The sequence below is a fragment of the Petromyzon marinus genome, chromosome 53 (assembly GCF_048934315.1).
Source record: "Petromyzon marinus isolate PM22_M1 ecotype Great Lakes invasive population chromosome 53, UKy_Petmar_22M1.pri1.0, whole genome shotgun sequence".
In the NCBI taxonomy this organism is placed as follows: domain Eukaryota; kingdom Metazoa; phylum Chordata; class Hyperoartia; order Petromyzontiformes; family Petromyzontidae; genus Petromyzon; species Petromyzon marinus.
The window spans coordinates 4583777-4655865 of record NC_133719.1 but is presented as its reverse complement, the minus strand read 5'-3'; the positions used below and the strand labels follow the sequence as shown (position 1 = coordinate 4655865).

At 48.3% G+C, this 72089-nt stretch overlaps 2 protein-coding genes across 3 annotated transcripts; one reads left to right on the top strand and one right to left on the bottom strand.

Moving 5' to 3' along the window:
- Window positions 1-13847: 13847 nt before the first annotated feature.
- On the top strand, window positions 13848-28162 carry LOC116953942 (uncharacterized). 2 transcript variants are annotated; one of them, XR_012929523.1, is made up of 3 exons: window positions 13848-15452; window positions 19843-20970; window positions 21085-28162. XR_012929523.1 is itself a non-coding variant. In XM_032974273.2 (2 exons), exons 1-2 carry the CDS (start codon window positions 14779-14781, stop codon window positions 20648-20650), a joined length of 1482 nt encoding a protein of 493 aa, XP_032830164.2. In that variant the 5' UTR covers window positions 13848-14778; the 3' UTR covers window positions 20651-28162. The 2 variants fall into 2 exon arrangements, 1 of the variants encoding a protein (XP_032830164.2); XM_032974273.2 differs by having other exon boundaries at window positions 19843-28162.
- Window positions 28163-38711: 10549 nt separating this feature from the next.
- On the bottom strand, window positions 38712-47029 carry LOC116953914 (thrombomodulin-like). The gene has a single exon (XM_032974220.2). It carries the CDS (start codon window positions 46468-46470, stop codon window positions 44650-44652), a length of 1821 nt encoding a protein of 606 aa, XP_032830111.2. The 5' UTR covers window positions 46471-47029; the 3' UTR covers window positions 38712-44649.
- Window positions 47030-72089: the final 25060 nt, after the last annotated feature.

The following is a 72089-nucleotide window of genomic DNA, read 5'->3' as shown; positions in this document are numbered from 1 at the left end:
GGGGGGCAACGCCCCGCCAAAACTGGACACCTTTTAAAAATTTATTTTCAGCAGTTTACAATAAAGATGAAAAATACATTTATTATATTCACCCACGATTCCTAATGTGAGGGACAAAATATAATTAACACCACTCACCACGAAGCGGCTGAGAACATCTTACACCGACATCTTAGGACGCCCAAGCTATCGCGAAAGGGGGTTTGCGTTTCACAGAAGAACAGAGACCTCCCTCGGGGTACGGCGAATCGGGGCGACCGGCCCGGGCCCCGCGCTTTGGGGGGGTGTGGCCCGCAGCCCCCATTCTCCCTCCCCCCCCCTCACGGACGGACCTGCACACGACGTAGTGTCGCAGGAAGAAGGGGAGGCGACGTTGCCGGGCGGCTGTTGCCCAGTTTGTTAAATTTGCGAGTCACTTTCCATGATTCGCGTTAACGTTGCAGCGTGACACCGGCTCGCAGGGCTACCGTCCACGTGATCGTCAGAACAGCCTGCTCGTCGTTGCCCGCGCGGTGGCACGATGCACTGATGAAATGTATCGTAGCAGCGGGACTTGAATTGCCGCTCGAACATTTCCGCTCGGTTGCTGTGTCGTTGCGGTTGTAGTCTTTGTTCTGAACAGTGAACACGTGAGTCAAAGTAAAAGTGGCCATGAGCAGAACGCGTCGCAAAAAGGGGACGGTGGTGGCACAGTGGTCAGGACTGACAAAAGAATTACGCCGGGAGAGACGGAGCGATGGAATCAAAGTCGTGCCCAGTCGCCGGACCGACTTGTTTGCATCGCGAGGTGGTTCGCGGTGTTCACGGCTGAGAGAGGACGTCATTTTAGTAGTGGATAGATCGTAGCTGCTGTTGCTGCTGCTGATGATGATGATCACGACGTGTGAGTATTTACTTAAAATAAAAAAAATATCCCCGCTCTCATTTTTCTTTTTAAAAAAAACTATTATTGGATGACCATCGAACAAAAGACGGTCACTACATCGCGCGCTTTCGAATCCGCTTCTGCGGCCGTCTGGAACGCTCTTCCGATATTCGGAAGCCACTGGAGCTACGCGCTCTTAAATCATCATCTAGATTTAGATGATGAACTGCTTTTTGTGTTTATGTTTGTCCTTACCCCCTGTACCTCCGATTAGCTCGGTTGGCTACGTACGGTGCGAAAGAAGTTCGACGTACATGCAAAAGTTGAAGGCAACAAAATGCACACGAAAAAAACAATACGTCGTATGAATTAGACGCACGCAATGGGCGGCTTTTTTGACTTGGCCAATTAGCAGACGCAATGCCCGCTTCTTCCGTGCCAGCTCCACCTCCGTTGGATTGTAAATCGCATTACCATGAAGTTTTTTTTTTCCTGCACGCTTACTCGTGACTCTGTTCGTTGCGGTGTGATGTGGACCATTACAGCTGCGTGTACAGTGAGGGAAAAACAGTATTTGATCCCCTGCTGATTTTGTACGTTTGCCCACTGACAAAGAAATGATCTATTCTATAATTTTAATGGTAGGTTTATTTGAACAGTGAGAGACAGAATAACAACAACATAAATCCAGAAAAAACGCATGTCAAAAATGTTATAAATTGATTTGCATTTTAATGAGGGAAATAAGTATTTGACCCCCTCTCAATCAGAAAGATTTCTGGCTCCCAGGTGTCTTTTGTACAGGTAACGAGCTGAGATTAGGAGCACACTCTGAAAAAAAGATGTCCTGTGACTCAGCTTGGCTCTCCTGGATAAAGTAAATCAATGCGTTCGACAAATAACACCTTTACTTGTGCACGTGGAGAGACGCCTATGGGAAGGAGCGGGCTATTTAATTGTTGTGATAATTCGCGTCGAACTGGAGCAACGCATACCAATGCCGAGTCGATTATGTTGCCCCGGGAAACTCACAGTGCCACACAGCTGCACATTTGGCGGCACGGAGGATTTCTAATGTCAGCAAAGAGGCCCCGAAGCGACTTGGCCCCATAAAGCTGGAGACGTAACTCTGTGTCTCTCTGAGTGTGTGTGAATCACCCACCACTACCACCCACCACCACCATGGCCTCTAATCACAAACATATTGCTCTGCCGCTGCAGCCATCTGACTCTTGCTGCTTTAACAGCCTTTGTGCGATGCAAAGTGACGCCAATTCATCGGCATTTCCTTCCAAAATGTGTGTTTACGAAGCTGCGACCGTTGGCAGCCCTGATCTACCCACTGCTGGATGATGCTGTTTTCGAAGCTTTCTGCCATTCATCACGATCAGCCTCGTATTCAAGTCCAGGGCACCTAAAATGGCTTTCTAATAGCGTCGGCAGGCAACCGTGCATTGACACACGCCTCGTTAATTTCTATCGGGCTCCAGGCTGTGACTCATGCACACGAGCTGCGTTATGAAGAGCACACTGACCCATTGTCATCTCATCCACAATCTCTGTTCAACCATCATACTGCAGGTCACAACAATTCACTCACTCACTCGCCCGAGCACTCACTCACGCACTCACTTGTTCAACCACGTACCCACTCACTCACTCTCCTTCCTTCCTTCCCTCGGTTTTGCTCATTAAAATCCCACGCAGAATAAGACAAGATCCTATCTGCCTGGCGTAGGGTATCGTGAAGTATAAGGACTCCTCTACTTACGAACGAGCTAGGTTCCAGAGGCCTGTTCGTAAGTGGATTTGTTCGTAAGTCCAACTTTACTCCTGTGGATTCCAAACATGTTCTACGGCGTGTACACTAAACACAGGGAATGGCTTTAAAAGTTGTATAACCTCCTGTAGATGTAGATGCCACTGGTTCTTCACGTTCTGCAGATGTAGATGCCACTGGTTCTTCACGTTCTGCAGATGTAGATGCCACTGGTTCTTCACGTTCTGCATCTAGATGCCACCGCTGCCGTCTATTGCGCGGCGGTTGAACTTACGACTCTCGGTCCGAACAGGCAACTGGACATATATGGACGAGGTTTGCTCGCATCTCTGAAAGTTCGTAAGTCGAATGTTCGTAAGTAGAGGAGTCCCTGTATGGCGAAATAAAGTTGGACGGTACAAACAAAGGCTTGGGACACGATATCGGGAGTGGTGAACCAAAATACCTGACGTTGGGACAGAGGGGTTCATCGTAACGAATATCTCTGAAAAAACCTCAACGCCGCCAACTTGAACGATGATAGACGGGAGCAACTTTGGACTCTGGCACTCCCCTTGTTGACGAAATCCCGTTTGATGATACAACTCTCTCCAAGCAATCCTGGTAATCTGGAGCCGTGGTTTCATCAATGGGTGGTGGGGGGGAGATAATATTTAGATGTTCAACCTCGGAGATGCACTTTGATTTGTCTGTGCCTCGAAGCACGTGGGGATGGTGCAAAGCCTAAATAAACCCAGCGATGTCCCTAAGGGCCCCAAGCAACTTTAAAGGGCCTTGGAATCACGGAGATAGAAAACAAATATAAACAGGGCGGTTCATAAACTTGAATTGACATTCCAATAAACATGACGCAATTCAATTAATCTCTCTAAACTCTAACCTTGTGTGTATTCCTCTTCTCTCAGCTGACTCCATACCCTGTGGAGAGAGAGAGAGGGCGGGCTCTAGAGAGACCCTCTAGCTGGCATTTGGCCTCCTATTTCACGCTGGCCGCTACGTCTGTGATTCCTTGGGAGCTACCCACACTTTACCCTACCGCACGCGGCCTGCCGATCGACTCGTACATTCATCTCGCCGCCACTAACAGAGACGGCGGTGGCGGGGGGGGGGGGGCGTTCGATTTAAGAAACTTGCCGCGTTCTTTCAGCTGCCGCGCCGGAAAATCGAAGAGGACGGGAGGCAACAGCAGCAGCAAAAGCATTTCTCCAATACACAGCACGTGGCAGTTTATTTAGTTTACCACCTCAAGGCATAAAGTAAGCAAACGCGTAACTTTTGACAGTTCATTTTCTTACGTCAGCATTTTAGAATTTGTTTCCAACTCTCCTTAACTCAATTCAGTGGGACCACACTGCCAGAAAGCGAGCTTGTAGCACAGCTGTACACACTCTATAACGATTGTAAATACATTTTGATATATGTGCGCGCGTGTGTGTGTGTTAATGCATGCGTGGTTTGTTAAAATAAAACTGCATGTGATAAAGCTGAGTCGTTGCATTTGTGAATTATATTCACAAGGCTAATCTGGTGAATGTTAGCTGATAGCGTGACAAGCAGATGCCAACTCGGTGAATCCATCTCTGGTTCAATCGCTTCATCTTACCGTAAGAGGTTAAAAGCGCAGCCCTGCAATATATTGCTGCCACCACTGCTGTCGGAAGGGTCTGCACTGGATGGCTTCTCTAGAGAAAGCCCCCATGAGAGGGTATTTGGCCTACTCTTCCACAGCGGCCAGATGTCTACTCGAGGTGCAATTCATTGATAACGCAGGGGTGGACAAGAGGCGGTAGGGGAGTATTTTAGAAACTTTGACCGATGTTCTAACTGGAATCGAACCGGCGGCCTCTGGATTGCGAGTGCCGTGGTGCTGCTGCCAACAACGATAGCAGCAGCTGTGGAAGTTTCCTCACATTACGGTAGAACCTCGCTTAACGACCACCCCTGTTAACGACTAATCGCGTAACAACGAGCCTCCATACAGCCCAATGTGTAGTGTATAGTGTAGTGTATAGTGTAGTGTATAGTAGTGTATAGTGTAGTGTATAGTAGTGTAAAGTGTAGTCTATAGTAGTGTATAGTAGTGTATAGTGTAGTGTATAGTAGTATAGTGTAGTGTATAGTAGTGTAAAGTAGTGTATAGTAGTGTAGTGTATAGTGTATAGTAGTGTATAGTAGTGTAGTGTATAGTAGTGTATAGTAGTGTAGTGTATAGTGTACTGTATAGTGTAGTGTATAGTGTAGTGTATAGTAGTGTATAGTGTAGTGTATAGTAGTGTATAGTGTAGTGTATAGTAGTGTAGTGTATAGTAGTGTATAGTGTAGTGTATAGTAGTGTAAAGTGTAGTGTATAGTAGTGTATAGTAATGTATAGTAGTGTAAAGTAGTGTATAGTAGTGTAGTGTATAGTGTAGTCTATAGTAGTGTATAGTGTAGTGTATAGTAGTGTAAAGTAGTGTATAGTAGTGTAGTGTAGAGTGTAGTCTATAGTGTATAGTAGTGTATAGTGTAGTGTATAGTAATGTATAGTAGTGTAGTGTATAGTAGTGTATAATAGTGTAGTGTATAGTGTAGTGTATAGTGTAGTGTAGTGTATAGTGTAGTGTATTGTAGTGTATAGTCCAGTGAATAGTGTAGTGTAGTGCCTCCATAGAGCATTGATTCACCATGTATTATGTGTTCATAATGTTGTTCGTATCTTTGTGCATTAATATCAATTGTTAAAATATGCTAAAGTACGGGAAGTTTTTTTTTAGTGAAAAGGGGGGTAACTTTCGATGCTATCGGAACGAATGAAGCCCTTTCGACGTCTTTTTCACTCTACTCGCTTAACGACCAAATCGCTTAGTGACCGGTTGTCGTGGGACCAATCACCATCGTTAGGGGGAGGGGCTTCTACTGCCGTCCTGACCAATGCCCGTGCACCACTGCCGACGCGGACTTCCGCGTCGGTCTCACCCGTCGGAAGGGGGAAATCCGTTCTTTCGAAACGAACTGAACGTTAACAAACGAGCGCGCGGCATTCCCAATTAAATCGTACCCAGGACGCGCAGCAGCAGCAGCGCCGATGTTATTTCAGGACATCGTAGCCTTGGCTTGAGAGAAGAATTAAAAAAAAAACCCTGCTGTGCTTAACGGTAATGGATCCAGAGATGATGGCTAAAGTCAAACTCCAGATGGTCTGACGTCATGTGTCGGGCAAGGGATGGTAGTAGGAGGAGGTAGGGGGGCGGGGGGGGGGCTGTGTTAAGCAAGAAGCAAAGCTTCAGCCAGAAGAGTGTCGAGCGCTGTGGGAATTATTTTGGTACCCAGGCACATCCATCAAGATTAATTCTGTCCTCATCAATTTCATACTGTCATAGGAACACGGGGCACAATAAACGTGGGATTTAGGAATCGGTTTTACCCTTTTAACTGGCACAATAACTGACACCTTTATTCAAGGCATCATGTTTGCAACGTGGGATTTGTTACGCGCAGGAGCTCCTTGTACTGCCGTGGTAGTGGCAGCTATTGATGCCGATGAGAACTACTCAAAGGCGGGCCCAGCAGGGTCTTGGGAAAATATCGCGTGAGAATTGAATCCCTCGGACAAGAGAACTTCACTACAACTGTGAAGCTGCGCCCAGCAACCAGGCCACTTTTTTTTTTGCAGTTACACCTCAGTGGCGTAGTCGTCATCACCGGGGGTACAATAGAAAACCTGCGACCTCCCATAGGAAAGAGAGGAATATCTCAATAGCAGAAGAGGGGGGAACTGCATACAGGGTGTCCCAAAAAAGCCAGGACACGTAGGATTATTACAAATATTTTAAACAATAATGCACATGATGGTTTCAATTATATTAACAAATGTTAAAACTGACTTCCGTCATAACACGAATGCATGCACGAATTCTCTTTTGAAATGAATCCTGGACTTATTTTTTTTGAAGAATCCAGTTGCCTTCTTTAGCATACATGATGAATACAAACTGATCGAACCTGTCCATCTTTCGTCAATTTCATTTCCATGTTTAAATGTCCTCTGAAAAGGAAGTAGAAACACATGTACTAATAATGATAATATGTAAAATATTAACTAAAAGAATGAAGAATGACAATGCTTTCATGCCAGCATTAAAATACATGACATAATCCAATGTGTGTCCTGACTTTTGGGACATCCTGTATAGATGCACTATTTAGTTTTACTGACCTGGTGACCTCTGGGCTGCAAGTGAAATGTGCTGAACATTATGGCATGGAAGCTTCCCTGTCCTCTGGCAGGAAATGCATATATTTTGCACGGCAAGTGAGCGGTGACGTCACATCTGTGATGTCACCCGCATGCGGCAGTGTCACGCAGTGTGCCTGCTGACGTCACGCATCTCCCCCCCACCCTCCGCGTAGGCCGTGTATTAATACAAGCCAAGAATACAAGTCCCGGGCGAAGCCGGGTAGTGAAGCTAGTGTTTAATAAAGAACAGTTTTGGTAGGCCTTCATTCAGCAGTGGATATAGCATGGCTGCTGATGACATTGACTAACCAGCACAAAGAGAGAGAATTCATTCCGATATATATGTTTTTTCATTTTTTATAATTCGCCGATGAACAATCCAAAATGGTTCCAGAGAAACACCATCCATTTCTCAAGTCTCAAATTTCACCCCAATACCGCATTGCAGTAAATGTCTTATTTTATGTGTGTAAGGAAAAATAACCGTGGAATGTTGTTGGACTCATAAGCAAATCAAGATTAATACACGTAGTGTAAAGTGCAAGCATTGATTATATGAAGAATGAGTTTGCGGAAGAAACTGCTTCTGCTCCTGGCAATTGCAATTGCGCCAACACGAAACAAAGGCTTCCTGTATTATCTTGCTTAATTACAGAAGGAGCCCAGTTGTTGGACAATGTCGAGATTGTAGAGGATTAAGAGTTCCATGGCCACTGTCAATTTCTACTCATTATTCTCTCTCTCTCTCTTTCTCTCAGTAGGAACTGTACACGAGAATTGAACGTACAGCACCGCCAATTCTACCCCACAGGCAAATACTGCCCTTTAAACAATCTAATCATTATAAACCGCACACACGCGCATAAACACGTGGCATTATTACATCACGACACATGAGTCTCCCTGACATGCTCACGCTGGTATGGTCATGAGTAAACCAGCCAGAGACAATAGATCCACGATATATTAATGCTTCGTTTTGTTCAGTCCAGGGCGCTCTCAGGATTCGAATCCAGGAAATGTAACGGTGCCAGCTCAGCCGCCGGATCTGTTGAGTCACTCCAGACAACCTCGAAAGACAACCATCACAATAAAATTCCCATAAAAGTGGTCGGGATGGGGGGGGGGCTACGTCTTTGACTACATTTGAAAAAAAAACTTTATGGGCACTGGTCCCCGGTTAGGGATGCGTCTTACTTTCCAGGATGTCTTGAAATCTTGACAATGCGGTATTCATTACTCATTTTGTCAACTCCAGAGTAAATCATGCATGCTGAGCTGCCAACCCTCCAACGAGGATTTGAACCAGCCGGACCTCTGTATATCTCCATTGGCCACGCACATTAAACAGACTGCACTTAGAATTATGTCTATGCCCATCAGCCTGTGCATACCATGTGCATATGTATATAAATACATATATACACTGCCGTTCTGTCAATACATTTCTGGATGTTACGTGGGGGGGGGGGGGGGGGGGGAAGTTTAATCATACTTCACCACAATGGTCAGTTTTAATATGGACAAAATAACGTGGCACATTTTGATAATTAGTGCAATGCGTGTGCAGAGAGTTACACAGACACACTTAGATTATTATTAATAATAATTATAATTCCAACTTGTAACACACTGCATGGTACTCACTCGCTTTTGAAGAGGACGACTCAAGCTCCGAGGCCCTGTCACTATTAAGATGTTAATCGGCCAATTGATGAGCGTTTACGTGTGGAATCAAACCGGAGCGCCCGAAAGACTAAACCCAACGCGTGCGAGGGGGGAACATTCGATCCCTGTAGCGTCTTCTCCCGGCAAGCCATGGCTACGGCACCTCCCCGACACATCGGGGAAGGGAGTTTCACAACACCGCCCTGGATTACAGGCAACAAAGTGCGGTCAAGTCGCGAAGGCGGGCATTGTTCTCAAGCCAAACATGATTCAGCGGGCTGTCATGTAACTCTGGGAATTTCTGCCGTTGAAAGTGAAATCGTGACGTGTTTCTGTTCCCCCCCCCCTGCCCCCTATGAAATGCGTGATTTAGTCAGACTCTCGCTTTACCTCCCGTGGTGTTTGCGCGTTGCTAAACAGATTCGTGCATCTGGTCAAAGGTCCAGACGACGCACGAGTAAAAAGCACAAACTTGGAGGCTGATAGACCGCAATCGTTGCAAATGTTGAAACAGCTTTATTTTGTTGTTGTTTTTTTTTGGCCGGTGGTGGCTATTGCTGCCTCACGTGACCCGTGATCCAGCGCCGTGGAGGCAGCAGCGGGGGTTGGTGGATCACCGCAGGAGGTGCCGCATCCCAGGCTCGCCATCAGAATGCGGTAACAGCAACGCGTGGACTGATATCGTCTCCGCTTTCTGTACGGGGATAGAGTGTTGCCCTCTCGCATGCGTGGGAGCTTTCTCCGGGGTGTTCCGATTTCATCCCGCATTGATCAGCCGTTTGACGGAAAGCATCTTAATGCGTAGAGAACTGCAGAGCATTTGCCCTTGCTTCAAGCCTTTCAGCTTTGGTCCGTGGTTCCGACTCAGCGAATGTGAGATGCAGTGTGCGTGAGCGACGCGATGTGAAATTAATAATTCTTAAGATGTTTTTTTTTTACGAGATAAGATTTAAATTGAGTGGGGGGAAAAAAAAACGTTTACATTTCATTGACATACCGATCGTATGACTACAGTCGTAAGCAGACTTGGTAATCATTCCATTCTCACAGCACAATAAAGGCGACATAAATATTGGCGATGTTTTTGCCCGTGCAAGCAGAACTTTGCTGACATTAACACATTACCGCCTTTGAGAGCGTTGCTTGAGTTCAACTTAAGATCAATTGTTGACGTTGTTAAACTGCAATAGAGCGGATACACTTCTCCTGGTCGTCTTGCGTTCACGTGTTTTGGTATGAGGTGTGGTGGTACTCTAATACAGCGGGCCACAACCTTTTTGGTACCAGGGACCGGTTTCGTGGAGGGCAATTTTTTCACGGACCGGGGGGGGGGGGCGGGTGTTCATCATTGGGTCTTTCCCCCTTTTCAAAGAAGCTCTCCAGCTACGTTTGTTTATTTACTCATTGTGGCTACTAGGGGTTAGAGCTTGTGGGCTTACTCATCGTGGCTACTAGGGTTAGATCGTGTGGGCTTACTCATTGTGGTTACTAGGGGTTAGAGCTTGTGGGCTTACTCATTGTGGTTACTAGGGGTCAGAGTTGTGGACTTACTCATTGTGGCTACTAGGGGTTAGAGCTTGTGGACTTACTCATTGTGGCTACTAGGGGTTAGCTTGTGGGCTTACTCATTGTGGCTACTAGGGGTTAGAGCTTGTGGGCTTACTCATTGTGGTTACTAGGGGTTAGAGCTTGTGGGCTTACTCATTGTGGTTACTAGGGGTTAGAGCTTGTGGGCTTACTCATTGTGGTTACTAGGGGTTAGAGCTTGTGGGCTTACTCATTGTGGCTACTAGGGGTTAGATCTTGTGGGATTACTCATTGTGGCTACTAGGGGTTAGAGCTTGTGGGCTTACTCATTGTGGTTACTAGGGGTTAGAGCTTGTGGGCTTACTCATTGTGGTTACTAGGGGTTAGAGCTTGTGGGCTTACTCATTGTGGTTACTAGGGGTTAGAGCTTGTGGACTTACTCATTGTGGCAACTAGGGTTAGAGCTTGTGGGCTTACTCTTTGTGGCTACTAGGGGTTAGATCTTGTGGGCTTACTCATTGTGGCTACTAGGGTTTAGAGCTTGTGGGCTTACTCATTGTGGCTACTAGGGTTAGCTTGTGGGCTTACTCATTGTGGCTACTAGGGTTAGATCGTGTGGACTTACTCATTGTGGTTACTAGGGGTTAGAGCTTGTGGGCTTACTCATTGTGGCTACTAGGGGTTAGATCGTGTGGGCTTACTCATTGTGGCTTCTAGGGGTTAGAGCTTGTGGGCTTACTCATTGTGGCTACTAGGGGTTAGCTTGTGGGCTTACTCATTGTGGCTACTAGGGGTTAGATCTTGTGGGCTTACTCATTGTGGTTACTAGGGTTAGAGCTTGTGGGCTTACTCATTGTGGCTACTAGGGGTTAGCTTGTGGGCTTACTCATTGTGGCTACTAGGGGTTAGCTTGTGGGCTTACTCATTGTGGCTACTAGGGGTTAGCTTGTGGGCTTACTCATTGTGGCTACTAGGGGTTAGCTTGTGGGCTTACTAATTGTGGTTACTAGGGGTTAGCTTGTGGGCTTACTCATTGTGGTTACTAGGGTTAGAGCTTGTGGGCTTACTCATTGTGGCTACTAGGGTTAGAGCTTGTGGGCTTACTTATTGTGGCTACTAGGGTTAGATCGTGTGGGCTTACTCATTGTGGCTACTAGGGGTTAGAGCTTGTGGGCTTACTCATTGTGGCTACTAGGGGTTAGAGCTTGTGGGCTTACTCATTGTGGCTACTAGGGGTTAGAGCTTGTGGGCTTACTCATTGTGACTACTAGGGGTTAGAGCTTGTGGGCTTACTCATTGTGGTTACTAGGGGTTAGAGCTTGTGGGCTTACTCATTGTGGCTACTAGGGGTTAGAGCTTGTGGGCTTACTCATTGTGGCTACTAGGGGTTAGCTTGTGGGCTTACTCATTGTGGCTACTAGGGGGTTAGCTTGTGGGCTTACCAACACCACGTGTCTGAGACAAGCGCGCAGTGCGGGAAAGAGGCGCGGACGGAAGTGGTAAATAAAATAATCGGCGGGCCACGTGCGGACTCACCGCCCTCACCTCCTGCTGTGCGGCCCGGTTCACAACAGGCCACGGTACCGGTCCGCGGCCCGGGTGTTGGGGACCCCTGATCTTATAGGATGGTCTAGAAGATGTCTCGTGAGCTCCAAGTAACTGACCCCGAGCACCCAAAGCAACAACAAAAAAACCCACGACGTTTCGATCGCAACACAAGACCGCTTGTGTTGCGAGATCGAAAAGTCGTGGGGTTTTTTTGTTTGCTTTTATTATTTTCAATTTATTTTAATTTATTTTTTTAATTTTCTATCTACGCGACTTTACCGACAGAAAAAAAATATATGAATTCCTGCAGTCACGAAAGTTTAAAGTCATTATATACACATACCCACGACTCCGAATGTGAGTGACAAAGCGAACCCCTGGCCCGCCCCACCCCCACCTCATATTAGAAGTCAAAGTTCACCCATGGGAACCGGGGGGGTATTGACCATACTTTACCACCCTTCTAAGTGCCTGTATCGTACCGTACAAACAAACACATTCGGTCTCCGTGTAACAATTGTTACAGTAGGCTGTACTAATACCGTAATAGAATACTGTCACCCCACTGTAATTTGGCTTGAGCCTGCGACGAACGTTTACATAACTTTGGTAAATGGTTAATTTGTTGTCACTATCCAGGCAGCTGTATTTTATCGAGGCGTTATGAAGATAACAAAATACTAATAAATTCGCGAATAAATAAGCAATACAAGACGCTGTACAGGCATGTAATGTGACCTATAATTTAGGACACAGGAATGGGACAAATGGCAAACACGCATCTGTTTTGTTTTTCTCCAACGAACACTTCTAAATGTTTAGTTTAGTTTCACATCCAAGCTCAAAATCAACAATCGAATTCAGGGCTTCTTTCTGAATGCCCTCGTGTCTACGTAGCTATTAATGGTTGCCTCATGTTTACACCATTACGACAATCTGACGAACAAAACCCCATCAACATTTGCATGCTCAATTGCAAATTCAAACATGTAAAGGTTTCATCTTCGTGGTTCTTTCGGTAAAGTCACGTAGAAGGGAAATAATTTTTTTTTTTTATTATGTTTTATTTTCATTATTTTATCACTTCCCTTCTACGTGGTGACTTTACCGAAAGAACCAAGAAGATGAATCCCTGCAGCCACGAAAGCTTTAAATCGAAATGTAAAGGTTCGTGGGTAAAGCCACAGGCCTTGAAATTTCCTTTGCTCATGACACTGCTAGCTCAAGGAGATATCGTCCAGAGATCACCCCCCCCCCCACCCCACCGCGCCCTACAACCAAACCCCCTGTGCTAGAGGGTGTTTTGGCCTGCTCTTCCACGCCGGTCAAACATCTTGGTGGAAGAAGCGGAAGTAGCCACACTTTACCCCACCACACGCGATCTGTCATGTACCCCATTTACACACTGCTGGGTGGACACACGTGGTGGCATTTGAATACACTTTGCGCTATTGTTTGACTTTAACGCGGAGCAGCATTGTCAGTATTTGCTGCGATGCAAACACAGTGGCAAGACAGCAGTACCCTCGCTACGTTACTGGGCACGCAACAACGTCGATAAATCCAACACGCGTGCGTGCAAACTCCAGCGGACTGAGATTTAACCTTCCACAGCAATTGGCGTCAAACATCCGCTCACAGCGGCTTGGTGGTTCATTCAGCCGTGGCGTTTTTGGCGAGGCGACCACCAACAAACTCACAAGCGAACGAATTAAACACAATTTATAACAGCAACACCCCCCGCCCCCCCCCCAACACTATATATATTGAACAATGATTCTGAACAAAAGTTTACTGTTACTTTGAAGTGGCTTTGTTAGGAGGGGTGGACCACATTTGAGCGACATGTATCGCCTACAGCAGCGTTCTTCATCGCAAGGACCGTGGACGACTGGCGGTTCCTGGTGGCCTTTCGTGCGGTCCCCGACAACACACAAATTTGAAAACACCCCTCCATCATCATCATCATCATCGTGCTGTTGTCAAACCCCCCGAATGTTTTCAAATTGTGTAGGAGGCCACTCACTCACACTGATGATGTCTTATCGGCGAAAGTGGCACGACCCCTCCCCCCCCCCCTTTGGAGATTACTGACCTATATCTACCCTGCTTAATGATCCACAGTCATACACAAGCCAGGACTCCCTCCCTAGCCCCCGCTCCGATCCTGTCCCACACCAACTGGGCCCTCACCAGGACTTCCTCACCACCCTCACCAACCCTCCCCACTCCGACAACCACCCCTTCCCCTAAGTCAGCAGCCCGGCGTTTTGTGTTCCACTCCGCGTTGAAACCCAACCATTCACGCCGGCTGCGGCTTCTCTCACTCGGAAAAGGCTGTGGGGGGGAAAGGAAGGAGTCGAGGCCGCTCACGTACACGCGACTTTGTAACGCAGCGAAGTGAAAGTTACCATGATAGAAGGGACCCTGCTGTTTACCCTCAGCCGCAAGTTTGTGAATCATGGCATGTGTTGTTGCTAATATATAAATGTCACCCTTACGAATTCTTGTTGAACGCGGTTGCTTCAGCTAAAAAAAACAACAACATTTTTTTGGGGGGGGGTAGGGGATTTGTTTTAAGTCACCGGTCTAACATTCGTAATCGGTACGAGGCGCTGCCATGATGCACCTCTTGCAGCAATTCGTGTGTGACGAAGAGTTACGCAAAAAAGCAGTGGCTTTTGGTGGAGCCACTCGGGATTAGAGAGAGCCGAGAGAAGGAGGAGGAGGGAGAGACGGGGGGGGGAGGGGGAGACGGTTGCCAAAACAATAATCTGTGGAGCAGATATATTTAAAACCAGACCATGTGCTTTGCCAGTGCTGGCAGGGAAACAGCCAAGGCTGACTGCTCTGCTTGTTGTTGTGTGCCGGCCTCTCCCGCTCATAAACTTAACTCAATTGAATCGGATGATTGTTGCAACTGCTGCTGCTCCTGCTAAGCAGATAAATCCAGTGACCGTCACCGTTTGTTGAAAGTAAATTTTGGAACGTAGCAAAATCTCGCTAAGCTCGCGAGCTGGGGAAAAGAATAAGGCACATACGTATCCGTTGTCGTTAACTTCAAGAAGTGCACCTATACACAGCCGCGTTCATTTATTGAGCTCGTTGAAGCAGCGTTCGAACAACACATTTGATATTCCACGTGAATAACGGGGAGGATAGTAGGCCAAGAGCATGCGGTGCCTGCTTCTGTCGCTGGCGCTGCTGCCACAGCTGCTGCTGCTGCTGCTCTGCGTCGTTGTTGTAGTGCCAGCCGCCGACTCGTCGCAGGAGGAGAAGCCCCGGGCGGCGAGGGAGGTGTCAGAGGATGAGAAATGGAAGTCCAGGATGGCGGGGGACGTTGCGGTGAAGCCGCGTGGGGCGAGCGCGGTGAACGCCGACGAACACGAGGTGGTGGCGAAAGAGGCGGGGAGGCGCGTTGCCATCACCTCGCGCTTGTGCGGTGACGATTCGTGCTACGTCCTCCATCAGTCGCGCGACTCCGCGATGAGCCTGCAGCAGGCGCGTGGCTTCTGCGCGGGCGTAAGCGGCGGGCCGGGCCACCTGGCCACGGTGCTCGACCAGGAGGACGCCGACATGCTCGCGAGGGCGATCGTCGCCTCGGCCTTGTTGGCCATCGACGGGGAGCTGTGGCTGGGTCTGCGGCGGGGAGCCGATGGATGCGCGAACCCCGAGGGACCCCTGCGCGGATTCGCGTGGCAGGCGGCTGGGGCGTCTGGGGCGTCGTCCGCTGTCACCTACTCGGGGTGGCGCGGGGAGCCGCAGCCGCGGTGGGACTGCGGCCGAGAGCAATGCGTCAGCCTGGCGTTGATCAACGCGAGTGGAGGCATCTCCGAGTGGAGGCAGAGGTACGATTTGATGGATGTTTGGATGGTGGGTTGATGTGGGGGGGGGAGGTTGGCGCTGTTGTCACTGCACCATGCTGTTTAATTGTAAAATAATACAGAGCATTAGCTGAACTCTGCTCTGCGTCTCCTACTGGGGCGTCTGTGGACAAAGAGCTTCGTAGCTCTTCGGATTCCTCCAGTATCTAGCTTCTCCACGTATGCAACACTGCTGTGCGTCAGTCCATCGGCCGATGAATTGGCTTTTCCGGAGCAATATTATCAAGCAGTAGATGTTTCAACCAAGTACAGCTTTACAGCGGGTTTCGACATTCAGGGTCTCATCAGCAGAGTCGGTTCAACAAGCGCTGATGAGTTGCCAGATGTTAATGGCCAGAGCTCTTCATCTAAACTTTGGTAGAGGCCATGTTCCAAGTAAATATTGAAGTCTGCAAGCTCAATGTGGAGCATTATCGGGTAAACGTATCAAAATAAACAACTCTGTTGAAGACGTAATAGGCTTTCGAGACGAATGTTATCCATAATAGAGTTTTGTTTTGTTATATAAATGCGTCGTTAAACACTCTGTCTGTCGCCTGATGAGGCTGGTTGTAATTACCGGCCAAACGTTGTACTCGAAATACAAATGTTGTGTGTTTACTCTCCAACACACCCGGTGTGCTGAATGAGTAACGAATTGGCGCGTTTCGTTTACGTGACAAACCCTTACTAATTGGCTATGTCGGGTGGTGGGGGGTTGAACGACACATTTATATTTACGCGATCAAATAAAACAAAACCTTTATTATGGATAAATATCTCTGTTCTGTGTCTCCACGTTAAACAATATATAAAAATACATGTATACGGTACTTATGGTTAATATGCCTTTTGGGCTTTCCATACCAAATGGTTCAATAGAAATTGTTTAAGTTATCAAAATGGTCCCGTTAAAGCTCTGCACTGCGAGATATAGTATGTCGTGGACCTTCCTGAGTCTCCACAAATCTCACCAATAGACAATGTATCGAGTACGCTTAAATGTATTGTTACTACACGCGAAGATCTGCTGCAGGATTCCAGAATGCAAAGCTAGAATCGGTCCTAAACAACGCGTAAATTCGGTAAATAACTCGGTATGCATGGACGCACAATTACCAGTAGCGTGACGAGCGTGGGGGGCAGGCAGTGGGTGTCTTGCCCCCCCCCCCCGTGGCCAAAGCTACGAGTTTGGGGAGAGGGAGGGGGGCTTGACAACCACCGTCAGATTTTGAATTTCAACAATCAGTGTGTAAAATACCAAATAACACTTATTTTAAAACGCGGTTTAAATTATATATATATATTTTTTTAACAAATAGAAAATGCTTTCATTAACGTTTCACGTTATATTTGAATTTAATGCGAGCGGTCACGTAATATTGCAAAGAGGTAGCTGCTACTAGGACTACTACAACTACGGAGCTATAATGGCTGCATTTTAACGAAGACGGCAGCAAGCGCCCCACAGCGTTAAATATTGAAGACCGTGAGCGAAACGACGATGCGATTTAGGGGCAAGGGGAGGCCACGATTTAAAAATAGCCTCTAGGTGCGAACGTGCGAAGAGACAACATTTTCTTTGGTTCTTTCGGTAAAGTCACGTAGAATGTGAATAAAATAATAAATTGATACAATAAAATAACACAAAAATATTCTCACGACGTTTCGGCCACAACACAAGCGGCCTTCATCAGGTGCAGGGGACGAGACTGATTTATTTTTGTGTTATTTTATTTTATCAATTTATTGTGTTTTTATTTTATTTTATCAATTTATTATTTTATTCTCATTCTACGTGACTTTACCGAAAGGACCAAAGAAGATGAATCCTTGCAGTCACGAAAGCTTTACATCGAGACAAATCAATTATTGGGGGCCTCCACCAGCACCTATTGCCGCTGCGCCCTGAGCTGATATGAATGTCGCCACGACGCCACCGACAAATTACACGTGTAGTCCTCTTCCCCAGGCAACCGCGGGGAAACTCAAGCACCTTGATCAGTTCCTTCATTCGGACCCACGGTGCAGCGGCCAGGTCCATCTTGCCTCGTCACTGCCGGCTATCGTCGGACCAAAAAGAACGTAATCAAATTGTATATGGTGACGGCGACGTAGCTTGCGGAACGATGGCTCAAAATGGAATGATGTCAGTTGGCAGGGATGCGCGTGATGCGAGGTATTGAGGAATGGTTGGCGCAGATAGAGGGGCACTTGGGGATCACGGGAGGGTATGGGGAGGGACGGGAAGGAGTGGAGGGGCGAGGGGAGGGAAGAGATCGGGCGATGGTCAACAAATGTTGGATTCGATTCACATCGGGCGATGGTCAACAAATGTTGGATTCGATTCACATCTTCGTCTCGACACTGTGTTCAACTATCACCACCACACTGTATTTAACCACCAACACCACACTGTGTTCAACAACCAGCACCACCACTACCACACTGTGTTCAACCACCATCACACTGTGTTCAACCACCACCATCACTGATCAACAACCACCACCACCACACTGTGTTCAACCACCACCACCACCACCACACTTTGTTTAACCACCACCACCACCACCACACTGTGTTCAACCACCACCATCACTGATCAACCACCACCACCACCACCACACTGTGTTCCAGCACCAGCACCGCCACCACCACACTTTGTTTAACCACCACCACCACCACCACACTGTGTTCAACCACCACCATCACTGATCAACAACCACCACCACCACACTGTTCAACCACCAGCACCACCACCACTACCACACTTTGTTCAACCACCACCATCACTGATCAACAACCACCACCACCACCACCACCACACTGTGTTTAACCACCACCACCACCACCACCACACTGTGTTCAACCGCCACCATCACTGATCAACCACCACCACCACCACACTGTGTTCAACCACCACCATCACTGATCAACAACCACCACCACCACCACCACACTGTGTTTAACCACCAGCACCACCACCACACTGTGTTCAACCGCCACCATCACTGATCGACCACCACCACCACCACCACACTGTGTTCAATCACCAGCACCACCACCACACTTTGTTTAACCACCACCACCACCACCACCACACTGTGTTCAACCACCACCATCACTGATCAACAACCACCACCACCACCACACTTTGTTTAACCACCACCACCACCACCACCACACTGTGTTCAACCACCACCATCACTGATCGACCACCACCACCACCACCACCACACTGTGTTCAACCACCAGCACCAGCACCACCAGCACCACACTTTGTTTAACCACCACCACCACCACCACCACACCGCAGGTCACAACACTTGTATCCATCTTCACGCACCGCCTGACTTTGAAATTCCCTCCCAACCTCTTTTTCCTCTCAATTTCTTAACACAGTTGCTCTCTTCAAGAACAAGTACAGAACCCAATACATCTTTAGCAGTGGCCGTTTGACGTTCACTCTCGTGCCTTTGGGCCCTTGCTCGGCAACGGTGATGATACAAAAAAAATAATCAATGATTCCCCGCAAAGTTAACGCTGTTCTTCTGCTCGCGTCGACAGACTCATAACCGGTTGGCGCAAGCCCAGTGTAACTTTATTTTTCCATTACCCACAAGGGCACACGTTGATGCACACGTTAAGTGCCACGGTTGCGAGATGTTAACTCCCTCGCCTGGTATGCAGGAGATCGTGGGTTGCCTGCTGTATGTTTGGAGTTTGTGTGTTCTCCACGCGGTCGCGTTGATTTTTCTCCTGATCCTCTGGTTCCCCGTCCCCCCCCACCACCACATTAAGCATCAACACGCATTTAGAGTATTTGACTGCTATACATTTCCACGTGATAAGCCACTTATTTGAGTGATCATTTGTGGCCAGGTCGTGTCTGAAAAATAGCCATATAGAGCTCAGTCGGCCTTACCTGGTCGTTTAAGTCCTGATACATGCAGTGATGAGATGGAAACTGGCACTCTTTGGACACATGCAGGATGGACAATCGCAGGAAAATTAAAAGTCTCTTGTTCGGAAAAATGTAAGGAACTGGAAACAGAGGGTGACATCACAGATGATGGTTTGATGCCACCATCAAAGATTGGTGCCAGAAAGTTGTGGAACTACTTCAGCAAACTGCCACAATGCCAAGAAAAAGACGTGGAAAACAAATGACGAAATGTGGAGTGTGCACCCGTGGGCTATCTTGCCCATGGATCGTGACCATGAGCACGGATGTCTACGTACGGCGCGAAAGAAGTTCGACACACATACACGACGACGATGACGATGGTTCAAAAGCTCAGTTTCGTTTTCTTTCTGCTGCTGTTGCTGCTTCTGCCCGTCCCCCACCCCCCCCAAAAAAAAAAAACCCTCAAAGGTACTGCGAGGACTCGACGGGCGTGCGCGGTGTCGCGTGTCGCCTGTCGTGCCGCGAGCACGCCTGCGCTCGGGGTCCCAGGCCGAACCCGCCGCCCGTCGACGGCAGCCACCGGCCGCAGAGGGAGGCGCCCTGCGACGCGGGCTACGCGTGGGTCTCGGGGGCGTGCGAAGACATCGACGAGTGCGACGATTTCGGGCAGTGCGATAACGCCCTCTGCGACAACACCGAGGGAGGCTTCACCTGCGACTGCCTCCATGGCTACGCGCGCGTCAACGGCACCCACTGCTCGGACGTGGACGAGTGCGCCGAGCAGACGGCTCCCTGCGGCATATTCCAGTGCCGCAACGGGCCCGGCTTCTACGAGTGCATCTGCCCGCCGGGCTACGAGCAGGACAAGAGCGGAATCTCCTGCGACGACGTGGACGAGTGCCTCGCCCGCGATAACGGCGGCTGTCAGCATCACTGCGCGAACGCCCAGGGCGGCTACGCCTGCTCGTGCAACGACGGCTACGAGCTGGCGGCGGACGGGCGCTCGTGCGTCGACCCCGGGACGACGGTGCCGGAGGAGGAGGAGGCGCCGGCCGGGCGGACCCTGCTCGTGACGATCGTGGTGCTCGTACTGGTCGCGGTCGCGTGCACGTCGGTCGCGGTGATCGCGTGGCGTCGCTGTCAGAGGAGGAGGGGAACGTCGTCGACGCGGCAGGGAGTGAGCGCGCTCGGTGGTGGTGGCGGCGAGAGGTCCTCGCGCGAGCAACGGGTCAACGGCGCCGGCGAGGGCGACGCGTGGGTCGACTCGCAGCCGTAAAGGGGGGGGGGGGCTCGGCGGTGGTGGCGGCAGGGAGGGGGTGCTTGTGTGTGTGTATGTGTGTTTGTGTGTGAGTGTGTGTGGGGAGCGGTAGTGTAGCGGTTAACGCGCTGCGCTATGAACCTGGCGACTCGGGTTCGATTCCCGCTCACGGCCAACACCAGTGACGATTATCTGAACCGGTCCCGGGCCTCCCCTAGGTCGACTCAGCCTCAAATGAGTACCTGGTGCGGTGTGTAAACATTGCCATTAGGGAGACAAAGGCGGTCGGGCGTGGTGCTGGCCACCCACCCCCTCGTGTACCGTTCGGGCCTTCATAGGTGCTCGCTAACAGCACTTGCCCCTACAGTCTGTTAAGGCTATATGGGGGATCTTTGTCTTTGTGTATGTGTGTTAAGGCTATATGGGGGATCTTTGTGTATGTGTGTGTGAAGGTGCTCGCTAACAGCACTTGCCCCTACAGTCTGTTAAGGCTATACGGGGGACCTTTCTCTTTTTTGTATGTGCGTGAGTGTGCGAGACGTCGCGACTTCGTGCGGATGTTCAAAGGGGCTTTTGTTGTTGTTGCTGCTGCTGCTGTTGTTGCTGACGAGCTGGTTTACGCAGGAAAGCCTCGCCGAGTCTCAAGACTCTTGATTGAAAAAGTATAAGGGGGGGGGGGGTGGCGGGGGGGTGGTGGTCCTCCCACGTGTTGCGGAGGAGGGGAAGACGATGTTGGTGCTGATGCTGTTGCTGGTGGTGCTGTGTTGATCCCTATTGTGAATGGTTTACATTGTGATTTTTTTTTCTTTTCAAATCTTCAGCATCGAGAGTAACGTTGTTTGGCCAGTCGCGGTTGCATTGTATCGTTTTGTTGTTGTTTTTGTTGTTGTTAGCTATGGCAGGAAACCGGAGAACTCGGAAGAAAACTCGTGAAGAACATGAGGGGTGAGCGGTGGGATGTAGAGAGATAACATTCAGAAAGGCGCCCGAGTCGGGGACGGAACTCACGTGCACCTTCTTGCTCTGAGGCTCGGGTGCTAACCACTTCGCTGGCACCGTACCGCATCGGCAGCGTTGTTCTTTCACAAGTTGCCGGCTGTATCGCTTCGCAATGGGGGGAGCCCTCTGCAAGCGCGTCCGTGGAGGTGTCGTCCGTGGTTTGTGGGACGTTGAATTCTGCAACTGGTGGAGCGGGGAGGGGGGTTATCTCTCTCTGTCTCTCGAAACCTTGCGCTGTCAAGTCGTAGCGCGTGTTGGGAGATTCTCCATATGAGCTGAACGGCACGTTGGTAAAGGAGCGATGATTTCAATGCGAACATTCCACCCTACTTTTAAAAAATGTCCCGAGTATTTGGCCTTGCTAACTGTTTTTGTATTTCTAATTTACCGTGCATATGTTTTTTTTATAGACATTACGTAACATGGACATTATGCTATATATATACAGTAACGATTACACAAAGTGAAATTTGAGCATATAAAGACTCTCAACGGCAATGTTCCGAGGCATGCAGCTGCACTTGACAGAGCTGCCCAAACCCACGTGACCTCATCCCTGCCAATCACAGGGGAGTCAGTTGTACGTGCACGCGCGCGCGTGCCCTTGCATCGTTTAAAATTATAGACGGTCATAAAAAAAGCCACATTGGTCAGAGTCTGTAAAACTCTAATATTACTTTTGGGAAGATTTTCTTTAACACATATGTGCACCAATATATATAAAATATTTCAACCGCGTAGCTGACATATCTCTCGGCCCTTTCGTAAATCTGTTAAAGCCGATTTTCATAAAAACATTTTTTATCCGGATCTGGAGCGAATAAAGTTATAAACCGAGCTGGGGTTTTTTTTGTCTCGTTCAAAAGCAATGGCGCGTAACCCACATTTGTCCCACATGTCACTTCACAAGGTCGTGTTGCGTTGATTAATATCGTTACGATTGCGACATTTGAAAGGCGTGGCTGTCCCGGCGATAACGGGGTTGTATATCGGGTTATGACTCTGACCGTCCACGAATCGGTAACAAAAAAATAGTTTTAGGTGACATGAATTTATTTACCTGCAACTCCGATGAGCACGGGTGTCATGTTTTTGTTTTTTATGTTTGTTGCAGTTGCACCCGATTCAAGAGCCGAATGGCTCACAGGGCTATACCAAATAAATAAAACTGGAAAACTGAAAAACTGATAACAGACCCAGGTTCGACTTGAGAAATATATTCGGCGTTTGTCTAAAGCAGGGGTGGGGAACGTGTCCGGCCCGTGGGCCGTATGAGGCCCCGCGAAATCATTTGGGTCTCTTGCCCTGCCAATGCAACCGCAGGCGGGACTCGAAATTCAATAAATCTTAGGAGCAAAACCTTGGGAAAGCAGTTGCGAGTAGCAACAACATCGTCAATACCGGCTAACATCATCACCACACGCCTCGCCAAAGAGAGAGAAGCAGTTCCAGCCATCGTAATTGGGGGTGAGTTAATTAAATGTTTGACCAAATATAACGGGCTAATTTTTAGGTTGATAATTTTGTATGGCCCGCGAATGATGTTATGAATATCCAAATGGCCCTTGGCACAAAAAAAAGCTTCCCCACATTTGGTCTAAAGTATCAACGGCGGCAACCCACGTTCAATCGCGATGCAGTACAACCGCACGTGCTGAACTACGTTTGTCACCTCCTTTGGTTCTTTCGGTAAAAGTGACGTAGAATGAGAATAAAATAATAAATTGATAAAATAAAATAACGCAATAATATTCTCACATCGTGTTATTTTGCAACCGTTCCGTAAACGCTCGTCGTCATCATCACGATCCACTGGGCAAGGGGCCGTCCATAAATGACGTCACGCGATTTCGGACGATTTTTGACCGCCCCCCCCTCGTCACACGGCGTCACAAAAAGTCAGACCCCCCCCCCTCAAATATGACGTCACAAAGCTCTGCCCCCCCTCCCCAAAACCATATTTCCATTTTGAAAATAAAACATGCTTCAAATCGCTTTAATCTATTGTCATTGTAGTGCGTGTTTAATGTGGCGCTGCACTCTGATGTTGTAGGAGTGTTGTTACAACAATTAGTGTTGTTATAACAATTCTATATTTATTTAAAGTTGCGAATTTTGATGTGACGTCACATTTCTCAAACACCCCCTCCCCCCGCGCCACACATCGTCACAAATGTCCGACCCCCCCCCCCCAGGTGCGGCGTGACGTCATTTATGGACGGCCCCCCACGATAGCTGGTCGGTGCTCTCTGCACATATCTTCGTCTGTTTGTGTTTCGTCTTGTGCCAATGTGGCTCGGCACCCATCTCCGATGTCGCCTTCAAGCCATTCCCCGTTAGCCCTTCCTCTCGTTCCGTTTCCTTTCCCCTTGTTAGCTTCGCAACGTCAACAAAAACAAGAATACCGTATCCAAGAGTCCACGAATGTACACGATGTAATTAATTGGTATTTGAACGCATCATCACCACGTTGCAGACACTTTAAGGAGGTGGGTAAATCGACCGTATAATTAATCGCACGGTGGCTTTGTGCTTGGGTGTTAGCAGGCGTCAACCAATAAAGGTTGTGGTTCAGAGAGAGAAATACATTACATCTCTCCACCTTTTATTTTGACGAACGAGAAATGCGCTTGCAATTCCACCCTGGGATTTGGTCGTGATGGCGCATTCAGTTTTGTGTACGCGTGAAATAATTCACGCGGCTCACACAACAACAACAGAAAATAACAAAATCGTCATTATTACAAAAAAACGTGAATAAATCGAGGTGCAATATCCTGGCCCTGCCAGGAGAGGGTGGTGCAGCGAGAAAAGTGGAATTCAAAACCTGCTCCGTCTGTATGGGATAGAGTGTTTCTCCCTCGCATGCTTGGGTGTTTTCTGGGGCTCTCCGGTTTTCTTCCGCATCTTAATATATAGGGAACTGCACAGTTTTAGTAATTGTTGGTGCTGGATCTCTGCCTCGCTGTTGGTGCTGCTGCTGCCGCTCCTCGTTTGTGGTTCCTCCTTTCTCCTGGCACCTCTGAGTGGTCCTCTCTCTCTCTCTACGAGAGCGAGGAGCGAGCGCATTGCGTTCCGCGTTCAAAGCTTTAATCATTGTGAGAGTGTTGATAAAATGACACCGCGCGTACGGTGTTACGAGGACGGTTTGTTAAACGTCTTGGCTTGTGACTCTGCCTAAATTGTGTAACACCCCAGATGTGTGTACAGCATATGTATTTGAAAAAAAAAAGACATTTCACGAATGTTTATTATATATATATATAAAGATGATATATTATGCACACTAAAATATGCATCCTGAAAGTCATGCATTGCATTCCTATATAATAACATTAACAAAACGATATTCGTCCAAAAGGAACACATTCGAGATGAATAATGACAATGATTTTTAACGCATGAATCTAGGTATTTGCAATGTTAAATGATTATCTATGTACGTGTATTTTGCAACAATTAACGTTGTCACATGGCTGTTATGAAGAGCAATTCCCAAACAGCTGTAGGGAGAACTTCTAGTACAACATATTGCAAATTGAAAATGATAACCGGTATTGCGTCAAATAAAGCCCCAGTAATGAGAGAACTGTAGCTTTCTGCTACAGGATCACGTTTCTAAACGTGGAGGGGGGTCGCACAAGTCCAACAGTATATTTCAAACAGGAAATCTGTCTTACTTAAGAGTGTCAGATTGATTCATAGCTTCAAAACACAATGTTGTAAAAATGATAAACGTTCTGTCATCCTATTCTTGGTTCTTTCGGTAAAGTCACGTAGAAGAGAAACAATAAAATAAAAAAAATAAAAAACAATACAATTCTGTCATCCATCAAACATTTCCATTTCCGCTCTGACGCATTCAAGAGTCACGGATACACACGTGAAGACAATTCCTGAACGCCCCAAACAAATGTAATATTTTTAACACGTAGGCTTTCGCGACCAATGTCATCCATGAGAGAGGTTTTTTTTGGGGGTTAGATCACGTAACTATAGAAATGTGTCGTTAAATCCCGCCACCACCCGATTTGTGGCTGTCCACAAATCTGGCAGCCGCCTGACGAAGCTAGTTGTAATTACTGGCGAAACGTCGTACTCAGATTGTCAATGTTGTGGCTTGGCTTTCCAACACACCGGTGTGCTGTACTAGTATACTACACTATACACTACACTATACACTACTATACACTACACTATACACTACACTACGCTACACTATACACTACACTATACACTACTATACACTACTATACACTATACACTAGTGCTGTACTAGTATACTACACTATACACTACTATACACTACACTATACACTACTATACACTACACTATGCACTACACTATACACTACACTATGCACTACTATACACTATACACTAGTGCTGTACTAGTAAACTACACTATACACTACTATACACTACACTATACACTACTATACACTACACTATACACTACACTATACACTACACTATACACTACTATACACTAGTGCTGTACTAGTGACGAATTGGCCACGTTCTGTTTACGTGACAACCCTTACTAGTTGGCTGTGTTGGGTGGTGGCGGGTTTTAACGACACATTTACATATTTACGCTATCTAACCCAATAAACCTCTATTATAAATGTAATCTTATCTTTACAAAATAGTCGAGAGTAAAAACCGCTAATATTTTAACATGATTCCCATATTCTGAATAAACTTGCAAAATGCAGTATTGCGGAATATTTTATATACGTAATTTTTAAAGTACTGATTTCTTTGGATGCCACAGTTGTACATTAATAAAGAGCAAAACTGATCAATTATGAGTTCAAATGATCACTATCCTCTCCATCATCATCCGTGGTCAATGCACTGCTGGATGAAGGGTTCGCCAAGTCGCTGACCCGTCTCACGATCTTGCGATGTCACTATCCGCCCGGCGCCTACGCACAGAGCCGATTTCATCCGCTCCGTCTCCCTCCGGTGGTGCCTCCTGTCGGATGCATTCCATTTCCTAGATGCCACTCTGACCGTCTGCGGACTGGTCCCATCGCGCAAGAAAAAATTACCCTGCAACCACGGTGCATTTCGGCAACAGAGCAAGCTTCTCGGACGCAACGTTTCATCCCCGGCAACAACTTCCCCTCGAACCTGAATAACAGCCTTGACCATTAATTCACATCACTGGGCCAATCGGCGGTTGCAATATTTTTTCAGGGGTGACGCAAAGATTCTCAGCCGCAAGCGATAAACCGAACCGAGAACCAGTCCTGTGCCTCCTCCTTTACCAATCCGCATTTGACCAGATCTGGTGAAGTAGGGTCAGAACAACATCCATGACCAGCAACAGTGGGTTGACAATGTACGATTGATTGGACTGCTTGTGTAAATGTAACGTGTTCATACCGCATAGGAGCAGTCTTGTAGTGGTTAGTGCGCTGCGCTACGAACCCCGGCTACCCGAGTTCGATTCCCGCCCACGGCCAACATTGGTGACGATTATCTGAACCGGTCCGGGGCCTCCCCTAGGAGGACTCAGCCTCAAATGAGTACCTGGTGCGGTGTGAGGATATCGCCAGGCCTGTGCGTGGTGTTGGCCACCCACCCCCTCGTGTACCGTGGCGGCCTTCATAGGGTGCTCGCAAACAACACTTGCCCCAACAGCCTGTTACAGTCTATACGGGGGGGTCTTTGGCTTGAGTGAGTGAATGAGTGGCTGAGTGAGTGAACGTGTGAGTGAGTGGCTGAGTGAGAGGGTGAAATGGGGGTCTTCGTGACACCGGGGCATTTTTGTGTTTGTGTATACCACTATAATATTGTACTTGCTGTATGATTAACGTAAATACACTATTACTTCTCTGTTGCCTGAATAGGAAATTAATGCTGCAATTGTTGGCACAGTTGAGCCCGTGGTCATCGTAAGCCTTGTGCGGAATCATGCCGCGACCCAGATGGCTGAGGTTGGGTAAACAATTACTGAAGCATACTCTTTGATTCTTTCGGTGAAGTCGCGTAGGTAGAATCCTACTTAAGCAGTTGTTTCTTGCTGTGGTTGTCGCACCTGATGACGATCGCTTGTGTTGCGATCGAAACGTCGTGATCTATTATGGTTTTACCGAAAGAAACAAAGAGGATGGATTCCTGCAGTCACGAAAGCTTCAAATAAACATTTAACTGAAGCGTTTTTTATATTCCCTGTACCTCCAATTAGCACTGTTGGCTACGTACGGCGCGTAAGAAGTTCAACATACATACGTGCAACAGTCCACTACATTGCTTCGCGCAATTAAACTATATTGTTAAACTACAAAGACGTTGATTGATATGAAAGCATATATACAGTGTCATATATATTTTTATATTTTGTAATGTTGACTTTAAACTTATGTCAATAATCTTTTCAACCATAACATGATTGTTATTTTAATCTCTGCGCGCGTACTCACAATCACAGTGTCATGGTTATAACAGACTAACAATGATTGCACTGTTTTTTGTTTTGTTTCGTTTATAACAATAAAAATTATATCTCCTTTAATATAAGGTACACGTTGTGTTCTTTGGGAACCTGTTCAACTTAATTTTACAATGTGTGATGTAGCACTTACGCAAATATATTTAAATTATTACCATCATCATTACAAGTGTTTTAGCCAGGGAAGCCCCTCTCAGTCCCCATAATTTACCACTCTCCATATTTACGACGTTTATATGCCGTGACCGCGGATCGATTTACGACGCAGAAACGCGATTCACGACGCGGAAACGCGATTCACGATGCAGAAACACGATTTACGACACAGAAACGCGATTTACGACGCAGAAATGCGATTTACATCGTCGGTCTGCTTTTTCGATGTGACTTGGCGTGGAGCTTCTGTTATTCAAAAAAAAAATGTGTGGACTTTTTTTTACTTATTACAGCCTGTTTAATGTGGCCGATTAAACGAAAAAACCGATGGGTATACAGGAGGTTGTGGGTTCGATCCCGAGTTTGACACCTGCTTCTATATATTTGGATTTTCCACGTCCTCTCTCCCCGTGGCTGCGTGGATTTGTCTCCGGGTCCTTCGGTTTTTCCCTCCACATTTAGAATCAACGTCACAGCGTTTAGAGTATTTGGCTGCTAAACATTTCCACACGAACACATTCCTGCGGAGGGAGCTGGTAGGAGTGTTGGGTTGCTCGGTCAATGGCCAGGGTCAACGGCGGCACCACCACGTGGTGCATTCCGCAAATATGCCCGACTGTGAGGGCGGGCACAAGCCGGCGTGAGTAGGTTAAACGTTGAGTTTTATAAGGGCACCACGGGGTGACCAGCCCCTCCCCAACCAGCCCCACACCTCCCACCCCCCACCCAGCCCCACCCTCCCCACCCAGCCCCTCCTCACCAGCCCCACCCAGCCCCTCCCCACACAGCCCCTCCACACCCTCCCCACCCAGCCCCTCCCCACCCTCCCCTCTCCACCCAGCCCCACCCCTCCCATTTTTGGATGCACGACGGACGGACACAATAATCCCCTGTGGGCTGCTGGTGTAACCAGGAGGTTCCTACCAGTATAAGCCATTTCGATGAGCTATCATTTGTGATAGCCAGGTCGCTTCTGAAAAAGACCTACATAGCTCAGTGGGGCCTTACCTGGTAAAAATAAATAAATTGCGTTTGAAGTTTATATTACACGGTCCGATTCACGACGTTGGGTCGTTAAAACGGAGACCGCCTGCACACGTGCGTGATTTATTCATGGTGTAGCTTGTTCCTAAGGTTACATTTGTGCCTGAAGACGACTCCTTCCAACGTGGGAGGACGAAAGGTCGCACGAAAGAAACAGGGGCAGCGTCAGCCACGGCTATCCCGTAAAAGAGTCGCCTGAATGGGCATAACATCTCATGCCCTATAATAAGTTACGTTAATAATTAATCGTAAATAAAAAAAGGGTATCGGGTCACGCGTGAAAGCGCAATGTTCAATTATCCACAACGGTTTCCAGGTCGGGCATTGGTGTCAAAATAAAAGTCCGAGAGGGTGGAGTGTTCTCGGCAAGAGAAGGCGCGGGCGTTGTTGTCAAAATAAAAGTCCGCTAGAGTGTGTGCCACTGCTGACGGTTGTATTTATGAGTATTTAATATTTATTTGGTGTTCGTTTAGTCTCGAGCTGATCATTCGTCCTGTTTGCCCAACATAACATTGGCCACAAGGGCAATTCATCCGGTACACATCTTCTGTTGATAGCTTCGGTAATACATCTTTTGTACCAGACATTAATTTCTGTATTTTATGTACCGTGCAAAAATCTGACTCGAATGTTTGTTTATCCAAACGTCTGGCTAGTTTATCAGTTACTCCCGCAATGTCGAGTATTTTAATTACTTGGGCAGTTTGAATGCACGTGTTATTTGATTTGGTTTTGGCATTCGATGCCCTGTTGATTTGTGCATCATTGTAACCATTCAGCCGCAGCGCTTCTTTAACATGATTAATTTAACTTCTCAAACTATCACCATCTGACACTCTCTTGATAAGAGTGGATTTCTTTCCAGGGTGATGGTGTGACTGCATTCAGCTAGGCGTCGGTGTGCGTTGTCTTTCGGTCAACGCCGTGTCTTATTTTACCATTTGGACCGCGTCTGAGCATAATGTCAAGAAATGGTCAACTTCCACTTCCATGGTGAACTGGATGGATGGGTTTTGCGAGTTAGAGATTCGTTAAGTGTATCTTAACGAATGAATGTGTGCATGTCCATCATTACTAAAGGTAAGCATGTATTTATGCCCTCTACACTCTAACCCTAATTTCCTCATGAACTATGAGTATTAATATTGGCGGGTGTAATATTCACGTCATTCTCCATTGGCTACCACGCCCCCAGCCCCCTCCCCCGCCGATGCCGTGCGAAGTAAAAAAAAATGGCTACCCCCACGTGCGAATATTAAGGTGTTGATTGTTTCTTTGATGTTTTCACTTTTAAATATGTATTTGCAATGATGTGATTGCGACTTAAATTAGACTCTTCGACGTAATTGGTCATTTGTATCAATGTGTACCCTTTGGATCTTTCGGTCAAGTCACGTAGGTTGAAAAATAATAATACATCACGACGTTTTGATCGCAACACACAAATCGGTCGTCCTCAGGCGGGAAAAAATAATCCAGCACTGCAACTGCTGAACCGTGCTTACCTTTAGTAATGATTTGCAGTCACGAAAGCTTCAAATCAAGATTATATCAATGTGATTCACACAAATTGTCTGGTGATGCGACGTTTCGGGCTAATTGCCCTTCTTTAGAGCACAGGCACTCAATTGATTTGGAAAATGTTGGAGTTCTCTGCGAAGCTAGTTACTACTTATTTGTAATTGTAACCATTGGGATAGCTATAGACTTAGCGCTGCTTTGGAAGCGAATCATCAAATAATATATTGTTTAAATGCATGCCTATACGGGTCACCATACTTCAGTAGGGATTACCGTTGGGACGGCTATTTTAGCACTCACAGGAAGTTCAAGGACAATGGGCTTGCATTAAACGCAAGCATAATGTTACGATGACTACCATATAAATAACCAAAAACGGCAATGGTTACCCATAGTCATTTAAATGCATTCATTAATGCCTCCCCCCTCTCAGCTTCGCGCAAAAAGCGCACACAAGCGTGGTCACCACACATCTACCCCTCTGTCTAAGTAATGAAACAGGAGGACCTCTCCACAAATCTGGCTTGTCACCTGATCAAGCTAGATGTAATTACTAGCGAAACGTCGTGCTCAGATTGTAAATGTTGTGGCTTTAGCTCCCCAACACACAACCGGCGTGCTGTGCTAGTGACGAATTGGCCACGTTCTGTTTACTTGGCAAACCTTACTAGTTGGCTGTGTCGGGTGGTGGCGGGATCAACGACACATTTATATATTCACGCGATCTAAGCCCCCTCCCCCCCCACCCCAAAAAAAACACCCGTTTTATGGATACACACATTTAAAAGTGCTTATTCATACGAATTAATACATAGGTTGATATTGTATCATTCCGATACAGGCCATCACCTCTGCCATCAGCAGTGCCACTCAATTGCTTTGCGTGGCGGTCGTGGTGGTGGAGTGGGCGGAGCAATGCCGCCCCCTGCCGGAGCTCGTCTACCGTCACAGCCCACGAGGCCAGAGGGCCGCTCTCCAGACCCCCCTCCTCTGCACGCGCCCATAGGTCCACACGAGCGCCTCCCGGTCAAAAGATGAAGCTAAAGGCGCAGCCCCTGCAATCGCCACTGCTGGCGGAAGCCCCCCGCCGCCGCCGCCCCCCCCACCCCCTCCAGCTAGAGCGAGCTGCAGAGATTGGCCGTTGAACAAGAGCTGCTTATATTCGTGGTTCTTGCGGTAAAGTCACCACGTAGAAGGGAAACAATAAAATAATAAAAATATAAAACAATACAATTCTCACGACGTTTCGACTGCAACACAAGCAAACATCATCAGGTGTGAAAACTTTATTGCTGTGGTTTTAACACCTGATGATGATTGCTTGTGTTGCAGTCGAAACGTCGTGATAATTTTATTGTTTTATATATTTTTATTATTTTATTGTTTCCCTTCTACGTGGTGACTTTACCGAAAGAACCAAGAATATGAATCCCTGCAGTCACGAAAGCTTTAAATAAAAAAAGAGTTGCTTAGCTCAATGGCCCTTCCTCTCCGGAGGCTACTTGGCCTACTCTTCCACTCTTGCCAGTGATAGGAAGTAGCGGCACATTTCCCCCACCACACTGCGAATATTCTATACGTTGCGTTTAGATTATTTATATTATTTGCCTATTATAAATGTCCACATGGTAAGCTACTTCGTTGAGCTACCATTTGTAGGCCAGGTCGCTTCTGAAAAAGTAGCTAATAGTTCAGTGGGCTTTAACCTGGTACAATAAAACAAAAATAGTTATGTTGTCTTCTTTGGTTCTTTCGGTAAAGTCACGTAGAATGAGAATAAAATAATAAATTGATAAAATAAAATAACACAATAAAATTCTCACGACGTTTCGGCCACAACACAAGCGGCCTTCATCAGGTGAAGGGACGAGACTGTCTGGAGGACAGCGCTGGAGCGAACAGTCTCGTCCCTTCACCTGATGAAGGCCGCTTGTGTTGTGGCCGAAACGTCGTGAGAATTTTGTGTTATTTTATTTTTATCAATTTATTATTTTATTCTCATTCTACGTGACTTTACCGAAAGAACCAAAGAAGATGAATCCTTGCAGTCACGAAAGCTTTAAATCGATAGTTAAGTTGTATTTGTATTTCTGCGTGATTTATTTTACCTTACATATGCTTAGCACTCCTGTGAACATCTGTGAAAGAGAGCTGTACTGTATAGCTCATCGGATTCCTCCAGTATAAATAAATATATCTGATTACGAACAGAGGCGGCTGGGGTAATGGGCTGGGAGGGTGTTAATACATCCCACCGCCACTCAAATTGTTTTAACGACCGCGCCGTGATACGGAATCGAACCGACGACGTCTGGATTGCAAGGCCAGTGGTGCGAACCGTCACGCCGCCACTGTGGCAACGTCCAGTTGTATTAAAGCAGCAAGAGAGAGGGGGGGGGGACACGTCAACGTATTGTAATCAATATGAAATATAAAACATTGTGTAGGTTGTGACGTCACCCGTGACACTGTCTTAAACGCCTTACCCACGTGATAATAAAAGGGCCCATTTTATTGACATGGTTTTATGGCTTCCAGCCTGTAAAGTTGAATAACCCAACATGATTATTTTTCATTTTTTTTCCACCACGTTTCATATAATCTAAACAAGGTTAAAGACCCGACATCATCACCGTCTGCATCATCAGCCATGATCAATCCACTGCTGGATGAAAGCCTCCTCCTGACGTCGCCGCATCCTCCTCCTCTCTCAATCCTGCGATGGTAAACATGATCCACCTAGCGCCTGCAGCACGAGCTCCTTTCATCGCTCCGTCTCTCCACCGTGGAGGTCCTGTCTCTCTCCTTTGACTGGCGCTCCAGCGACCCATCTTCTCTCGACGTGTCCCTGAACTCATCCACGCTCGCTCCTCTTAAACGTGAATGCGATGTCTTTACCTTGCGTCTCTGTTCTTTAATTCAGGTTGTTCGTTTCTCTGTCTCTCAGTGTGATCGTCATCATTGTGGCCTATCCACTGCTGGATGAAGATCAATGTGATGGTGATGTCTCCTGTACCTTGCGGGTGTTCTCTAATCCACGTGTTCCTTCCTCTGTCTCTCAGTGTGATCGTCATCATTATGGCCTATCCACTGCTGGATGAAGATCAATGTGATGGTGATGTCTCCTGTACCTTGCGGGTGTTCTCTAATCCACGTGTTCCTTCCTCTGTCTCTCAGTGTGATCGTCATCATTATGGCCTATCCACTGCTGGATGAAGATCAATGTGATGGTGATGTCTCCTGTACCTTGCGGGTGTTCTCTAATCCACGTGTTCCTTTCTCTGTCTCTCGATATAACTCTCAGCGTGCACCTCCCTTCCGTGTTTCATTGCACACTTATCACATTCAATTCCATTTTCTTTGTCGAGGTGCATTCTTCTGATCGAGATGTCTCTGGTCTAGGCCAATCCGTTCCAAAGACAAGGCATATATCATCAAAGCACGTGTGTTCGCATGTTCACCACAAGTTCCTGTGGTTAATGCAGACATGATTCCTTGCAAAAGGTGTCTATTTGGTGTTTGAACATCTTAACACTTCAGTTTAACGCGTGGGAGGCTTTTGCTACCAATATTATTCACAATAAAGGTTTTTGGGTGAGATCGCGTTATTTATAAATGTGTCGTAGCCTTCCACCACCCGACACGGCCAATCAGCAAAAAAAGTGTCACGTTGACAAAAGACAAATATTTCACTACTTTAGCCCACCGGTGTGTTGAAGAGTGAATCCACAACATTTACAACTGTAAATGTCGTAAATGTTGTGGATTCACTCTTGTGGATTCACTCTTCAACACACCGGTGGGCTAAAGTAGTGAACTATTTTGTCTTTTGTCAACGTGACACTTTTTTGCTGATTGGCCGTGTCGGGTGGTGGAGGGTTACGACACATTTATAAATAACGCGATCTAACCCAAAAACCTTTATTATGAATCTTAACACCTGTTGTATCGCCAGAAAGGGTAAAACCTATACCAACTTTTTATTCTTTGATACTGGTAAACGAGATCTCATGATACGTCTTAGTCGGTAGTACACCCTGTTTAAGGCATGCACGGGAGAACGTGCCCACCTAAGACACATCTTATTGACCAATTCACAAAAGTTGCTCAGAAGGATAACGGCCGATTTGGCCAAGAACAGTGACAGAGTCACAGCCAAAGGATGGAACGCGCCGCATAGCGCCACGACCAAAGGAGACGGAGCGATGAAATTGGTTCTGGTGCGGGCGCCAAGCGGATTACCGTTCTCGTGTCGCGAGATTGTGACGGCTCGTGACGGCTGGGGGAAAGGCCATGATCCAGCAGTTGATAGATCATGGCTGCTGCTGATGCTGCTGCTGATGATGATGAATGTTTTCCGTGATTAATTCACCCTGCCGATATATGAATCATTTTGGCGGGACCCCGGGATCCCGCAAAAATCAGGTGAATAATAATAATTATTATTTTTCAGTCCGCCCCACTACGTGATCCCGACAGCAACGCGCCGCCCGCCCAGACTCGCCGCGCCAACAACAAGCGCCAGAATCAGCAGGCGACTATCAACACGATGGGCGCCACCCCACCGGTCAAACGCAAGCCCCGGGGGGCGACGACGCCCTCCTGTCAGCCGTCGATCCTCAGCTCCTTTGCCAAGGCGAGCCCCACCGCCCCCCCCCCCCCCCCCCGGGCAGTGAATTTAACGTGTTTATGTAATTTTGCAACTTTTTACGAAACTCAGTGTCTCCGAGTAGCTCTCGACGGGGGCCAATCGATTGACCGCTAGAGTTTTGTTGTCGGTAAGGCGACGAGACCCGTGTCGCTACGCGGGTTTTTCCCACCCCGGGGCAGCGATGGGACCCCGGGGTCCCGCCAATTGCTTCATGTGTCGATATATTTTGGGCAAGGAATAGCTCCTGCAACAACAAAAAAAAGTTGGCATAAGATGAATTGTGTTCCTATGTTGAAAACATGATTATTATTTTTTTCTTTCCGGGAACATTTCAACATTGATCATTTTAACAACATTAAGTGTCGACTTGTAAGCGCACACTATTCGCTCACTGTCGACGAGAGGACGACTCAGAGGTGCGGGGACGACCCGCGGGGAATAAGGCAGCAGCAGCAGCAGCAGCAAGACCACCCCTTCCAAGGTCTGCGATCCTCTATATATTAAGGTGTTATCGGGCACGCTATCCCACACGGCTGCAACATGTGCAGTCAGTGCATGATGCGTGTTCACGTTGGCGATTGTTTCTTTGAATTGGATTTACTTCTCGTGCCGTGAGTGGAGTTGTCGTTTGTTTACGCGTTTCAGTGTGACGGAGAACGCTACTAGACCACGAGTGTCGATTACGGTCCGAAGGAGACAGCCCATTTGTCTTGCACGGTCACATCTGGAATGGATTTATCATTCGCAAAAGTGCACCCGGTCGCCAAGTTTATAATTATAATAACGAATTCCTACACTTAGAACACATTACTAAAACAAAACACTTTTTTTTTGCGTTTCCATTCACACACATCCTAGACACGTGCACACGCATATACAGTGTGTGCCCGAAAAATCTACACGGCAAAAATTAAAGGTGAAAAGTTGATATTGTTACTCGAGATACTGACGTGAATTCGATACGAACAGATGCATTAAAAAAAGTATCATTGTTTTTTTCGGTAAAGTCACGTATGTAGAAATACAATAAAATTATATTAAAACAAAAACACAATCACGACGTTTCGATCACAACGCAAGCGATCTTCATCAGGTGTCAAGAACAAATCACGGAGGTCAATACAACAAAAAGACGAGAGACGAGAATTCAACAAACCTGAAAAAACATTACGTGAAGCACATCCAGTCAGGCCAACAACACAGTTACAACACAGTTACAACACAGTTACAACACAGTTAGACACTTCCTGGCGGTCCGCCAGGAAGTGTCTAACTGTATTGTTGGCCTGACTGGATGTGCTTCACATAATGTTTTTTTCAGGTTTGTTGAATTCTCGTCTCTCGTCTTTTTGTTGTATTGACCTCCGTGATTTGTTCTTGACACCTGATGAAGATCGCTTGCGTTGTGATCGAAACGTCGTGATTGTTTTTTGTTTTAATATAATTTTATTGTATTTCTACATCCGTGACTTTACCGAAAAAACCAATGAGTAATTTATGCAGTCACGAAAGCTTTAATACTTTATTATCAACACTTTCTTTGGGATTTCCAACATTCACCCCTCCTCCTCCCCACTCCGGTTTGACTCGGAAACCAAATCGATTTTAATAGTATTAGTCCACGTGATGCGGCTGATTGAATTTTGATTGGCTCTGTCGGCTGGCGGAGGGTTATGACTAGCAAATAGACTTTAGGGCCCGTCCATAAATGACGTCACGCACCTAAAGGGGGGGGGGGGTCAGACATTCGTGACGATGTGTGACGACGAGGGGGGGGGGGTTGAGAAATTTGACGTCACATCAAAATGCGCAACTTTAAAAAAATATAGACAACACGTTCTCCTTAATTATTTTTTTAAAAAATAAATGTTTTTTCCTACAACATCAGAGTGCTGGGCCACATTAAATACGCACTACAATGACAACAGTTACAATAGTTGAAAACGATTTGAAGCATTTTTTATATATATTTTTTTTGGGGGGGGGGGTTGGGGGCAGAGCTTTGTGACGTCATTTTAGCTCCACGATGATCTGACGCAACATAAACTAAGCATGAATCAAGCCAAACAGCGACAAAACCACCACATCGCGCGCGCGCGTGTGCGTGTGTGTGATGTCCCATCACGATTGTTAGAGCCCCGGGATTTGAACCCAGGCGACCTGAGTTGGACTCCCGGCCACGGCTGACATCATTTTGCCGGGTGCCCCCCTCATGTCGACTCAAACCTCGAGTGAGCACCGGGGAGACAAAGGCGGCCGGGCGCGGTGCTGGCTTTCCACCAGCTCGTGTGTCGCGTTGGCCTTGATGTGTGCTCGGTAAGCGGCACTTGCCCTAACAGCCTGCTGTAATGCTCTTTGTTTTTTTGTCGGTAAAGTCACGTAGGTAAAATAAAATGAATTAAAATCAAAGAAAACAATTAAATCACGACGTTTCGGATGCAGCGATCTTGCTGTGACTGTTCCACCTGAAGACGGAAGCTTGTGTTGCCTCCGAAACGTCGTGGTTTAATTGTAATTTATTTTATTTTACCTACGTGACTTTACCGAAAAAAAACCCAAAGAGAATGAATCCTTGCAGTCACGAAAGCTTCAAATCTAGAGCCTGCTGTAAGGCTATACGGGTGAGCTTTGAATTTTTTTTTTTAAACCGATGAAATCAGCTGCGTGTGTAAAGACTGAGATGGATTGTGCGGCATCGCTTGCGGGGCTGTGAGCGATGCCTTCAACGTTGGTTGGGGGACATTCATCCAGCAGTGGATAACGACTACTTATCATTGTTATTCTTAGCTCTTTCGGTAAAGTCACGTTGAAGGGAAACAGTAAAAAAATAAAATATATATAAAACAATAAAAATTCTCACGACGTTTCGACCATAACACAAACGGTCGTCATCAGGTGTGTCGGTTTATTGTTGTATATATTTTTTATTATTTTATTGTTTCCATTCAACGTGACTTTACCGAAAGAGCTAAGAATATGAATTACTGCAGTCACGAAAGCTTTAAATCAAAATTTGCTTATCGTTGTGTTTGGTGTTTGTCGTCAATTCCCCCCCCCCCACCTCCGATTAGCACGTTTGGCTACGTAGGGCGGTGCGAAAGAAGTTCAACGTGAATTACAGACGTAATGATGACGAGACAAGATTATCTTAATCTTGCTTTATATTTATAGAGCGCCGTAGCTTAGGGCGCTTCACGTAGTGCAAGGGTCGAGGAATGAAATGAGAAGCGATCGAAAGAATTGCATATAGTAGTCAATCATAGTAGCTTTATTTCTTCTTATTATTAACAATTTATACAATGGGTAAGTCAGCAAAAATTGACAATTCGTGAAAAAGTCATCGATGCAACGAAACGCATCAACAAACCAACCACCACAGCCCGAACCCGAATATTGACTATTACCAATTCTGTATATATTTTTTTACCAAGTCAAGCGATCTGGCCATCACAAGCGATAGCTCAACGAAGTGGCTCGTCATCACGTGGACATTCATAGCGGCCAAAAACTCGGAACGCGTGACGTTGATTCTAAATGCAGTGGGATAAAAAAAAACCGGAGGAGCCCGGATATCAAAACAAAGACAAATCCACGCAACCACGGGGGAAGACAGAGAGAGACACGCAAACTCCAAATATACAACAAGCGTCAGTGCCGGGATCAAACCGATGCCTTCCAGTATAGCAGGCGAGGGAGTTAACATCTCCTTGCAACCGTGGTGACGATGAGAGAGAGAGAGACATACAAACCCCCAATATACAACACGCGTCAGGGTCAGGGATCGAACCCACGTTTTCCTGTATATCAGGCCAGGGAGTTAACATCTCATCGCCATCGTGGTGATGATGAGCGAGAGAGAGAGAGAGAGGCACGCAAACTCCAAATATAAAGCAGGCATCAGGGTCCGGATCGAACCCACAAATTCCTGTATACCAGGCGCGGAATTTAACATCTCCTAGCCACCGAATCCGTGCCCACGTCCACGTGTAACCCATCTGTTATTCTCTCCCGTGCAGCCCGTTGGGGCAGACCCCCCCCCCCCTCCCTCGTTTTTGGTGTTAGATGGAGTGAGTATAAATGTGTTGAAACCCTCCACCACCCGACACAGCCAATTAGTAAGGGATTTGTCACGTAAACAAAACGCCAAATAGTTACTACTTCAGCCCACCGGTGTGTCGTGGAGAGTACATCCACAGCGTTTGCCATTTGATGAGCAGTACGACGTTTCGCTGCTAATAATTACATCCAGCACCATCGCGCGATTTGCCAGAAAACTGAAGCAATCCACCTGCTTCCGGTTTTAAATCGAGCAGCAGCAGCAGCAGCAGCACGACTCCATCACTGAACCCAATCAGCCCTTCACTGTTGGCGATCGTGTCCAGCACACAACGTCGTAAACATTCGCCCGCACATCAGACCCCCGCGAGAGAGGTGGACAAGCGACGCCCTGCTGGGCAGCCACCTGGCATTGCCGGATGGCCCCGCGTCAATCTTATCCGTGCTCGTGTCGCCTCCCATTCCACTCGTCCATTTCCACGAGTCTACATGTTGTTTTACCCGTCGTCAATTCCACCACCAAACCACAACCCACACGTTTCCCTTTCCCACGATCGCTGCAATTGCTTTTTGCCTGGATGCTCTTTGGTGTCATCCTCCTGACACGTCCACAGCCCGGCTGTCCTGCCTCCTACGTTAGCGTCCTTCCTCGATACTGATCACAACTACGAAATGCGAGTTGACATGTCCAACACTGCCATCATCGTCATTGTCACCGTAAACACGCATGGATGGAGTTGGCACACGCGTACCCCCTCCGACTAGCACGGTTGGCTTCGTGCGGTGTGAAATGCGTTCAACATACACGCATACGTATAGGACCACAGAACTTGGGCAATTGTTGGTACGGGTTCTGGCTGTCTCCCCTGTTTGTCTGTAGTTTCCCACGGAATCATTATTTCTCTTTAATCATTCCCCCCCCCCCCCTCTCTCTCTTTCTCTCTCTGAGAGTGAAGGAAAACGTTACGAGCTACACGACATTGCAACTATGACTATTATTACAAAGCACCGATGGCGTCCCTTCTGTGAAACTGCACGATCTGAGTCACGAGTCGGCCCTTAATTTAGCACGTGTTACAGAGTGCTTTGGTCGTCGTGGTAGTTGTTGTTGTTGTTGTGTTTGTCAAGTGTAAGAGCGTGGCGTTATAGACACGCGCATTCATTCGTCCGTACTCCGCCTCTAGAGAACCGCCGCTGGGAGCTGTTGCGGCGTTAACAGAGCCAACGCAACGCATCGCAGCTCAAGCCATTCTTCACCAATACCATTGCATACGTATAATAAGACTAATGACAATGCTGATATGGGTATGTTTACAATGCTTTGTCGAATCCACTGGCCGTCACTGGATCAAACTCACAGAGCAACATCGTCCCGTCCACCCCCGCACCTCCGATGAGCACGGTTGGCTACGTACGGTGCGAAAGAAGTTCGACATACATACATACTGCCCATAGACTCAACACTGCTACCATAGACTCAACACTGCTACCATAGACTCAACACTGCTACCCATAGACTCAACACTGCCCATAGACTCAACACTGCCCATAGACTCAACACTACCCATAGACTCAACACTGCTACCATAGACTCAACACTGCTACCCATAGACTCAACACTGCTGCCATAGACTCAACACTGCTACCATAGACTCAACACTGCTACCATAGACTCAACACTGCCCATAGACTTAACACTGCTACCCATAGACTCAACACTGCTACCATAGACTCAACACTGCTACCATAGGCTCAACACTGCTACCATAGTCTCAACACTGCTACCCATAGACTCAACACTGCTACCATAGACTCAACACTGCTACCCATAGACTCAACACTGCTACCCATAGACTCAACACTGCTACCCATAGACTCAGCACTGCTACCTATAGACTCAACACTGCCCATAGACTCAACCCTGCTACCCATACACTCAACACTGCTACCCATAGAGTCAACACTGCTACCCATAGACTCAACACTGCTACCCCGATTAGCACGGTTGGCTACGTACGGTGCAAAAGAAGTTCAACGTACACACGTGTGTCCAACCCACCCAGCGCCCCACTCGTGGCAGGCTATACCGGTCTGTGAAACACAGCTGCTTCTAGCTTCGTGACAGCACCTGCCCAATGAGGAATGGGCCAAATGCCAAATGTAGTAATGAGGTCATGATGATGATGATGTTGTTCATTATTATTATTAATGCTGCTGGTGTTCCGTGCATTTTTAAACACGTGAAATATGTGTACCCGTGGTGGCACCACTAGTCAAGGATGTAAGCCACGGGAACAAATTTAAAAACACAACACACAAAGTCAGGAACGCATGCGGTTGCTTGCTGGACCATGCACGGTGTCATAGTTTAAATACAAACTGTAGGACCAGTGGCCTCTCTACCACCACCACCACCAGGCAAAGGGGGAGTAGAGTCAGTTGCACAAAAGGGCAGCAGGGCAGCAGGGTGAGCGGCAGAGAGCGGCAGGGGGAAGAGAGGGCACGGCTCGAGATGAGGACAGCGGGGAGAAGAATGAGGAGGAGCGCTGGGCAGGAAGGGAAGGAGGAGGAGGAGGAGTGGGGGTGGGGGGGAAGGAATGACCGGATCAAGTTGTCGGGGACGAGAGGGTGGTGATGATGAGAGGGTGGTGATGATGAGAGGGTGGTGATGATGAGAGGGAGAGCGAGAGAAGAGAGGAGGAAGGAGTGAGCAGGAGTAAGAGCGACGTCTGTTTTCACAGTGGGCGGCAGCGGGGAGAGAGAGGAGGAGGGGGGGTCCAGAGTCAAGGTGGCTGCGCGCGGGTCACGTGATCTGCGTGTAGGCGTGAGCCGATGTCTATATCGATCGATGCCCAATGCTGCTTCACGCGCCGTAGCAATTCGGCGTGCGTAATGCACGGCGTGGTGAATGCACGAGGAACGCCAACGCGCGACAGAGCGCACGGCTTGCGGATCGCCTTGCAGCGACGTGAGCCAGCCCGTTCCGCGTAGCTCACGCGGCGTCAACATCGGCACGGGGAAGCTTATTGCAACAAACGTGTGTATCGTTACGAAACAGCTCGGCCCTTTCAGATTGTCACAAATCTCGCCTCGACGATACGTTCACGAAGCCTTAACCGTGCGTCCTTCCTCAATGCCCATTTTTCATCAGCGGCCTCGAGTACGTTGATGGTCATTCCGCGTTGCTATGACGGAGACCGGTCTATCCATGAAGGCATGCACCGTTGATCACGGACAAATCGCCATCGAATGCGTCCGTTAACGTCATCACTCGGGATCTAAGCGGGTGCTGAGCCTGGTTAGCAATCGCATGGTGATCATAACCACCACACCACCACCACCAGCCAGGGCTTACCAGGAGATGGCAGTAACGAATCTCTCCCCCTCGTATGCCAGGGTTTCTCCTGCTTCTCCGTTTTTTTCACGGAATCGCAATCTTTTTTTAATGTCGGAAAGAATCCTATGAGCTATCAAGCTCTTTGTCACAGATGTGAACGCTCTTCGCTGCTGATGGGATGCAAATAGGCCACACTTCAGAGTGTCGTACCGGGGCGAGTCTTTCTTTGGTCAATGTTTGGTATTATCATCATGTTATTATGTTTCAATATTGTTGTGCTTATAATTACTTGTCGTGATACGTTCTTCTGATCTCGAGGGCAACGCCGTTCGTTGGCAAGATTCTGCGCCACCGCCCCACCTTGCCACCCCAGAGACCATCTCGGAGGCATATTGCTCGGTTCGGTCGTGTGTCAATGATTTACTTCGGGAGTAGTAAAAGGGCATTGGTTAATAAAAAGGGCATTGGTTGATTAAAGGGCATTGCTTGATACTAGGACATTGTTTGATACAAGGGCATTGTTTGAAAAAAGGGCATTGTTTGATTAAAGGGAATTGTTTGATAAAAGGGCATTGTTTGATAAACAGGCATTGTTTAATAAGAGGGCATTGGTCATTAAAAGGGCATTGTTTGACAAAAGATAATTGTTTGATAAAAGGACATTGTTTATTAAAATGACATTGTTTAATGAAAGGGCATTTTTTTTATTTAAAGCTTTCGTGACTGCAGTAATTCATATTCTTAGCTCTTTCGGTAAAGTCACGTTGAAGGGAAACAATAAAATAATAAAATATATATATAAAACAATAAAATTCTCACGACGTTTCGACCATAACACAAACGGTCATCACACCCTCAGGTGTGATGACGGTCATCTGATGGTGTGATGACCGTTTGTGTTATGGTCGAAACGTCGTGAGAATTTTTATTGTTATATATATATTTTATTATTTTATTGTTCCCTTCAACGTGACTTTACAGAAAGAGCTAAGAATATGAAAGGGCATTGTTTGATAAAATGGCATTGTTTCATAAAGAGGCATTATTTGACATTTCAAAGTCAGTCTGAAGCTGCAATGCAAATGAAATGTCTTCGTTTACTTGCCGCCAAGAGAGGTCTGAAATTGACACTCGTGGTTTGAACGACACTTGGCATGGAGATGTATCTATTTATCTTTAAGGGCAGCCCGTCCTTTGAACATGGTGAAGTGACACTCACAAGCCACCACACATCATTCACACCGACCAAATCATCGTTTCAATCGATAATTAAAAACCATCGCCATCAATCATCAACATCGTGAGCATACGTATCAACAATCATGAAGATCAACCACTCGCACAAATCACTCACAACAAAGCAAGCATCGCCATCACGATCATCTTGATGTTTCACGCTAAGCGTAGCAATAAAATAGAGAAATATACAAACATTCTATATGAACACTTTCTTGTCAAACAGCAGAAACCATCACGCGAACTGCGACCATCCTCGCAGCGGCTTTTGGCTGCGGCCATCGAACAAAGGCGGCGGTCACCGCATCGCGCCCTTTCAGATGCGCTTCTGCGGCCGTCTGGAACGTTCTTCCCTCCGATACTATGAAGCCACTGGGAACCACGCACTTTTAAAATCACCTATATTGACAAACGAATTTCTTTAGAACTTTTTTTTGCGTGTGCCTAGTTTTTTTTTGTCCTTCCCCCATCACCTCCGAAGAGCACGGCTGGCATACGTACGGTGCGAACAAAGTTCAACGTGCGCACGTGACAAGCCACGCGGAGAACAACGTTCAGGCTTTCGAGTGGCGCGTCTCGTCCACATCGTCCGGGCCCCTCGGCTTGAGCTCCCGCTCGGCCTCGTGGTGAACCTGCGTGGGAGCCGACGGTCTCGGCATCTCCTTGACCCCCTGCGCGGCACCTTGAGTCGCCAGCCACACGTACTCGTTTTTCTTCTCGCCCTGCGGTGCCTGCTCCTCTTCCTCCTCCTGCCGCCGCCTCTTCGCCTTCCCGCTGCCGCTGCCCCGGCAACACAGCAGCACCATGGCCACGGCGCACACCACGATCACCACCAACACGAGGGCGATAGCAACGGGTAGCAGCACGTGGAACGCCAGGTTGGGTGTGGACTCGGTCGAGGTGATGTTCACCCGATCCGTCGTCGTCGTCGTCGTCGTGGTGGTGGTGGTGGTGGTGCTGTCCAGCAGGCTTCGGTCGGGCGTGCACGTGACGTTGTCCGCCTCCAGGTGCCACCCCTCGTCGCACGAGCACTCGTAGCCACCCTCGGTGTTGTTGCACACGTGGTGGCACGCGTGCGCGCCCAGGTCACACTCGTCCACGTCGTGGCAGCCGAGGCCGCTCTTGTCCTGCTGGTAGCCGCGCGGGCACGTGCACTCGTACGAGCCGTCCGTGTTGACGCAGTGCTCGTCGCACGGCTCGTACTCGCACTCGTCGATGTCCTCGCACTCGGTGAGGTTCACCAGCTGGTAGCCCTCCACGCAGTCGCACACGAAGCCGCCCTCCGTGTTGGTGCACAGGCCCTGTTGCTGGCAGGGGTCGTCGCGCGCGCACTCGTCCACGTCCTCGCATCGACCTTGCGCGGGTTCGAACCCGGGCGGACAGGTCGGCGACATGGAGGAGGAGGAGGAGGAGGTGGAGGAGGATGAGGACAGGTCCTTGTTGATGATAGCTTGCAGCAGGCAGGGCAGCGGCTCGCTCACCTTCCACTCGGCGTCAACGCCCGCGCCTCCGCTGCAAACGGCGTTCGCCATCCCATCGGCAACATCACCACCGCCGTCACCACCACCAATATCATAATCGTCGTCGTCATCACCGCCATCACCTCCTCCGGACGTCGGTCCGCACACCACCACGGCCTTGCTCCCCACGGGCAGGATTCCCAGCGGGCTCACCGCGCCGCGGTCGTCCCACGGCACGCGGTAGCGTGCGGTGCCCGCGCTCGTCCTCACGGTGGAGGCTCGGAGCCCCTCTGCCAGCGAGAGGGGTCCGCACCCCGAGGCCACGCGGACCCCCACCGGGTGCTCGCACACGAACCCTTGCACCGCTTGACTCTTGCAGAAGCGCGACTTCCAACCCGGCGGCGCGTCGGCCGTCGCGAGCACGAGCGAGGCGCAGAGCTCACGGGTGCACGAGGTCAAGCCCTGCTCCAGCCAGTTCTCGTAATGGGAGGCAGCGACTCGAGCCTCGCTGCGCGCCAGCCACGAGAAGCCGCGTAAGGGACCCTTCATGTCCATCCTGCAGCCCTTGCGACGCAGGCCCATCCAGTACTCGGGAGCTCTGCTGGACTTCCGCGACGATGGGGATGATGATCGCGGGACTGATGACGACGACGACGACGAGCGATGCGTCTCCTCCTCGATCGCGCGCATGAGTCTGCCCAGTAGCTCTGCTTCTCCCTCGGTGTCCACGATCGCCAGATGTCCTCCCGTCTTCTCGCACGCCGTCGACGCCGCGTTGAAGTCCAAGTGCTGCTGCTGCGGCTGATGTTTGACGAGGCTGTAGCAGCTGCTACCAGAGCACGACACGAAGGTGGTCGGCGTAGCGCAAACGACATCGAGAAGCAGTGAGGCGAGGCACATGAGCAAGGCGACCATGGCTGCTGACTACTGATGAAGATGATGCAGCTGATGATCACGATGAAGATGATGCAGCTGATGATCACGATGAAGATGATGCAGCTGATGATCACGATGAAGATGATGCAGCTGATGATGACGATGATGCTGCCGTTACTGATGCTGCCGCTGTTGCTGCTATTACTGCGACTGGCGATGATATCGCTATTCTTTGCTTTTGCCGCTGCCGCTGCTGCTGCTGACTCCTCTAAACACGGTGACCACACAAATTCCTATACCCTAACCACTGTCCCACACACACACTCTCTCTTTCTCAGTCTCTCTCTCGCTCTATGGTCTCTCGCTGTTGTGTTAAGTATCACGATATCTCTCCCTGGCTGGACACCATCGACGGCACTCTAAGTAAAGTAATGAGATATCTTTAGCACGGCGAGAGAGAGAGAGAGAAGAAGGCGAGCGCAAGACGCGCGCTCCGTGTCCGTGAGCTGCGCTCGTGCTGATTTGGAACCGATGGGATTCACTCCGCCCGTTATAAGCGGGGAGGGAAGCGGAAAAGGCGACTGTGCAGAGAGACCCTGGCAGGAGGAGGAGGGGGGTGGAGACGGGGTGGTGGCGGCATTTCCTTCCAGCTCATTAAACTAACAATAATGATGATAAAATCACCGGAAAGCGAAGCGAACTTGCGATGTTTGTGATTTGTAGTGATTTTCTTTGGGGGTCACTCCCATAGAATAGCCACTCAGACGCTCGTGTTGGGTGCAAACTTTTGGGCAGCACTGTACGTTTATTTTGAAGATTGACTTATGTGCGTGCGTGCCTACATTGTGATGGAAGTGTCTGTGTATGTGCGCGTGTGTCTGTGGGGAGCGGTGGCGCAGTGATTAGCGCGCTGCCATGCAAGCTGTTAGCGAGCACCTATGAAGGCCGGCATGGCGCACGAATGGGGTGGTTGGCCAGCACCACGCCCGGCCACATTTGTCTCCCCAGTAGCGATGTTCACGCATCGCACCAACTACTTATTTGGCTGAGTCGACCCAGGGGAGGCACAGGACCGATTCAGATAATCGTCACTGGTGTTGGATCGTGAGCGGGAATCGACATCATGTCGCCGGGTTCGTATCGCAGCGCGTTAACCGCTACACTACCGCTCCCGCCACCACACACACATTCACTCACTCTCCCACTTTCTCCCAAGTGTTTTTAAACGTTCCTATCTATAGTGAGGGAAAAAAAGTATTTGATCCCCTGCTGATTTTGTACGCTTGCCCACTGACAAAGAAATGATCAGTCTATAATTTTAATGGTAGGTTTATTTGAACAGTGAGAGACATAATAACAACAACAAAAATCCAGAAAAACGCATGTCAAAAATGTTATAAATTGATTTGCATTTTAATGAGGGAAATAAGTATTTGACCCCTCTGCAAAACATGGCTTAGTACTTGGTGGCAAAACCCTTGTTGGCAATCACAGAGGTCAGACGTTTCTTGTAGTTGGCCACCAGGTTTGCACACATCTCAGGAGGGATATTGTCTTACTCCTCTTTGCAGATCTTCTCCAAGTCATTAAGGTTTCGAGGATGACGTTTGGCAACTCGAGCCTTCAGCTCCCTCCACAGATTTTCTATGGGATTAAGGTCTGGAGACTGGCCAGGCCACTCGAGGACCTTAATGTGTTTCTTCTTGAGCGACTCCTTTGTTGCCTTGGCCGTGTGTTTTGGGTCATTGTCATGCTGGAATACCCATCCACGACCCATGTTCAATGCCCTGGCTGAGGGAAGGAGGTTCTCACCCAAGATTTGACGGTACATGGCCCCGTCCATCGTCCCTTTGATGCGGTGAAGTTGTCCTGTCCCCTTAGCAGAAAAACACCCCCAAAGCATGATGTTTCCACCTCCATGTTTGACGGTGGGGATGGTGTTCTTGGGGTCATAGTCAGCATTCCTCCTCCTCCAAACACGGCGAGTTGAGTTGATGCCAAAAAGCTCCATTTTGGTCTCATCTGACCACAACACTTTCACCCAGTTGTCCTCTGAATCATTCAGATGTTCATTGGCAAACTTCAGATGGGCATGTATATGTGCTTTCTTGAGCAGGGGGACCTTGCGGGCGCTGCAGGATTTCAGTCCTCCACGGCGTAGTGTGTTACCAATTGTTTTTTTGGTGACTATGGTCCCAGCTGCCTTGAGATCATTAACAAATCCTCCCGTTTAGTTCTGGGCTGATTCCTCACCGTTCTCATGATCATTGCAACTCCACGAGGTGAGATCTTGCATGGAGCCCCAGGCCGAGGGAGATTGACAGTTCTTTTGTGTTTCTTCCATTTGCGAATAATCGCACCAACTGTTATCACCTTCTCACCAAGCTGCTTGCCAATGGTCTTGTAGTCCATTCCAGCCTTGTGTAGGTCTACAATTTTGTCCCTGACATCCTTGCAGAACTCTTTGGTCTTGGCCATGGTGGAGAGTTTGGAATCTGATTGATTGCTTCTGTGGACAGGTGTCTTTATACAGGTAACAAGCTGAGATTAGGAGCACTCCCTTTAAGAGTGTGCTCCTATCTCAGCTCGTTACCTGTATAAAAGACACCTGGGAGCCAAAAATCTTTCTGATTGAGAGGGGGTCAAATACTTATTTCCCTCATTAAAATACAAATAAATTTATATCATTTTTGACATGCGTTTTTCTGGATTTTGTTGTTGTTATTCTGTCTCTCACTGTTCAAATAAACCTACCATTAAAATTATAGACTGCTCATTTATTTGTCAGTGGGCAAACGTACAAAATCAGCAGGGGATCAAATACTTTTTTCCCTCACTGTATGTATGAGCGCGTGTGATAGTGCAGCGGTGAGCGCTCTGCACGATCAACCCGGCAAAGACACAACGAGTTCGCGACTCACGCTCTCAGCCACCAACATCCCTGACGATCATCTGAACCGTTCCTGGGCCTCCCCTAGGTCGACTCAGGCTCAAATACGTGTGGGGTGTACACATCACCACCGGGCAGCCTAACAGGCGGCCGGGCGTGGTGTTGGCCACCCACTGACTAGTGGGCCGTGCCGGCCTTTATAGGTGCTGCTACTCGCGGTTGTCAGATGTTGACTACCTCGCCTGGTGTACAGGAGGTCGTGGGTTCCGTCCCGACCCTGACGCCTGCTGCTGTATATTTGGGGTTTGCGTGTCTCTCTCTCATAATCATCACGGTGGCTAGGAGATGTTAACTACCTCGCCTGGTGTACAGGAGGTTGTGGGTTCGATCCCGACCCTGACGCCTGCTGCTGTATATTTGGAGTTTGCGTGTCTCTCTCTCATCATCATCACGGTGGCTAGGAGACGTTGACTACCTCGCCTGGTATACAGGAGGTCGTGGGTTCCGTCCCGACCCTGACGCCTGCTGCTGTATATTTGGGGTTTGCGTGTCTCTCTCTCATCATCATCACGGTGGCTAGGAGATGTTAACTACCTCGCCTGGTGTACAGGAGGTCGTGGGTTCGATCCCGACCCTGACGCCTGCTGCTGTATATTTGGAGTTTGCGTGTCTCTCTCTCATCATCATCACGGTGGCTAGGAGACGTTGACTACCTCGCCTGGTGTACAGGAGGTCGTGGGTTCGATCCCGACCCTGTCGCCTGCTGCTGTATATTTGGAGTTTGCGTGTCTCTCTCTCATCATCATCACGGTGGCTATGAGACGTTGACTACCTCGCCTGGTGTACAGGAGGTCGTGGGTTGCATCTCGACCCTGACGCCTGCTGCTGTATATTTGGGGTTTGCGTGTCTCTCTCTCTCTCTCTCATCATCACCACGGTGGCTAGAAGATGTTGACTACCTCGCCTGGTGTATAGGAGGTCGTGGGTTGCATCCCGACCCTGACGCCTGCTGCTGTATATTTTAAGTTTGCATGGCGGCAAGATGTTAACTACCTCGCTTGGTATACAGGAGGTCGTGGGTTCGATTCCGACCCTGTCGCCTGCTGCTGTATATTTGGAGTTCGCGTGTGTCTCTCTACGCGTGGCTGCATGTATTTTTCTCCGGATCCTCCGGTTTTCCCCTCCAACATTAAGAATCAACATACGCTCAGAGCATTTGGCTGCTGCTATACATTTCCACATTGATAAGCTACCATTTGTGGCCAAGTCGCTCCTGAAAAAGACCTATATAGCTCAGTGGGCCTTACCTGGTAAAATGAAAAAAATATTTTTTTTTAAGTTTATTTTACACCGTCCGATTTACGACATTGTGTCGTAAAAACGGGGACCGCCTGCATTCGCGCGTTAATGTATTAGATGATGTAGCTTTTTCCTAAGGTTACGTTACCGCTAACACGTGAGAGTTCGTATTGTCGGGGTGGCCGTGCAAATGACGTTGGTTAAAGGCGTGCGCGCTTTGAGACGGGGCTCTGTGATTCAACTGTTCCAGCCTCTGGAGATAATTTCATCAACTCTTCAAAGTAGTCATTGGGAGAGGGGGGGGGGGTGAGGGCATCACGAGAAAGAAACATTTCCGTCCATAATATTTTTTTTTGGGTCTCTGTTATGGATAACATTGGTCGCGAAAACTCACGTGTTAAACAGACATCTGCGCCTTCAGCAAACGTGCGTCTCGCACACGTGACGTCGAAGGGGCCATGGTCGTTGCAGGAATAACACGGCACAATAGTTAGAACGTGTTCTAAATATATGTATTGTATTGCGGATTATGTGATACACCTTTCTCTTCTATTTTAAAACAAACGTTGTGGTTGACGAGAGGGAGGGAGGGAGGGGGGGGAGTGGGGGGTTTCGTCGGGTGCAAGCAGATTCCTCAAATTTTACGAACACATGGGCATGGGTTTCGGTGGGCGCGTCTTACTTTCCGGTGCGTCTTACAATCCGGACAAATACGATGGCCACCGCTCTCATTTTGCTGGTGGTCGCTTGTGGATTTTCACACCGACCAAATATCCAAGCCACCACATTCTGCACGAGCCTGATGATGATGATTATCGCTACACATATTTCCCATTACACCGCGCGCGTACCACGTGAAGCTTTGTGTTGTTTATGCCTCTTTGCAAGTCAGGCGGGAGAGAGGCGTAGCAACAGCTGTTGCCCACGAAATTCGAGATACACCGTGGTCGTTTTTTTTTAGGGCGGGGATGTGTTTGTGTGTGTGTGTCAGTGTGCGCATGAGGAAATCATCATCGACATCATCATCATCAGTATCATCCAGTAGGGGACTGAGCGTGCCTGCTAATGATCAATGCGCGCACCCGGTGGGATTGAAGGGCGGTGGTGTCGCGTTCAGTGCGCTGTGCTACAACTCCGGCTAGCCGAGTTCGATTCCCGCTCACTGCCAACACCAGGGACGCGATTATCTGAACCGATCCTGGGCCTCCCCTAGGCCGACTCAGCCTCAAAGGAGTACCTGGTTCAGCGTGTAAACATCGCCACTAGGGAGACTAAGACGGCGGGGCGTGGTGCTGGTCTCCCACCCCTTTATTCTCGCTCACAGCACTTGCCCCAACAGTATGTTACAGGCTATACGGGGGACCTTTGTCTTTTCACGCGGCTATCGTCATCAGCATCATCATCCAGGAACTCATAAACACACGGCCCACACGTGTTCACTTGCACAAATAATTGGCACACGTCACACGCCTGGGCTGCCGAGAATAATTAAACACACATGGGCGACTTTGTGTGTGTGTGTGTATTGTGTGTGTTGTATGTGTGTAGTGTGTGCATTGTGTGTATTGTGTGTGTGTGTGTATCAGAGGGGGGGGGGGAGCAACATTTAACACTGGGGTCAGATGTTTAAACTCTCCGCTGCATTGCCCAGGGCAGGAAGGGCACGGGTCCCTCGTCCACTCTGGCTTTGTCCACTCGATGTTGTGAAAGGCGACCTCGCCTCACCGTTGCACAAAGATGCCGCGCACAATCGGCATCTTTATTGAGTGCTGGAGGAGTTAATCCGATGAGCTATGAAACTATTTGTCACAGGTGTCCAGTAAGGAGGGAGGGGGGTTACAACAACAATAACAACAACAAACAATACCCCCCCCCCCCAAAAAAAAAATATATCGATAGGTATGCAAACTATTGTGTTATATTGGGTGGGGTGATCGGTGAATGTGCGTCGGGGTGAATCGATCTCCTGGCGTGGCAGATGGAGAAACGGGGACCGGTTCCGATATCGCTCGCCACTGATATTTGGTCAAAGGAACAACTCAAATCTGATTTGGTAAACCGAACCCGAGCAGTGATAAACTAAAACCTCATCGTCTGCCGTCCCCTCGCCCAGCCGCCTACGGTGCGAACTTCTTTCGCACCGTACGTAGCCGACCGTGGCTAATCGGAGGCGCCGACGGTGGGGGGGGGGGAAGGACACCAAACTAAACACACAAAGCTGTTCTAAAGATAATGAGTTTTCAATTTAGTATAGTGGTGCAGTGTAGTGTATCGTAGTGTAGTTTATAGTTGTGTAGTGTATAGTAGTATAGTGTGTATGGTAGTGTATAGTGTAGTATGTAGTGTGTATAGTGTAGTGTATAGTGTCGTGTATGTACACACACACACAAAACGATTCAGAGTTGTCAGAAAAACAGCGGATTCTTGCATCTGCCCGTGGCAGGGGCCCTGGCCTGCGCGATGAGCAGACCGGCGATGGCTATGCACGTGGCCCGCGATCCAGCGCTGTGGAGGCGGCAAGGGTTGGTGGATCACACGCACGGCAAGATGGCAGGTGACACGACCTGGGCCCTTCTGTCCAGGGGCGAGTGTTGCGCCGCGCTCGTCCTGCGTGGGGGTTTGCTCCGGGTGCTCCGCTCTCCTCCCCACATGTGCAAACACTCCATCAGTTGTCCACAATACGCGTTCTTATTCTTAGCTCTTTCGGTAACGTCACGTTGAAGGGAAACAATGAAATAATAAAATATATATTTAAATCGAAATTTAACACGCGTTCTGTTTACGTGACGACCGTTGCTAATTGGCTGTGTCGGGTGGTGGCGGGTTTAACGACACATTTTATATATTTACGCAATCCAACCCAAACAAAGAAAACCTGTATTATGGATGATATTGGTCGCGAAAGCCTACGTGTTAAACTCATTAATTGGCCGATCTACGCCTACATATATAGAGGACCACAGAGCTTAGGCAATCGTTGGTAGCGCCGGTTCATTGCCTCGTGGCTCCTGCTCCTGCTGCTGCCTTTTCGCTCGCTTGTGGTCCATCCTGGCGCCTCTGAGCCGTCCTCTCTTCAAGCCACTGATGTTCGCCGTGGCCAGGAGTCGAACTCAGGTGGGTTCACAGGGCGGTGTACAGACCACTGCGCCACCACTCCACCTTCACGAGTTAAAAAGGGGGGAAACGGGCAGTAGTGCGGAAATTGGAATTTTCCGAGTGAAAGTTAGAGGGTTCTATTGCAGAATCCAGAATCCGCAGTGTGACCGCGAAAGATCCGGTCCATGTCTTTTTTACACCCCCCTCCGCCCTCCTCTTATGTGTGCGTGAGTCACGAAAAGCCGGACAGCGATTTAGAAAACCCAGATTTAATCATCATGTGCGTGCCTGAGCTTACAAAGGGAAAGTAACTGCGTGGATATTTTTATACGCGTTATGACACCAATGCTACTCACCTTATGAGATAATTATTTCGGGTGAATCGTCTCCAATTTTTTTAAAAAAAAGATTTTCACAATGCCGCTGCTTGTATGAAGAGCTGCCCACGTCACCGCCAGTCATGAGGGCCGTTTCAACATACGCCGGCCAGTGCATTAATAGTGCAGGGGGACGGGTTAAGTTACCACTCGCCACTGACGTTAACCGTTGTTGGGAAGTCAAATCGAGTCGGTTAATAGCACAGTGGTTTAGCACACTGTGCTATTAACCGACCTGAGTGTGCGCTAACCATTGCACCACCGCTCTAACCCCATCATCCTTACCTCATCATCAAGAGAAAATGCGTAAAATATTATCGGTATTTATGCTTGGGTCACAGCGGTTTGGGATCAACACAGTTCATCATCTTTTCAGGGTAGATAAAAAAGGTACCGCTTTGTGGGATGTGAACATTGGTTGTCGTTGTGGGTAGACTGCCGCCTGGTATTCGAATGTGGAATTTCCACTTACCGGGCCATCGACAAGGATGAGTGAAACGCAATATTGGCATTCCAGGGAGGGAACACACCCAACAGGATGTCCGTCCTGGAGACGGAGCGTGGTTAGGAGCTCAAATCACCAGTAATCAATTGGAGATGCGTGTTGTGAACCTAAGCTAGAGGCGCAGCCCCGCAACTGCCTGTACGTGTCACTGCTGGCGGAAGGGACCTCCACTAGAGCTCGTGAGAGCCCGCTGACACGGACATCTTGGAAGAGGAGGGAGTGCCCACGATTTACCCCACCACACGTGACCTGACGATAGTTTAGTTGTATTTATATATTTGTTTAAGTGATGTGTTTACCCTTTCCTATACATTTCACTCCCATCGTGTTTTTTTTGTATTGCTTGTTGTTGTGACGTTCTGTCCCACCCCTACTGGACATCCGTGAAAAAGAGCTTTATAGCTCATCGGATTCCTCAAGCATAGAAGAATTATGATAGAAGCATCACCTCTTCCCCATTGCCCATTCTCCCCTCGCCCCCCCCCCCACTCCTTCCCATCGCTCCCCTCTAGCTCCTTTCGTGACCCCTTAAGTAACCCCTCGATGTCTGCTGTCACTCATTCATTCCTCAGTACATTGTAGCAGCGCCCCTGCTACCGTCTGCACATCATTACATTCTCTCATCGTTTTGTTAGCCATGCCAAGTGCCTTCAGTGATAGGGCTCTATACAAAGGTAACAGTGGATTACACCAGACATGGGCAGAGTGCGGCCCCCGGGCCGTATACGGGGGCCGTATACGGTCCAATTATTATTATTATTATTAAATTAAATTTTACCTTTCTCTTGTAATGCCCCCATTTCCCCATTAGTTGGCGCACTTTGACCGGGAGTTACGACATGCTTTTTGTATTGTTCATGTTCGTGCAATTTGTTAAATTGCCTTGCAAATAAATGCTTTGCTACCTGTTAAAGGCCAAATCCTTTCATGCAATGATTTTTAACACGTCATTTATATTAGTTCACACAAACACTCCATCCATCTGTTCCTGGCCCGGCCCCTCTGTCAAATTTTAGAACCCATTGTGGCCCGCGAGTCACAACATTTGCCCACCCCTGGATTGGACTGCTGAGCGGACAGAAATACGGGGGAGAGGGGGGAGGTGGGGGCGGGGGTTGTGGTGGTGGTGGTGGGGGATTAACAAAACAAAGGGATCAATTTCAAATTCCGCGTCGGATGATCGAAAGCAATCGGTGACCGCTGTATCCCGAGACGGCAATATTCACACGGCTAGACACTTCGTCTGCTGACATTTAAAAGCCTGCATGACGCAATTTAATGACGAAGCAAACGGTAATCATTGACAAGCTCAACTCTGAAACGGGAAAAGATGCGTCTTTAGTCAGCACTGCACAGGAAGTTTACACAGAGAGAGAGAGAGAGTGTGTGCCCACCAGTTACGATGACACGGCACAGCCCAAAGGAGTTCACTGGTTGTTAACTCATTAATGATACTAACTATTAACCATTTATTTTTAATTAAGTAAGGCCCCACCGAGCTATGTAGCTCTTTTTCAGGAGCGATCTGGCCACAAATGATAGCTCAACGAAGTGGTTTATCATAATGTGGAAATTTATAGCAGCCAAATACTCTAAACGCGTGATGTTGATTTTAAATGCGGAGGGAAAACTCGGAGGAACTGGAGGTAAAAATCCACGCGAACTCTAAATATGCAGCAGGCGTCAGGATTGGCATCGAACGCACGACCTCCTGTACACCAGGCGAGGTAGTTAACATCCCGCCACCTTGTTTTAGCAGAGGTTCACGGTTCGATTGAAGCAGTCCGCCCTGATCAATACCGCGGTGTGCGTATGAACCATAATTATACTCCTACAGTCCTTTAGCACCGCCTCCTTCATTCACAGCGGACGATAAAGATGCCCTGACGTCATTCGCAAGAGTTGGCAATTGTGTTCCGTGGCTTGCCGGTCCGAATTGGCCAAAATCGAAACTCACCGGCAAATTTCTCAATTGGGATTCTACAGAAATCATCGCCCTCCCCCCACCACCCATGCAGGCAGATAAAGATCCCCCGTATAGCCTTTGTACCCCCAGTGGCGATGTTAACACACCGCACCAGGTACTCATTTAAGGCTTAGTCGACCTAGTGGAGGCCCAGGACCGCTTCAGAAAATCGTCACTGGTGTTGACCGTGCGAGGGAATTAAACTCGGTTCTTTGCCGGGTTTGTGGCACAGCATGGTAATCACTGCACTGCCACTCCCCATAATCGCGCATTCACTGGTTCATTCAACTCATTCACTCACCATCTCGCTCAATCATGCATCCACTCACTCTCTTGCACACGAGACTCATCTCAGTTCCTCTTGCAGCTTCGCCTGGTGCGAACGAAATCAACGTGAACCCTCGCGCGTAACTTTTATGGGGTTTTTTTTTTGCCGTATTCACGCGGAACTCCACATAATTCCTTTCACCTAAACAAATACTTCAACGTTTCAAACAGTTTACGCGAAGCAGAAATATCTGGCGAGCTTCGACTGCAGTTAAAATGCTGCAGAGTCATGCGCCAATACTTCACAGCTGCCAAACATTGAAATATGTAACATTTTTTTTTTATAAAACCCTTAGAGACTTTTGTAAATCGACTGCTGGATGAAGGCCTCGCAATGTCGTCTTGTCGCTCCTAAGGGAGGGGCAGGGGTGGGGGAGGTTGTTTGTCAATACTTCACCACGCTGGTCAGTGCGGGTTGGTGAATTAGGTACCTACATGAGGCCAGTTTCGGATATTGCTCGCCACTGATGTTAGCCGTGGCCTGGAATGGAACTCAGGTTGCTAACCACTGCACCACCGCTCGAGCCGCTTCACTAATGCAAAGACGACTTCGACGCACGTGTCCTGGGCACCATTTATTTATTTACTTATTACAGAGCCTTGTGCTCACCCTCGGACTGGCGAAGACCCCACTCCAACAGCCCCGAGCCTCCCACGCATTTCCTTTACATACGATGAGTGGCCACGCCCCTGTCCCGTGGCCACGCCCCTATCCCCGAACCTTCTTGATGGCCCTAGACCACTCGCACTACAGGTTGACTCCACTGTCCCATAACATCACCAGGCCACGCCCCTATTCTCGATGATTCTCGTGGCCACCAGTCCACTCGCACTACAGGTTGACTCCGCTGTTCCATTACATCACCAGGCCACGCCCCTATTCTCGATCATTCTCGTGGCCACCAGTCCACTCGCACTACAGGTTGACTCCGCTGTTCCATTACATCACCAGGCCACGCCCCTATTCTCGATCATTCTCGTGGCCACCAGTCCACTCGCACTACAGGTTGACTCCGCTGTTCCATTACATCACCAGGCCACGCCCCTATTCTCGATCATTCTCGTGGCCACCAGTCCACTCGCACTACAGGTTGACTCCACTGTCCCATCATATCACCAGGCCACGCCCCTATTCTCGATCATTCTCGTGACCACCAGTCCACTCGCACTATAGGTTGACTCTATTTTCATTACACGAACAAAGAACTAATTTATAATAAAAATGCGGCTTAGAAGACCCTCCGGAAAGTAAGACGCACCCCGAACTTCTGCCCGGTGCCGATAAAGTTATACAGATGTGGCCACACACGACAAAGATCCCCCGTATAGCCTGTAACAGACTGTTGGGGCGAGTGCCGTTAGCAAGCACCTATGAAGGCCGGCACGGCACACGAGGGGGTGGGTGGCCAGCACCACGCACGCTCGCCTTTGTCTCCCCAGTGGCAACGTTAACACACCGCATTAGGTACACTTTTTGTTAGGCTTAGTCGACCTTGGGGAGGCCCAGGACCGGTTCAGATAATCGTCACTGGTGTTGCCCGTGAGCGGGAATGGAACTTGGTCGCCAAGTCCGTAGCACGGCGCGCTAACCGCGACACGACTACTACTCCGCCACAGGCACACCTATTACGGCAATCTCTGGATTATTAGACGCTCCGGAAAGTGAGATGCACTTTGAATGTGTGCCCGGTGCCAATAAAGTTGTACAGATCTGGCCGCACGTGCGCACGCGCTCACGCACACATGCAGCGGATTGTAAGACGCACCTTCGGCTTTCTACTACGTGCGGGGGAAAGTGTGCGTAGTATAATCGAGAGAATGCGATAAACGTTAAATACTTTGCCGAAATCTACACTCCTTCGCTCTGCCAAGTGAACATGCCGACCTTGGCCCGACTTTGGCATGCGCTTTGAACCGTTAGCCCAACGTTGCTTCAACGTGGTTTCACACCACGGTGGTGAAATGTGAACAAGCTTGGCCTGGTGTGGATGAGTACGTGGGTTCGATCCCGACCCTGGGGCCCGTATATTTGGAGTTTGCGTGTTCTCCCCGTGGTCGCGTGGATTTTTCTCCTGGTCCCCCAGGTTTATCCCTCGACATTTAGAAACACACGCCTCGAGTATTCGGCTGCTATAAATGTCCACATTGTGATAAGCCGCTTAATTGAGCTCCCATTCGTGGCCAGGTCGCTTCCGAAAAAAGTGCTGAATAGCTCAGTGGGGCCTGAAGTGGTATAAATAAAATTCAAATAGTTTGAATAGTTCAGTTTGGTTCAACGTTGTATGTTTACTCGGTATGGTTACTCAAGGCTCACGGAATGTGACTTAAATTTTGATTTAAAGCTTTCGTGACTGCAGTAATTCATATTCTTAGTTTTTTCGGTAAAGTCACGTTGAAGAGAAACAACAAAATAACAAAATATATATAAAACAATAAAAAATTCTCACGACGTTTCGACCATAACTCAAACGGTCATCATCAGGATGATGAACGGTCATCATCAGGATGATGACCGTTTGAGTTATGGTCGAAACGTCGTGAGAATTTTTTATTGTTTTATATATATTTTGTTATTTTGTTGTTTCTCTTCAACGTGACTTTACCGAAAAAACTAGGAATGTGACTTGTTTCAACTTTTATTCGAGTATCTTGCCAGATCGCGGATGCTAAGCAGGTGTGTCGGGCCCGGCAAGGTACTTGGATTGGAAGACTACAATCTCGGAAATGAAACCGATTGCGAGCAATCCCTGAGCGTAAGTGCAATCCCAGACCTCAGCGATCATCCAGTAAATGTTGACTCACCGTTGGCTCCACGTTTTGCTCAACGTTGGCCCAACGTTGACATGCGGTTGTAGTTATTGGACCGACGTTGGCCCAACGTTCGATATCTCCTTGGGGAACTCGCGACATCCGGAGGACGAGTGAGAAAGAGAGAGAGGGAGAGAGTGCGCGAGAGTCAGCGTGTCTACAATTAGCTCGCAGTAGCAGTGACGTCGGGCAGCACAACTCTTTATCAGCAGCCGTTAAGTTAGGGAGGTGGTGGCTGGGTCTACGTGTCGGCTGTGGCGGGGAAGGGGGGGTTGTTTTTAATACAAAACCGCAGATTCATCAGACACACACGTGACGACTGAGGAATGCCTCGGGCTGCTCGAGGTGTTGAGACATTTTCCGATGAGCTGTCACGCACGCAAGCGCATCTGCGCGCGCAAGTGTTAACGAAGCCATCGTCGTCCTAAGTCGAGGTGCGCCAAGTGATTTCGTTCGTGAAACTATTCATAGGGTGGGGCTTTTATTTTTTTTGCATTATTATTATTACACGCTTTCTATTAACTCAGTCTGTCTGTTGTTGTTGTATCCTCAAATATTGTAACTCAATTTTAACCCACTTCCCAATGTGGTATCGACTGCAAACTTGGTATACTCATGTCATACTGATGACAATATTATATTCTATCATACTTTTTTTTACATTATTTTTAATTTGTTATGTTTCGGCTTGTGTCTAATTGTCCACGGTCAACTGACGTTGGCTGTAACTGGCCACGGTTCCCCTTACGTTGTGGCCAGCTTCGGGGTCACTTCCTGGAATCGTGGAGTTCTGCCATTAACTGGTACATTTCATAAAAGCGTGTTTAAAAAAAAATATTACTTATTTCTTGCTAATACATATATTTATTTAAAGAAAATGAAGTTTAGCTTCGGATGACCCAAGATAATTTTGACTAAAACGTTTGACTGCTTTAAATGTCCAAATGATAAGCCACTTTGTTGAGCTGTCATTTGTGGTCAGGTCGCTTCTGAACAATAAGTTAATAATACCTCAGTGGGCTTTGCCTGGTAGGATGGGGATGGTTTAGTTGTTGTATTTGTTTGTGTTTGGGTGATTTGTTTATCTCTCTTGTACTTTGCACTCCTATCGTGTTATTGTAACTGTGTTTGTTGTTGTAACGTTCTTACGCCGTGCCCCCGACTGGACATCCGTAAAAAAAGAGCTTTATAGCTCATCGGATTCCTCCAGGATAAATACATCATTATGATTCCGAATGGCGACTCCGCGAAATCCCCAGCACTGAGGTGACTCGAGGCGAGACTTAGACTATGACTACACGATCAGGACTGAGACCACGACAGACTAGTATTATTATTATCAGACGCCTACATTCCAACAGCGCTACCCCCAGCGAAGCGGCGGCACTTTCGTGCAGTAAGTGGGAAAGTTAGGGAGTAGCCCAATGAGCGCGATCTTATCAGCTGAGTACTCGCCGGCGAGACGGTGAGGTTCTCTCGGAACACAAATGAAAACGCGCAGCTGCCCTGCTCCCTGCGCCTCCCGACAAGCCCCATCGATCCGCCAAATTGTTGAACAAGTGGCCATCATCATTAGACCTCTTTTTGCCAGTACCAAAATATAATAATAGGGTTTTTTTCCCCATATTCTTAGCTCTTTCGGTAAAGTCACGTTGAAGGGAAACAATAAAATAATAAAATATATATGTGACTTTACCGAAAGAGCTAAGAATATTAATTACTGCAGTCACGAAAGCTTTAAATCAGGGTTTTCCCCCTTTTTTTCAGCTGTGTACGCCTTTTGGCGTCATCTGGTCGAGCAACAATTGGGTCGAGGTTCAAAAGAAAGCCGTCCCTCGGTGTGGACCAATCAGTTTCAAGGACAATGCATCATATATTATCATAGTATGTTTATTTTGTTGTTTGCATTTTGACTGCAGGTATTGTGGTTAATGCAGACATGAATCCTCGTAAAAAAAAAGGTTTAAGTTTTGTTGCCAGAAAAAAAGGGGGCCAAACCCCTATTATTAAGTGGCCATCATCAACACGGCCACCGTCATCACGAGAGGCCTCAAAGACACCATTCCACCACGCTCACGTGACGTATCCCTTGCCACTAACGTTAGCCGTGGCCGAGAATTGAACTCCGGTTGCAAGGTTCGGAGCGCGTTGTGCGAGCAAGGTTCGCAGCGCGTTGTGCTAGCCACCCCACCTCCGCTCCAGCCTGCTTGCTATTTTAACAAATGCCAATTACGGTAAGCGCTATCGTTTGAGGCATGTCCGTGTGAGCCTTTGACACTTAAGCTAGCCTCAAAGTGCTGCTAGTCCGGCACAAACCCTGTTGGAATGTCCCTGCCTAGTGGCCAAGTCAAGCCCCTAGTCTGTATTTGAACTCGGAAAGTTCCGATCGCGACCCGATGAAACATGGGCCAAAGTTGTGTGAACGTTGGTGCAACGTTCGTTGCCTGCATGGCGACGTTGCATGTTTCTTGGGGAAGGCTCCTAGCGCTTCCGCTAAGTCACGCGGCTAAATAAGGGGGCAGAAAACCAATCCATGAATATCGATAATTCTCTATTGAACACGTAGCTAGGCTTGCGCGACCAATATAATCCATGAGAGGTTTTTTTGTTTGTTTGTTTTTGTCGGGTTAGATCGCGTTAATATAAATTCTTTCGTAAAACCCCGCCACCGCCCGACACGGCCGACGAGTAAGGTTTGTCACGTAAAACAAACACACGCCAATTCGTTACGAGTTCACGGCCACCGTTGTGTTGGAGAGTAAACCCCCACACCATTTAACAATTCGAGCGCCGTGTACAGACGCAATGCCCCGATCCAGAAAGACCAATGAGGAGACATCACAGCGGCGATACGACTCACTCCGCGTGCTCCTGCTGACGCGGTTATCTGCTGGGCTTGACCAACCTGAATTGTGAAATGTCAGTCGTCATCTCTACATCTACATCAGCAAGCGTTGCGAAAAAATAATTTACAAAGCATCCTCATCAGGCGACGACCAGACCTGTGTTCTCTCTTTTGGGGGACGCATTTTTTTTTGTGGGGGGGGGGGGCTGTTTGTTTTCGTGAGCTGGTAGACAAAGGTTCAAAGGCTGTGTTTTTTTTTGGTTTCCTCTCTGAAAGGAAGGTGAGGTGAAGAGTTCGCTTCCGCATGGAAAGGGACATTGGCTCGAAAATCGCTGCCGTCTCCAGGGATAACACCGCACACCAAACACCACCGCCCTTCCCCCCAAGCCGCAAGCAAGGTGTTTATTTAGAGACAGCCACCCAGACCCCGCAGTGCCTCCCACACTCTGTGTGGGTGTGAGACCGGAACGGTGGCTAAATAAACGATATAATCAACTAATCCGTATTGCAGGGATGCCGGCCGTAGTGGAATGGACGTGCTCTTTTTCAGGAGCGACCTGGCTCTCACAAATGATGGGTCAACGAAGTGGCTTATCGCGTGGAAATTAAAAAGCGGGCAAATAATCTGAAGCGCATTATTTTTTTTTAAAATGTGGAGGGAAAAAACCGGAGGACCCGGAGAAAAATCCACGCGACCACCACATGGAGAGCACGCAAACTCAAAATATACAGCAGCCGTCAGGGTCAGTATTGATTCCACGACCTTCTGTATACCAGGCGAGATAGTGGGTAGGAGAGGGGTCAGTGTGGTTAGGGGTGTGGTCACGAGGTAAAATCTTGGTTTTCCGGGAGTTGACCCAACCCATAATCCCCCCGGGGTCGATAAAATTCGCACTACTTTTCGGGGAAGTCAATAGCGATTTGCTATATGGAGATACTCGCTCCGCTCCCCGGACCTCCCCGTCATAGGAATGTGGAATTCCCCACCAACTGGAAGTTCCAGCGGGAAATCCCTTCGTGACATTTCGACTGCTCCTTCTGAGTAAGAATCTCGCGGCAGAGAGATTCGGCAAAGCAGACAGCAAGACCCCAGACAGACCAGACCGTCGTGACACTCTCGAGCCACCCCGCACGTGTCGGTAACGCGTCACACTTTTACAACGAATAAAAAACACCCCATCCATCCACCCAGCCACCCCATCCAAAAAAAAAACATTGCGAAACTGGAAAAAAACCTCCTCTTGCCACTTTCAATTTCTCTCCGGAGTCGAGCTGGAGGTGAAGTCTCGCTGTTGTGACGGCCGAGGTGGTGGGGAGTGGTGGTGGGGGGGGGGGGGTGACGCGTTTGACTTAATCATAAAGGTCGAATGCCCCCCCCCCCCAGCCTCCGAGGCTTGAGCGCGAGAGACGCCCAGATCGGCGATGCGGCAGCGGCGTTAATCCCGGCGGCTTCGCGGGTGCCGCGGTCGTTTTTCGTGCTCGGCACTTGTATTAGCCAGAGCAACAAATGCGAACAAAAAATAAAAAAAATATATATATAAAAAATCACTCACACATCTGGCTTCTTCCGCTGAGATAGCAAACTCCGATTTAGGGCAGATTCGCATGCCAGAATTTCCATCGTGTTCCGTTCCAACAAGCGCGCCCATTGATTAAGCGCGTGTTTATTCCGCCGGTACATTTCCATCCGTTATGTCACAGCTGTCCTTCGCCAGCCAACTCGAGGCGCGAGCAACCAAAGTCGTAGCCGCGTTCCACGAGTTCTGTGGACGCAAGGGCCGCTCCGTCCGTAACGCACGGAGCGGCCTCTGCAGGGCTCACGATGGAACCTCTGCGTTCGTTCGGTTTTTTTTTTAGCCGATCTTCTATGGCCACCTGAAAAAAAATGTTAGCCGCCCAAGACCACAAACAAAGGCTAAGCCTGGTCCTTTTGGAGCCGTTCGCTTCGCCTTCAACGATGCGAGTTCAACCCCGACGAGGCTCGGAGAGCTGAGTGGAGTTCAAGAGAACTCGAGAACAAACACCGCCCAACGCAGAAAGATCCCTCGGTTTCATCTTCCACGAAGCTCACGGTCCACCCCTAAACCGCATCCACTGCGCAGACCGTGGCAGCAGTCGAGGCGGACACCTGATGCACAAATGGAAAAAAAAAACTTTAACTTTCCAGTCGTGTGCGACTGTGGGTCATCCTTTAACAACGTGTATCGACGCAATGCCCCGATCCATAAATACCAAGAAGGAGCGACATCACAGCGGCGATACATCTAACTCCGCTTACTCCTGCTGACGCGGTTATCTGCTGGCTTGACCGTCCTGAATTGTGAGACTGAAGTCGTCGTCTCTGCATCTACATCAGCAAGCGGTGTGAAATAATAAAATTTACCGACCAGCGGAACGGCTCGTACCCCGTGTGGTTCGGCACGGTGTTCCGACGTTCCGCCGGGGAAATTGAAATTGGTCCGGGGAAGCGAAACGTCGGGACACTGTGACGGCCAGACACGCCAGAGACAGCTACCGTTGCACCGAACCGACGCGGCTTGAACTGTGTGCGTGGAGCGGTGGCGCCGCGGTTAGCGCGCTGCGTTTGTGAGCCGTGCCGCCAGGTTTCAGTTTTCAGTTTCATTTATTTGGTATAGCCCTGTGAGCCATTAGGCTCTTGAGTCGGGTGCAACCGCAACAAACAAAAAACAAAAACAGGAACAAGAAAACTTCTTAAAGTGACTATGCGCAAACAGAAAAATCCAGGAAAAAAACAGCAAAACTCTTCCAGAAAAAGCACCGTACACCAACGCTCTGTGCAAAAATCCCAGTGGGATGCAAGTCAAACAACAACAACAACCACCCCTTCCGCGGGTGATTCGAGTGAAGAGACTTTCCTCGACCTAGATCTTCGCGACCAACCCGCACTGACAATGCCTGGTGAAGCATGGCCACGCAACCCCTGGTGGCCTGACTGTGGGTGGATATGGAGTCTAAATAGTGCAGGGGCGCGCCACGTTGGCTGTACAACATTATCTGGGCACGGCGCTGCCGGTGCCCGATCGCGCACGGCAGGGCCACACATGTTGCTCGGTACAGCCAGTAGGTGGCTGGCATCTATGTGCTGTTGTGCTCAGAATGGACCAGGAACGTATAACAACAACAACAACCATACGATGGACACCACCGGGCAACAGGAGGTCTGGGAGGGCCAAGACCACGTGGCGAAGCGGCCGTGAATGAAGAGGCTGGAAGCGGCGATCAACCTCTCTCTCTCTCGACATGTTGCCACGGACAGGAAGAAGTGGAGGGAACTCAGTTTTCATAATTCTCTCCCAGCACGTTCTCCGGTTTCTGCGGACGCTTCTGTTTCCTTCCTCGAGTTACGGAACGCACGCGGTGGCTGATGGGGCAGCGCGCGCGCGGGGGACGGCCAATTGTTCCACAAGGGCCCTCTGTGGAAAACAAAAAAAAGAGGGCGAAGTTTTATTTTCACTCCCTCCCACCAGATGATAAAGTCGTTGGTTCTTTCGGTAAAGTCACGGAGATAGGAAAGAACCAAAGAATATGAATTCCTGCAGTCACGAAAGTTTGAAGTGAAACTTTAATAATGTAATAATAAATGATTTTGATTTACCGTTCCCTTTGTCAAACCACTGCTGCACCAAAGACATCTCACCTCCGCTTCCGCCTCCACCACTCTCTCCATGCTGTGCCTGACCTGGAGCGCCAACACCTATGAGCTACTGAAAAAGGCCCAGCAGAGACTTTACTTCCTGAGAATACTCAGGAAGAATAACATCACACAGAAACTGCTGGTATCCTTCTACCGAGCCTCCATCGAGAGCATTATTACATACTGCATCTGTGTATGGTACACCAGCTGCACAGTGGCTCAGAGGAAAGCGCTGCAGAGGGTCATCAACACGGCCCAAAAAAATCGCCGGGTGCTCTCTCCTAACATTGGAAGAACTACACAATTCCCGTTGCATCGAAAAAGCGAAGAACATTATAAAGGACTCTTCTCACCATGGACACTCTCTGTTTGAGCTGTTGCCATCAGGCAGACGATTCAGATCAGTCAAAACAAGGACAAACAGATTCAAACACAGCTTTTATCCTACAGCAATTACCACACTCAATACTGCTAATTAATTACTAAGTAATACTGTATACAATTGACTGTAAAATAAGGATGTGCAATGATAAAATGTACTTTTATGTGGTTATGTGGGTACACTTGGGTAGTTTTTATATATAAAATGTATTATCTTTTATTTTACTTGCATTTCTTGTTTTATTTAAATTTATGAATGATGTACTGACTGGTGAGCACTTTAAATTTCGTTGTACTGGTGACAATGACAATAAAGGATCTATCTATCTATCTATCTTGGTTCGACCTTATTTCACCGCTCGCTTTGAGGGGTGGGGGGGTGGTGGCACCGTGCGATTCACGAACGGTGGTGACGGCGACGTGGCCCGGTGCGGCCTGGTGCGATGGGAAGGTCCGCGAGCGGTTCAGATGTCACTCGCCACTGATGTGAGACCCGTGCCCTCCCCGGGCGATCGAACTCAGGCTCGCTGGGTTCGGTGGGAAGCGCGCTAACAACTGCACCACCACAACTCCACCACCACCATCATCATCGTCATGGTCAACAGTTGTAGCCTAATTCATGTCTCGTATGAAGTTTTATTTTTTTACGTGTATGCGGGTTACAACAGCTGCTCGTGATTAACCCGGGTTCAGAATGTCACTGCTCGTTCACTGAAGGTGCCTCGTATTTCAAATCAAATTACTCGATTGGGATTACGCGTGGCATAAAACATCACTCCGCAGCTGGCCGAGTAATAACGTCCCATCGCAGGCCGCCAGTGCCGAGGCCCCCTTCTGCTCCGCACTCGGTGTATCTGCCTCTTGGGGCGCCCCTTCGAGTGTCCTCTACGCTCCAATTCTTTCGCACCGTACGTTAGCCAACCGTGCTCATCGGAGATGCCGGCGTCGGCGTGGGGGGGGGGGGGAAGTGTGGGCGGAGACAACAATGAAACAAAAAATTAGTTATAAAGAAATTCGTTTTCAATCTAGGTGATTTAAAAGTGCGCAGCTCCCAGTAATTTCCTCACATCGGAAAGAAGATCTGCAGAAGCGCATCCGAAAGCGCCACGCGATGCGGTGACCCCCGTTTTTGTAAAACGGCCAGCTGTAAGCCGCCGCCGCTGCTGCTGCTACTGCCGCGAGGATTACCGCAGCACGCGCTATGATGTTTTGTGCCCCTTGACGAGATCAGCAATGAAATTGTGGTTCTTTTTGTGGCAACCGCTTTTACGTGGTGCAATGAGCGCCACCTCGTAGACGGGATGCGACGCGAGGCGCTGGGGCGTTTAAACAAGCGCCACGTGAATGCGAACGTTACCATTGATAGCATTACACGTGTCACATTAACCTGGGACCAACACTATTTGCAGGGCATATATACATGAACAAGAGGTGTGGTCCTAGTGTGCATTAAGACGCCACCTGATGGGACCTCGGGGCCGTGGTCGGGCGCAGGGTAATGTACTGCTTACTACACATTCCTTGATTTGAAGATTTCGTGACTGCAGGAATGGTTCTTTAGGCAAAGTCACGTAGAAAGAAAATAAATTAGGCCTCTGTGTGCCGATGTTGTGTGTGTGTCTCTCTCTCTGTGTCTCTGTGTGTGTCTCTCTCGGCTTGTGTGTCTGTCTGTGTGTCTCCGTGTCCGTCTTTTGTCTCTAATCTCTCTCTCTCTCAAATTTAGTTCTACCTAATGACGGTTGCTTGTGTTGCAATCGAAACGTCGTACTCTATTATTTAAGTTATTTTCTTTCTACGTGACTTCGCCCACAGAGCCAAAGAGTTGCTTGTTTACGGCTCACGATCGTTCGGAATGTGCTTCGCTTGTGGCTGACAAGTGCAGAGCACGCAGTCGACCCTGGGTGCGTTGCCGCGCGTGCACATTAACGGGAATTGATGGCTCTCTGGCCGTAATTCATGTAAACAAGGGAAGCGAGATGGGCTCATTTTATATTTCCCTTGGCATGCTCGTAACTCAAGGCGAGCATTGTCCTTAGACGTGACCTTATTTGCCAGTTTCGAAGTTTGTCGAGCACAATGTGAATATTACTATTTTCGCAGTTGTAACGATGTGTTCCCACAGCAGGTTGTTCGCAGTACTGTTTTCTTTTTTTTTTTTACGGACAAAAACAAGATCACTGCCCAAGGCCACATCGCTGTACGTTCACTTTTCACGATCGTGATCGGATTTCCAAGATCGCTCCAACCTGCTCTCCTCCGCCTCCTCGTGCGAATTTCTTTCATTTCAGTCAACGTATGTGCCAGGTTCGCATACCCTGGCTGCGTTCGTGTCCCCGAAGCCCAGAGTAGATATATATCTATATATATAAAAGGGACATTTGTGATTATGTGCGTCTGTTCAAAATGTTTAGCGTACTTACTTACATGCAACAAACTTGAAATTTGGCATGTGGGCAGCTTCCAGACTGTACACAATTCAAAAAGTATACAAATAGACTTCTGTATTTTGGGGGGCGGGGGGGGGCACAATAATGTGTTAATTTTTTTGTTATTTTATTTTCACCTACGTGACTTTACCCAATAGAACCAAAGAGTAATGTGTATATATTGCACGGCAAGTGATCGATGACGTCACATCTGTGATGTCACCCGCATGCGGCAGCGTCACGCAGTGTGCCTGCTGACGTCACGAACCCCCCCCACCCCCCACCCTCCATGTAGGCCGTGTAATAATACTAGACAAGAATCCAAGTCTCGGGCGAAGCCGGGTAGTAGAGCTAGTACACACATATAAACATCTCACTGGTCGGTGCCACCTCTGGTTGGCATCACTCTTCATCGGCGAGACGAGGCCAGGCTATTGTGAGTTTGAACAGGATTCTCGGTGGATGCCCACCACAGTGCTGGAGGAATGGCAGGCGCATGGCACAGACGGCAAGTGGACAGGTCCGTGAAGGACGCTACGGGGCAGTTGGAGGCAGTCGCCCTCCACCAACAGCGGAGGAGCGACGCTCACAACAACGAGCCGATCGCCGGGCGCATAAAACGCAGCGAGTTGCGACAGTAGGCAGCACAGGTGGTGCATTTGCCAGTCATGTCAGTCAGATGAAACCAATGGCACCTGGGTCTGTCCCGTGACCTCCTGCTAACAGGGAGACTTCGACACTTTGTGCACCTAGCCTGGCACAAGTGCCGTGGTGACATGTCCGACATTTAGTGACCAATGGCGGTTGTTGTTGTTGTTGACATTACTTTTAATTTTACCAATTTCTTTGTGTGGCTAAAAACAGCGAATTATGTGAGAACCGTTTTAAATTAGTGGGGCCATCGAACGATTCATCGTCATTAGCCGTATACATAAAATGGGTGCATACTATTTGGTTATTTCGGTAAGGTCACGTCGGTAGAAACATAATAGATCACGATGTCTCGATTGCAACACAAGCAATCGTCATCAGGTGGGACAACCACAGCAAGAAACAACTGCTGAAGTAGGCGACAGATCAAGATTAAATGGGTGCTTCTCGGGTTTCGCGAAGTTACGTGGTTTACAAACTCTGCAGTGACCCACGGACTGCTTTTCTCGTTGTACCATCAAAAAGGTGGCATCAACATCTGGAAAAAAACCGAGCAGATTTGTTGGTGAAATGTTAAATTAGGTCGCCGGGTTGGTGAAATGTTAATTACCTCGCCTGGTATACAGGAGGTCGTGGGTTCGATCCCGACCCCGACGCCTGCTGCTGTATATTTGGAGTTTGCGGTGTCTCTCTCTCCCCGTGGTCGCGTGGATTTTTCTCCGGGTCCTCCGTTCCCCTCCACATGTAGAAACAACATAATGCGCTTAGAGTACTTGGCTGATAGAAATTCCCACGTGATGATATGCCACTTCGATGCCATCATTTGTGATAGCCGGGTGTCTTACCTGGTAAAATTACAATAGTTTTTGTTATTTTCTGCATTAATCACACATGTGGGCTGTGTGCTTTTTCCACATATATATATATTTTTTGTTAAGTGGTTGACAATATTGTAAATGGCTGATGCCACCCCAATATATATGGAGAAAAGCAGAGCTCAAGGGAGGGAATTTGAGGTCGGCTCACCATGTGGCTGCTGCTGCTGCTGCCTCTGGAGCTTGTCCGTGGTTCCTCCTCGCGCCTCTGAGTCGTTGTTCTTGTTCGAGGGAGCGAGCAAACGCTCCGTTTCAAGTTTGAACTCATTTTACTCATTGATAGTGGTGCAAATTCCACAACCCGTGGAATAAAGCCTCGACCGTTTATTTATTCAAAGAGAGAAAGAGAGAGAGAGATGGAGAGATGGAAGCAACTTGAAGAACTGCAGAACCACGGACTCATTTGCAACATCTTATCGCACGTGTTCAAGTCAAATGCGAAGATCACTGGACATGGAACCGTGAACAAAAACGTCGGTCGACCAAGCAACACGTGAGAAGTATTTTGAATTAAAACAACCCATCTAACCCCGGACATAATTGTTTTTTTTTTTTACGAAACGGGGAATGAATTCAATGTTATTTTTGTGTGAAAGCAAAACGATGGCGTTGGAGCCGTGTGGCTGGCAAGACGAGGCCGCAGGCACTGCTGCTGCTGCTGTTTCCACCTTCCAATAGCAAACCAGGAAATAACAGGAAATACTATTTTATACTGCCAATTTTTTTTTATTTTGACAAATGCCTTGCCATCTCTAGTTTCCAAAGAGAAACACAGCGCCCATGAAAATCTCATTTCAGTTTCCCAAGCTTTCTTTTTTTAATATCGAAACTCCCCTCTGTTCCGTGATAAAAAAACAACCACTCCCTCCCAGTGTCTGGGAGCTCTGATTTTAGCGCCGATCTGGACTTCCGTCTGGTCAGTACTGCATTGGAATAACGGGGTATTGCATATCCAAGTAATAACCAGGCTTGGGATGCGAGGTTGGTCAGGCAATGTGCGCGCGTGTGTATGTTGAACTTCTTTCGCACCGTACGTAGCCGTCCGTGCTAATCGGAGGTTCGGGGTGGGGGGGAGGAGACAGGGAACTAAACACAAAAGGCAGTTCTAACGATCATGAGTTTTCAACTTAGTATAGTGGTGTAGTGTATCACTGTGTAGTACATAGTAGTATAGTGCATAGTAGTGTAGTGTGTAGGGTTAGTGTGTTGTGTACTATATAGTGTGTATTGTAGTGTATAGTGTAGTTTACGTACACACGCAAAAATTGTTCAGAGATGGCAGTATAGCAGCGGGTTCTTGCATCTGCCCGTGTGGGACGTTGAGTGTGCAGGGACTTCGTCTGCGTCGTGAGCGATCTCCACTGGGGGTATTCTGATTGCAGCAAAAGGGATGGCACTCGCATCACAATGTAAGCGTTGGTCGGCGTGTTCTGTGTGACAAGGACACACGCCGATCCCGCTGTGATCCCCCAACCTCCCCCCCCCCACCTCCAAACCCCACTCCCCCCTCCCAAAAGGCACAAGACATGAACCTCGACCTATGTTCAAGGCTGGAGT

What these genes read in the sequence shown, in the direction of transcription:
- LOC116953942 (XM_032974273.2), top strand. Translation starts at nt 14,779, where the DNA reads ATGCGGTGCCTGCTTCTGTCGCTGGCGCTGCTGCCACAGCTGCTGCTG. An exon ending in ATCTCCGAGTGGAGGCAGAG is followed by an intron (nt 15,453 to 19,842) that starts GTACGATTTGAT and finishes AAACCCTCAAAG; the next exon opens with GTACTGCGAGGACTCGACGG.
- LOC116953914 (XM_032974220.2), bottom strand. Translation starts at nt 46,470, where the DNA reads ATGGTCGCCTTGCTCATGTGCCTCGCCTCACTGCTTCTCGATGTCGTT.